This window comes from Dendrobates tinctorius, unplaced genomic scaffold (genome assembly GCF_039654945.1).
Source record: "Dendrobates tinctorius isolate UK_male_01 unplaced genomic scaffold, ASM3965494v1 ptg000351l, whole genome shotgun sequence".
Lineage (NCBI taxonomy): Eukaryota > Metazoa > Chordata > Amphibia > Anura > Dendrobatidae > Dendrobates > Dendrobates tinctorius.
This window is the reverse complement of record NW_027362017.1, coordinates 59,868-131,956: the sequence shown is the minus strand read 5'-3', so window position 1 is coordinate 131,956 and position 72,089 is coordinate 59,868. Positions and strand designations below refer to the sequence as shown.

The 72,089-nt window shown below is 43.5% G+C and overlaps 1 protein-coding gene across 1 annotated transcript; it reads left to right on the top strand.

Annotated features, from left to right (window-relative positions):
- Positions 1–13,023: 13,023 nt before the first annotated feature.
- Positions 13,024–64,178, top strand: LOC141075405 (mucin-3A-like). Its single transcript, XM_073562428.1, has 9 exons — positions 13,024–13,640; positions 15,926–15,984; positions 16,103–16,227; positions 22,462–22,521; positions 31,101–31,269; positions 47,659–47,826; positions 58,641–58,702; positions 58,859–58,911; positions 62,686–64,178. The coding sequence occupies exons 2-9, from the start codon at positions 15,926–15,928 to the stop codon at positions 62,728–62,730; spliced, it is 741 nt and encodes a 246-aa protein (XP_073418529.1). The 5' UTR covers positions 13,024–13,640; the 3' UTR covers positions 62,731–64,178.
- Positions 64,179–72,089: the final 7,911 nt, after the last annotated feature.

Sequence of the window (72,089 nt, the reverse complement as noted above, 5' to 3'; positions counted from 1 at the left end):
CCCCCACAGCAGCGCAATGTGCATGCCTGCAAAGCGCCGGCAGGAGGAAGCCTGCAGCACTGCCTGTGACAGATCGCTGATCTGTCACAGCGATCTGTGATGTGACAGATCAGCGATGTGTCACATGACAGTTATGTCCCCCCTGGGACATTGTAATAAAGTTAAAAAAAAGTGTAAAAATAATTGATAAAAAATCGCTAAATAAATAACTAAAAAAAAAATATTCCCTAATAAATTCATTTTTTGAAAATAAAAAAAATAAATAAAAGTACACATATTTGGTATCGCCGCGTCCATAACGACCCGACCTATAAAACTGTCCCATTAGTTAACCCCTTAAAAAATAAAAATAAAAAACGAAGCAAAAAATAAATACCGCCGAACAAAAAGTGCAATAACATGCGATCAAAAAGACGGATATAAATAAACATGGTACCGCTGAAAACGTCATCTTGTCCCGCAAAAAACAAGCTGCCATACAGCATCATCAGTGAAAAAATAAAAAAGTTATAGCTCGCAGAATAAAGCGATGCAAAAATAATTATTTTTTATATAAAATTGTTTTCATTGCATAAAAGCGCCAAAACATAAAAAAAGACCTAAATGAGGTATCGTTGTAACCTTTTTAGCTACAGGAAATTATCTAGAAATTTTCGGTTGCGCTACGGTAGTTTTTGCTACAATCTGAAATCCACCATAAACAGGGAGTCCAATTGGTCGCTGCTACAAGTAGTCAGATAGTTACTGTATATAGGTGGTTTATTCTCAGCTAGTTCAAATAGATAGGATCCTGTGTCAAATGGACCTACTCGCATAGAAATCTGGAGTGCTAATTCTGTGGTGCAGCCACAAGTCGCCACTTCAGCATATAAATCCTTTGTGCTAATTTTGTGGTCCAGCCACACTATCTCAGCAAATAAATACAGATTATTAATTTAGTTACAGGTGACTGACTGGTCTGGACCTAGTGTTGTGAAACAGCTGGTTAAAAAGGGGAAGGGTACATCCAAAATGAATGGGAAAAACCAAGGTTGTGGTGGAAGGGGAAATAACCTTGGTGTTCGTGGTGTTAATGGGGTAGGTGGTAATGTTACTGAAAGCTCTACTGAACAAACAATGGCTCATCTTATCCAAAGACAACTGACCACATGTCTTACTCTGCTGGGCTTCTCGACTCTCTTTTGCAGCCGCACAGTGGTATGCCTTGTGGATGAGGGACAGAAAGAGCATGTGCTTCAGTGGATGGCAAGCACCGCATCATTGGCCTCTCCTCCTATTCTTCCACCTTAAAATCACACAGTATAGTCCTCAGTGGTGGCACCATAATTACCCTTGTTTCTCTCCATGTCACAACTCTCCAACTGGCCAACTGACTGTGGGAAACCACAGATGGGTGAGTCTGCAGAGCTGTTCACACATTCTATTCCAAGGCCATCAGAGGTCTGCTCCAAAGATTCACAAACTTAAGAGTTGGAAAGCATCTGAACTGATGTCCAATTTTTTTTCAGTTGGCTTTGGGGCCAGACAAAATAGGATCTGAGCAGAATCCAGATCCTCATCACCAGGAGAGGTGTGGGAGGTGATCCTGATGAGACTCAGATACCAGAGGCAAACGATGGCTGTACTGTGCTGTCAGGGCAGAAAGAGGAGTGGGGTGTTAGGCACTGGGATTCTCCCACTGCACGGGATAGATCCCAAGCCTTGTCTGGTGCAGTGGTCTCCCATTCTGGCTCAGCTGCTGAGATGACTGCTCAGCACAGACTCCGGACCCAGTGCCTTGCCTCAGCTCGTGCTGCAGGTGTAGTTGCTGCTGGCTCTCCAGCTAAACCTATGGTGACTACTGGTTTACACGTGCAGCGTTATACTCTGGGGCCTAAGTCCAGATTTCACCCTACTGAGCATGTCCATGATGTGGCACCTTTTCATTGGTGCTCAGATGTCAGCTGCTCTAGTGATGTGGCAGCTTCTGATTGGTCCACAGGCAAGGTTCCCTCTGTCTGGACTTGAGCTTAAGATGTAAAAGGCTCTCAATGGTGCACGTCTGTGCGCTAGTATCAAGTGTGTTTGGTGTGTTGGTGGCTACTTTACCACCCTGTGTGCATGTATGCCGTGGTTTTCTAGACATGCAGTATATGGTGGGAACTCCCGCTTGAACTTAGCATCTGCATCGGGTGTCCTCAAGCACGTGTGCTAAAGCACATCGTGTGCCAAAGCAGGCTCAACCACCAGCTTAGTTTTTAATGGGGGGGTTAAGTTATAGGGACCTCAATTAGTATTTTTCTATATGCCTGTGCAATATAACATAGTATACTCCTTTTTGTGTTGCTTCATAGTACCGCTCTGTGGTGTAACAGAGCTTGATACTTTTGCACTTTGTGCACACTGAGTAACATTTAACTCAGTCTGCTTAAAGTGTTTTCTTGCAGCCTTGCTCCGCCATTGTGCTAGCTGTGGCTTCTCCATCACCGCAAGGTGGATCCTGGGTTGCGAACGCACCTTATTATTATTTCATATTTGGTGCATTCCACCAATCTTAACAGAGGGTGACTCTCAGGGGGAGGAGTGGGAGAACATAGAGGATGATGTTGAGCTTGTAGATCCCACTTGGTGTAAACCCAGAGGCTTGCAGCTGAGTACCTCAGCAGAGAAGGTTGAGGAGGAGGAAGACGAGGAAGTTACTTTGCGGCTTTCCACAAAACAAGTACTGCATCCTCAGCACCAAATCTGGCTGTGGCCAGTACCAGTTGCGAGTGCACAGTTCACAGGGATGGCAAGGGTTGCCTAGCCTGGGCCTTTTTGAGACTGCAAAGGATGACCGAACTGACAACTTTGTAAAAAACGACTCAGTAGTGGCAAAAATTCCAATAATTTGTCTATTACATGCATTCTGGAACATGAGCATGCAACATGCGTTAGTCTAAAAATCTTACTGCGTTAAAGAGCCTCGCCAACCACCATCCGCCCCATCAACCACATGTGCTGCTTCTTCCTCCCCCATCACAGTGGCAAGTGTTCTGACACATGTCTCCGGCTGCAGAATATCCACTTACTTAACCACTTCAGTCGGCATGAGCGAGAGCCCGTCAGTTGTTACGGAGGTTGACATGTCTGCACTTTTTGACCAATCTCAGACACCGAGCACACTACATCTTTCTCAATCTACCATAACACCTCCACCTCACAGTCGAACAGTTTGTCTTGTACACACTACCCCACCCTATCTTAGCACAGCAGCCAGCCCTCAGTCACGCAGTTGTGGTCATGTAAAAGATTTTTTTTCCTCCAACACATGCCAAAGCTAAGAGCTTGAACTTCACCATCTCCAATCTGTTTGCCACAGAAATGCTGCCTTTCTGCTTGGTGAATACAAATGGTTTCCGAAAGCTGATGGCCATCGCAATCCCCAAGTACCAGTTGTCCAGTTGCAATTACATCTCTAAGAAAGCTGTGTCTGTGCATTACCAGCATGACGCAGACAACATTACCCGTTCCTTGAAAAAAAATTATGTCTGACAGGGTGCATTTCACCTCTGACAACAGGATGAGCAAACATGGGCAGGAGCGTTTCATCTCACAGACTAGGCACCGGGTGGCTGTTGGGACAGGTGAGGAAGGGGCTGCTCCACAAGTCTCGAAATAACCAAGGCTTACAGGACAAACCTCTGTATCTAACACTTCCTGCACTGCTTCTTCCTCCTTCACCTGCTCTATGGTCTCCAAGTGCACCCTAAACCTCTTACTTAATGAGACACGCATCCCAACAGTGCAGAAAGAATCCTTCCATCTCCATACTGTGCAGCCAGGGCTCAGGCAGTGTTTACATTAATATGCCTTGGAGAATCCACTCACACAGCTCAAGAGCTGAAGACAGCCATCCAGGTCAAGTTTGAGCAATAGCTGTCTCCACTGAACCTGAAACTAAGGAAGACCATGTGCGATAAATTGTGAACCTGGTGACGGCCCTATGTCAGGTCAACTTCACACACGTGCCATGCATTGCTCACATCTTCAACCTGGTGGTACAGCAATTTTTCCATCACTATCCTGGCCTATATGCGCTGCTGCAAAAAGCACAGTCGCTGTGCTTACTTCCGTCGTTTGTGCACCAAAGGTCATCGCTACAGAGGTCTTTTGGCCTACCATTTATCCGGTTGACATGCGATGTGCCGACACAGTGGAATTCCACTCAGCACACGTTGCAGCAACTGTGGTTGCAGCAACTGTGGCAGCAGCAATGGGTCTGGGTGCAGTATGTCATTTTGCATAGCCGGGATGTAGTGCAAATCACGTTTGCAGAGTGGGCACAGATGTAGAACCTCTGCATTCTTCTGCACAATTTCCAAATAGCTACTAAGATGGTTAGAGATGACGATGTCATCATCAGCTTCACTATTCCGGTCATCTAAATGATGGAGCACATTTTGAATAGTCTGTGGGAGGAGGTGTTGGTCCCAGATGAAGAGGAAGCAGCAGAGGAGGATTTTAAAGCAATAGCAATATCTCTAAGTTCCCAACTATTTTTGCCCAGGCAGGTGCCATGGGAGGTTAAAGGACAATGATCAAGGGGGCTCATGGTACAAGACAAATTGCTACTGAGCCGAGTATCAAATGGAGGAGGATGATGAGGAAGAGGTGATGGGCACGCGACAGGCAGAAGATGAGTATAATAAGCCCCTCTCTGGTTGGTGGGAGGGGATGGAGGAAGCAAGTTTGAGTGTTACCCCGCCACCAACACATCATGGACTTGGATGTCATGAAAGCGCCCAACACATGAGCTCCTAACTGCTGCACTATCTGCAACATAATGCACATATTGTTAGGATTAGAAATAGTGCTGACTTCTGGGTTGCCACTCTTTTAGATCCACAGTACAAAAGTACATTTTGCCATATGCTTCCTCCATGGAAAAGGATGCACGCATGCTGGAGTATCGAAAAAACGCTTGTAGACAATGTTAAGAGTAGGTTTTGCCAAGACAGCAGTGAGGCACACAGTGTGCATTGCAGTTATAGACTTCCAAACCTAGCAACATCAAGTCATCAACACAAAAACATTAGCAGCAGTGTTAGTGGCAGAAGTAATTTCTGTGAGTCATTTCACACATTTTTTACGCCATCTCGTGCATGAGCAGAAAAGAGTACAAGTCTGTCACATTTTGAACAACTGTAGAGGATGGTGCAGGAGTATCAGTAGCTCAATGTCGATGCCATCAGGGTGGTTTGGACCCTTTTGCATTTTGACCATCAAAAATGGAAGAGTGTCCTCTCAGAGCACCAGGCCTACACCTGTTACTCATCCACTTGTTACTAATCAATGTTTAAGCTAGAAATGCTCGTTCCCAGGCCCTGTCCCATCCATCCATGCTGCACAATTATACTATTTGCACCCTGGGTCAATTGATGATAGTTTTGCTGGTGTCTGCCTCTAATGTGAGTGGTTTTGGCAGCTTTTGGGCCCACCTGAAGATGTTATCTATGTATTTGGTTTTGCCTCCACTGAAATCAATGGGGTTCGGATACGGGAAGTTCGTCGTTCCTAACCGAACCTTAAAAGGTTCCCTCATCTCTAATTAGGATTACTTCTCTGAAAGCAGCCGATGGTGAGATTTGTGAAAATAAAGGTATTTCATATTATTTCTTTGAAGGGATTGGGATTATCTTGAAGTAATAGTAGCTTGATCTTCTAAAGTACAGATGGTTGAGAACTGAGCAGAAGACTTGATGATTCTCCATCTTAGCTGTATTGTTTTAATAGAATTCCAATTTTTTAAATTTACAGGTGATGTCACCAAGGACTGTCAGAATGGTGGATACTATGATGGGAATAAGTGCATTTGCGGACTAAACTTTTATGGGCTTTTCTGTGAATTCATCATGAACGAGATCATACCAAGTATTATTTTTTTATGCTTTCTATCTATTTCAAACTCAAATTCAATATATACAAAATATAATTTTGAAATAATAGCAAATACCTATGTAAATCCTCTATCAATATCAGAGTTATAAATGTTTAGCCCTTATGCGCAAGATAATTTTTAAGCCATTTTCATCATTATCAATGGTCTAGGCGACATACTTTATAATGAATATTGAACTGAGTGAAAGTTATTAACACTTTTATTTTGCTACAGCTGTTACGGCTAATGTGAATGTCACGGTTACGGTGTTGAATGTAAATTTCACCGATCAACTAAAAGATTTCAATTCAGCAGAACACAAAGATTTTGAAAAACGATTCAAACAACAGGTGAGCAACACCCAAGGACTGTTATAAAGGGTCATTGTCATTTTGTTAAACATATCTCCATTTAATAGTCAGTGCACGGAATATCAAAATTATAACTCACTATGTTTACAGAAAATATTGTCTTATCCCTATTAAAATACTGTAAAGTGTTGGGTACTAGTACTAGGTCCTCTCTCTATTGTTAGTATAGATCTAAGTGTAGACGTTGGGTTCAGAAAAACAAATTTAAAACTGGCTGCAGAGAGGGAGGGAGCACATGTAGGGGATGGCGATCGTTTCGCACTCTCCTGCGCTTCTAGTGTTTCCATGACCGGTAGAAGCACAGGAGAGTGCGAAGCCATCGTCATCCCCTACATGTGCTCCTTCCCTCTCTGCAGCCAGTTTTAAATATGTTTTTCTGAATAAAGACTTTGGATGTTTTAGAAATGGTGAGTGCCACTATTTTTTCTTAAAATATACATGTTTGCACCTAATTATGGGAGCGGGCAGAACCTGCAGGCTTGATTGCTCAATCCAAAGTTCGGTTTAAGGACAATTTAAAACACACAGGTTGAATGGTGCTGGCTATTCTTTTTGTCTCTACAGTATATATTATTCTCGCTTATATAGCACCATTAATTACACAGCGCTTTATATAGATATAGATAATCATCACTGTCCCTAATGGGGCTCACAATGTGAATTCCCTATCAGTATGTTTTTGAAGTGTGGGAGGAAACCGAAGTACCCGTAAGAAAATCACAAAAATAAGACGACAATGTTTAACCTGTGGAAAAAGGTTGAACTTGATTAACCTGTGACTTTTTTCAACCTATTTAAGTCCTCAAATATACAAACTCATCGGAGATATTATCATTGATGGGATTTGAACCTCGGACCCCAATGCTACAAGTCTACAATGCTAACCAGTCAGTCACCAGTTACAGTGAGCAGTGTTGCTTGGCACTCGTTGACTGACCTTTACCCATACAGACGAGAAATGATAGGATGCTTTGTCTCCATGTGTTAAGCCCCCATTACACATAGCGATATTGCTAGCAATTTCACTGTAACGTCACCGATTTTGTGACGTAGCAGCGATACTGCTAGCGATATCGCTATGTATGATACTTACCTCCGACCGGCTCCCCCACTGGTTATCGCTGATCGCGCGAGAACGTCCTGGATCATTTCCTGTGGCGCCGACGAGCGACACGTGGACGCGAGCGGAGGAGGTCAGGATCGCCGCGTCTGACAGGTAAGTAGCGACCCCCGACCCCTGCTATGTCGCTGGTGAGATCTGCCTGTGTGGCAGCTCACTAGCGACCACTTAGCGATACACCAGTGATCCATGTCGTTGTGTAACTGTACCCTTAGGCATGCCAGCATCCCCTGTTTACGAGGGGCAATGCATTGCTAATAATGATCACTTTTAGGCATGCATAAAAAAAGAAATAACTTGATCAACGAGCAATTTACACATGCGTTTACACCGGCTCATAACCGGGAAGCGTTGTTCTTCAAATATGGACTCTATTGCACCATCACAGTCAACTCTTCGATGTCCCTATAAAGCTGGGAGCTACTTTTAGCAGAGGATTTCACTGCCTTTATTAGGTACCTATATTAGCTCTTTGTTTTTGTACTGCTGTATGGAATCACCAGATCTTCCCTCTCATAGCTTAGACAGGAATACAGAGAGGAAAGACCTCTGTTTAGGGCTGGCATCTGAATGGTCATCATGGTAAGGGCAGAAATTTTAATATGTGTACTCAGGGCAGACTGTTCAAGTTAGGTATCCTCTTAGTGAAAGAGAGTGGGAACTGTGCAGCAGCTTAGGGGCTTCCTACATGAAAGAAACATCAATTTTTCCAACACCAGTCAGGACATGACATAAGGGGTACACGTGAATCATGTGGGCCTTTCTTACCAATCTCCCATCTACTCCTTAGTTTCTTTGAAAGATTATCTCTTAACCGATAACCTCCCTCTTTTTCACAGAAAACACAAGACACCAAATGGATTAAATTGCCACAGCAGCCTTTTATTAAACATAAATTACAAACAGTTTAACAATAACCTCCCGGGAGGGGTGGTCCTTGAAGTCCTTGAAGCCCGAAAAATCTCAACTGCAGATATGTAAATTCCACTTTGGCCTCCAGGATTAGTTTTACCCCCAGGCGCTATGCACCAGCTCGGAGGCAAACAGTAACCAAACTCAGCCAAATTGAACCACTTAACAAGTCCCTTGATCATCCCAATCCACGGGATTAATTGCCCCATCCACTTAAAATCACACAGGGGGAGTCCAGGACCCCTTGAGGTCCCCCCCCTCCAGCCCACCATTCCCCAACGCCAGTAACATAAATGTTCTGACCCCCTTAGACATTTATACCCCTCCAAACTCTCAGACTTGTTTCGATACCCTCTTGTATGGCCAGGCACCACATGTCTGTGCCGACAGCATTCAAATGAACACTGTCAGATCTCCAAAATTCTCCAACTCGAGATTCAAAATCCAAATGGCATACCACCACTGCACCATTCCTCGCCATAAAACGTGACACTGCTCTATTTACCTTAATCCTCGCTCTATTCACCCCTTCAACTGAGCGGGCCCCCCGCCAGACCCTCCTAGGGATGATGTCCGACCAAACTACCAAAAGCTTCGGAAACATCACCAACAGACTCAGCAAATCGAACTTGATGTCCTTGATCAATTCCCTGTAAGGCCTTTTGCCCAAATCATTCCCACCAAGATGTAAAACAACAACATCTGGCGCCCGGTCCAAACGCACAAAACGGTGAAACTTGGGCAAAAATTGATTCCAGACCATCCCGCATTTACCGATCCAATGCAGAATCGCCGTCTCCCGAGGGATACCCAACTGACGTCCATCTGGATGAACCGCGGCCCGTATCGCAGCCCAGAAAATGAAAGAATGTCCCATTATCCAAATAAGCTGTTGACCGCCGCCTGAAACAAAATTGACAAAACATTCTGTAAACCACAGGAATAACCAGAGACCGCATCCTTAAACTAAATTCGGGCGAATATACGACCTAAGCCTTGCCGATTCCCACCGCCCAATCCTCTTCATCATCTTCTCCCCTAAACGCTGCCTCCGTGGCCGCACCGATCTTAAAGGAGTGTCCACTGTAATCCTTCGCCGATATGCCCCCAATTCCAAACAATGTTTAAATACTGCTACAAATTGAAAACGTGATAAAAATGAACCGTTCTAATGCACTAAAAATGGATTATCCAACCGGCCACCCCGCCTCATAAAGTCACTGACACAAACTACTGGACACAAAGGTGAACCAATAACCCCAAACAACACCACCGTACAACCCTTTCCCTCCACATCTGTTTTGGAAGACCGAATAAATACCACGACTCTATCACTATAAACATCAAAATCTTTCCTCAACAAGCCATCTTTTTAAATTTGGATGGGCTAACCAACTCCCCCAAATGAAAAGCTCCAAAAAAAGGCCAATGCAAAAGCCGCCCTAAATAAATCCACCTCCCACTGTGACGAACACACTGCTGGCAGCTAACTACCCAAAACTAATAATACCTCATGTGAAACTGGCCGTCTCTTATCTTCCACTCTCCACCCTTTCCTCCATCCTTTCAGCACCTGAACCACCAGAAAGGACTTAGTCACATCTCTAAGACCTCTGACCTTGAAACCAAAAGCAAGACCTGCTAACAACTTATTCAGTTTAGGCACTGACCAACCTGATTCCTTGCAATGTCCTATCAATAACAGCAATCTGCCCTCATCATCCATTCCCTCACCTAAAGAAACCCTCCAACTCTCCCAGATACTCCAAGCCTGACCGTATTGCCTCCATGACCTGTCCGATAAGGACTTTGACATCAAATGCCCTACTGCACGCAAGGAAGATTCCACAACTCCGCTGGACATTCCATGCCCGATGAATCCACTTGAGGCGCCAGCTCCCGAAAGTGTTCTCACTGTAAATAAGAAAGAGCGTCAATGACAGGAGTAAAAACTTGCCCTCCGCCACAACCCATAGGTTAAAACTTAACCCCAACATGACCAAATGCTGTAACACTTTCACGACCACCGGGAATGCCGATGATAATGAATTGACTGCTTTTACCACACCTTCCAGCACACAAGGAAAACTAATCTACCTATCTCTCACCTTTTCACCCCACAATGACAGTGCCACTAGAATGGGAAACAAATGAATCAAAACCTTATTTGACAACAGACCCTGCTCCCTCCAAGAAGAAGGCCATTCCACCACCAACCAACAACCGTGAAAAACAAGCCAAAGCCACGACCCTCCACCGTCCTGCTGAAAAGACCCAAAGTATCAGCGTTCACTACCGGCTGAATCCAAACAGATTTACCGTTAGAGTTCTCCAAAAAATTTGCCCATACTGTCAGGCCCTCCCGTAACTCCTTCTTCAATCTGATGAAGTATACCGGGGATCTCACTCCCACCGTTGCCAACGATAACCTTCGACAAAATGCCCGACCCATAGGCATAATTCTACAAGCGAAAGTTAGCTTGCCCAGCCATGATTGTAAGTCACGTAGAGATATTTTCTTTGAACTTCTTACTCTCTGCACTTCATCCCGCAATGCGAACACCTTATCGTCCGGTAACCTGCACTCCATTGCCAAGGGATCGATCTCGATACCTAAAAAACTCAACGCATTCACTGGCCCAACTGTTTTCTCAGCCACTAGTGGAACCCCAAACTTCTTCGCCAAACTTTCCATGATATGTAGTAACAATGAGCAATCAGAACCCTGAGCCGGCCTGACATAGAAAATCATCAAGGTAGTGGGTGTATGAACCCAGTCCAGACACCTCTTTCATAGCACACTCCAAAAATGTGCTGAACGTCTCAAAATATGCACAAGAAAGAGAACAGCCCATAGGGAGACAACGATCGACAAAAAATCCTCCGTCCCAAAAACATCCCAACAAGTGCAGGGTATCAGGGTGAACTGGCAACAGCCGAAATGCCACTTCTATGTCAGTCTTAGCCAACCATGCTCCTTTTCCACAGAACCGCACCCAATCCATGGCCGCGTCAAAAGACGTATACAGCACCGAACATAACTGTGGATCAATGTCATCATTCACCGATGACCCTTACGGGAAGGATAGGTGATGGATCAACCTGAACTTATTGGACTCCTTCTTCGGGACCACCCCCAGTGGGGAACCCCTCAAATTACTGAGGGGAGCCTGTGCAAAAGGACCGGCCATCCTATCCAGGGCAACCTCTTTCTTTAACTTATCAGTTACCACATCAGGAAACTGCAATGCTGATTTTAAATTTTTTGTGGAAAAACGAACAGCCGTCTCAACTGACAAAATTTTAAAACCCTCTCTAAAGCCCTCAATTAGTAGTGCAGCTGCTGCACTATCAGGGTACCTGCTTAGAAATCCCTCCATTGCGTCCAGTCAAACTGGCATCACTCCTTTTTCCAATGCCTTCACTTTCTTTCTGACTGCCGCCTCTAAAACATTTTATTGCTCCCTGTGTGCCTCCACAAGCCAAACATTTGTGCTTAAATTTGCATTTTGCCCCGAATTTGCATGACCCCTCATTGAACGCGAAGCACAGTGCTCTCTGCATAGCCACTGAGTGTCCTGACTGTCATGGACCCCTAGTGCCCCCTGGAAAAGGCTGACTACCCTGACCCATCCTAGATGGAACCATAACCCTCATCCAGAGAGCTATGCCCTTGTGATCCCAATGAATGCTAGGCTGAACTGCCTTCCGCTGCCTGAATTGCTCGTCGTACCTTAACCAGCCCTGACCGCCATAAACCCGATATGCCTCACTGATCGCGTCCATGTAACAGAAAAGTCCTGAACAATTTCCAGGGACCTTCTCACCAATCATGCTAGCTAAAATAGCTAATGCTTGTAACCAATTAGAGAAGGTTCTGGGAATTAACCGATACCTCCTCTTCTCATCTTCCTTCTTAGAATTCTCCCTCCACAACCTATCTAAATTAGAGCGTTCTAGGGGTAGTAAAGAAAATATTTCAATATAATCCCCTTTCCATATCTTCTCTCTAACCTCCTGCTTCAAATATGCACCCAGTGGTCCCTCGAAACACACATAGACCTCTCCTCTTGCTGAATCGTCCAGGCGCACCATATCTTCCTTTTCTTTTTCGCCACCCCCCGCCTGACTTGACCACACTATATCAACTGATGGTGTATTACCCACGGGCAACCCAGTGGCTCCCTCTGCGGAAGCCAGCACCCTATCCCGAGGGATAACGCTACTGGCCCCTTCAACCCCACCTGGTAAAGCCCCAACCCCTAAAGTCTCCCTAACATTTTCCATACAGGCGGCGGATGGTGACAGCCCTCCCTGCAAACCTCCAGGCCCCCACAACATAGCTAAGTCTCTGTGCCCATGCATAATTAACCCCAAACCCCTGCTAACTCCCCCAGAAAACACATCCTGATTCCTATTCCCTTGTGAAGTTAACAGAGGGTTAAAAGAAATTAGTTGTTTGCTCTCACCTAGCTGCACAGGCACTGTGAACCCGGCAGCCGAAGATCCTGGACCCTGCAGCTGTTGTCCTTGAATTGAACTGCCTCTGCTCTGCTCCTCCATTTCTTCATTAGCTCCCGGGTCTCCCTGCCCCACAGACAGCTGACTGGTACCCCGACCTGTGCCAGCCATCCGTGCAGGGACCACAGGTGCCATCGCTGTTGCTGCTCAATGTCTCGGGCCTGCATTGAGAGACAGCATGTGAGCCTCGTGAAAGGCTGTCTTCGCCGCCATCAGAAGCGCTAGACAGCCCCCCCTGGACTGCAGACATCATTTCCGGCGCTGCGGAGAACAATCCTGCTGTGTCATGCTCTGCCACAGACAAAGCGCTCATGGCTGGGCCGGCCGACTGCCGCCCGCCGTAATCCCGATACTGAGGGGCCTGGTCATAAGGCCCCCACCTCCTGGCTTTTCCCACACCTCTGCACCGAGCAGGACCGCCAGCCGCCCCTGTACTTGCTGCTCCTGCTCCTGACACCCTGCGTGCTGACTCAGACGAGAGGGAGGCCGATACCTCCCCCTGTTGCAGGCCCCACCGTGTAGCTGGATTCCTCCCAGCTCTTCCGCGCATCAGTGCCGACCTGCTGCCTGCGCCTCCAGCTGGAGGGTCCCTGGAGGGGCTCCTATTGTGGCGCCGGGCACGGGTGGTGACTTCAGGGCTTAAGCGCGCCGGAGGCCTGGAACCTCCACGGCTGGTGCCCGTCAGTGGGAATCTGTGCAGCATTTGTCACCACCCCTTGGAGAAGGCTGCTCACCGACTGTTGCAGCCATTGTGTGCCCTGCATGCCTGCCACATCCCGCAGTGTCTGCAGCAAGGCCTCCACGTCCATGATGACAGGTAACCTGGAGCTTCTTAGTGTCGCAGGGATCGTGGAATGGCAGCCCCTGCAATATGGCTGATCCCCTATGTAGTGCCCCTGTGCCCCACCTCTGACCCCTCCTACTCCCATGAGCTAACACCCTTACAACACCCTTGTTCTTATATTAACCCCGAACGCCTCATAAACCACAATGCTCCCTATATTCCCACGTTAACCCCGTCATGAAGGCCTCCATTGAAGGCCAGGGGCCCCGTACGGCCTCTCTTGACTGGACATGATGACAAGCGCTAGAGCTTCCAGCCTAAGCATTAATTTCCTATTATGATTAAAAGGTAGCTGCACTTTAAGACCAAAGACTCTATAGTTTGTAAGTACCAAAAGTACTGAACTGCCACGCTACAAGCAAAACCAGGTGGCAAACCGAAAGTTAATCGAGAATATACAGATGATTGAACTTCACTTACTCTTGGACGGTGAGCGTAGTAGTTGCCCCGAGAGTTTGGTGCTGAGCAGCCTCCTTGTGGTAAGCAGAGAGCCCTGGGAGTGTCCTCCTGTTGCTAAGGCTCCCCTCGTGCGCGCACAGATGCAGGCGGTAAGCTCCGGCCCGAAGCGCTGCCATAGCAGTAGCGAGGTTGGTGGCGGGCAAGGAAAAAGGTGACATTACCTAGTGCTCAACGATGCAAGGAAGCTGCTCAGCACCGAACCCTCTGGGCAACTACTACGCTCACTGAGTTTTGGTATTTACAGACTCCAGCATATATGCAATTTTTTTACTTAATGACCAAGCCAATTTTTACAATTCTGACCACTGTCACTTTATGAGGTTATAGTTCTGGAACACTTCAATGGATCCTGGTGATTCTGAGATTGTTTTTTCATGACATATTGTACTTCATGTTAGTGGTAAAATTTATTCGATATAACTTGCGTTTATTTATGAAAAAAACTGAAATTTGGCAAAAATGTTGAAGATTTTGCAATTTTCAAACTTTTCATTTTTGTGCCCTTAAATCAGAGTCATGTCACACAAAATAGTTGATAAACAACCTTTCCCACATGTCAACTTTACATCAGCACAATTTTGGAAACATATTTTTTTTTTGTTAGGAAGTTATAAGGGTTAAAAGTTGACCAGCGATTTCTCATTTTACCAACAAAATTTGCAAAAGCCTTTATTTTAGGGACCACCTCACATTTGAAGTCAGCTTGGGGGGTCAATATGACAGAAAATACCCCAAAGTGACACCATTCTAAAAACTGTACCCCTCAAGGTGCTCAAAACCACACTCAAGAAGTTTATTAACCTTTCAGGTGCTTTACAAGAACTAAAACTATGTGGATGGAAAAAATGAACATTTTGCTTCTTTTATAAAAAATGTACTTTAGACCCAATTTTTTTTATTTTCACAAGGGCATGAGGAGAAAATGAACTACAAAATTTGTTGTGCAATTTCTCTTGAGTACACCGATACCCAGTAAAGCCATTGTTTGGGTGCATGGCAGGGCTCAGAAGGGAGGGAGCACCATTTGACTTTTTGAATGCAAAATTGGCTGGAATCAATGGTGGGTGCCATGTCATGTTTGGAGACCCACTGAAGTACCTAAACATAACTCTAACCACAACCCTAACCCTAACACCACCCTAACCCCAACATCACCCTGAACCCAACACCACAACCCTAACCCCAACACAACACTAACCACAACACAACCCTAACCCCAGCAAAACCTTAACCCCAATTCTAGCCCTAACCCTTGCTCCAACCCCAACCCTAACCCTTGTCCCAACCCTATCCCTAACCCAACCCATAATCCTTTCTCTAACCCCAACCCTAACCTTAGTCCCAACCCAAACCCTAATGGAAAAATGGAATAAATAAATTGTTTTAATCTTATTATTTTCACCTGAAGTGCAGTTGATGCTTTGCCCTGACAAGTTTTGCAATGAACTCGCTGCAGTAGGAGATCTCGGGTCGTTTTGCATGTTATACAGCTGAGCAAAGCACCACCATTATTCTTGACAGTTGCCACACAAGCTCTTAGAAGTGAAGCTACTTATCACGTGCTCTGGTTGATTGGTGCCACATTTATTTTTGCTTTGGATTATTCTTCTGTTCGAAGTCCTCTTATCTAGAAGACCATTTTTCAATGCTATTTGGTGTTATTATCTCAATGACTTTCACTATTTTTTGATTTTCCTGTTAGTGATAGGGATGTTCTTTTTTAATTTTAACATAATATGTGACAAATTTCGCTATTTGCCTTTTGTGTCCCATGTATTTTACTGACTATGTGATTACAGATGGCACATGTGTACCAAGAAATTCCAAGCTACAAAGATCTGAAGATCACGAAAATCACGTAAGCGTTGAAGAGATACATTTGGTTCTCTTACTTTTCTCAGATCTGGGTGGGGTTGTAGAAAAGAAGCTCTGATCAGCTTTTAATTAGAAATCATATGTGTCTTTTCTAATTTCAGGGAGGGAAGTGTTGTGGTGGAACACTTGGTGCTTCTGCACGTTTCTATTGATGAATACAATAATGTTGTTAAAAGTGTATCCGAAAAACTAAGTAAGACAATCTGCACAATTGATTCTCGAAATGGTAAGGATATGTTTGTACTGTATATTAATCATGAGTCAAAACATTTTGTCTGATGTCTTCCTGCCTCTTGATCTATGTTGATAATACCCAAAAGGCTATCAAAGTTTCATCAATAGATGGGTATGTCTGATAGATTGTACCTGACTGTCCATGCACTTTAGACAAATGTCAGATGAAATTACATTTTTTAGTAGGATTGGTCAGTTACCCTATGGGCATGTTACTCTCCCCAGTTATATAGATAGACAAAGTCTAACGTTTTGACCAATGCTGGCCTTTACCAAGAACAGCCTGCATATTGTCGCATCCACATACCCTATTTCAATTCTTCTAAAATATATCCTTGATAAAGGCCAATCTTGGTCGAAACATTGCACCTTGTGTCATGATCCAGTGTTGGATCTGGCGGTATTAAAATCACTGGGTGAACTTTTTTTACTTTGGAAAGTTCCAAGGTGTCTTGACTGTCCCCGGTGGTGGTTCTATATTGCACTTTAGGTTTTTGTGCACTTAATCATGTATCTGGTGTGACACCCTATAAAGGTGTGCTAGGGGGGTGCAATCACTGTTGGTGATAGTTGTTCATTTGCAACCAACCTTGGTGGTGGAAGGAGCTGGAGAGATTGCTCAGCTCAGTCTGAGTCCTGGTGTGGAAGGAGTCACAGAAGGGAGTTCTTTGCAGTGCTGACTGAACTTGGTGGCAGCTATTCAGGAGGAAGGCTGCAGTCGGTTGCTGGACTCTGTGCTGGAGCATTTGCACAGAGAGAGCTAAGTTTTCTATTTCCCCTGTTTGTGACTTTCCTTATGTGTGATCTAGTGCAGTGGTGGGATTAGTTTCCGCACCGGCCAATGCCCTAGCGAGGGACTAGGTTCAGGGCGAGTCAGGGCATAAGGTTCGCGTGCGGCGACAGGTGAGGAGCCTGTATAGGGAACGTAAGGAGTGTAGGGACACTGCCTCAGGGGAGCTCAGGAGGTCTCCACGTCCCTATTTCCTATTACAGGGCCCACCACTGTAATTGTTCCTGTGTTTTCCCTTATTATTTAAATTCGCCAGCTGGAGGCGGGGTATCCAGTTTTACGTGTACTTTTTACATTCGCCAGCTGGAGGCGGTGTGTGTCCGGCTGCACTTCCCGGTATTATTTAAATTCGCCCCGCTGGAGGCGCTGTATCCAGGGTCACGTGTGTCATAAATTCGCCCTGCTGGAGGCGCTGTGTCCAGTCACACGTTGACCATTACATTATCACCAACCAATAAAGCTTTTTTTTTTTTTCTTCTGCTGAGCCATGGACCTAATGCAAACCTTTACCCAGGTATTGCAGACCTTTACTGAAGAGATTAGGGGGCTGCGCGGTGAGATGGTGCAGCAACTGCAGCTGTTGGTGGGTTTTGGAGGTTTGATTCAGGCACAGGCTCAGCCAGAACCCAAGATATCTCTCCCAGACCGGTTTTCTGGAGGGAGAGATCAATTCTTGGTATTTCAGCAAGCCTGTAAATTATATTTCAGGCTGCGCCCTCGTTCTTCAGGGAGCGAAGAGCAACGGGTGGGAATCATTATGTCCCTTTTGAAGGGGGATCCCCAATCCTGGGCCTTCTCCCTGCCGGACGATTCACCATCTTTAGAGTCCGTGGACGAGTTTTTTGCGGCTTTGGCGCTTGTGTATGGGGATCCTGATGGCGTCTCTCTGGCGGAATCCCGACTCCGTAGGTGTAAACAGGGAGCCCGGGTTGCTGAGGAGTACTGCTCTGAGTTTAGGAGATGGGCCACTAACACTCAGTGGAATGACCCTGCACTTAGGAGTCAATTTGTGCAGGGTCTGTCTCCAAAGTTGCAGGACACTCTGGTGCAGTACGCCGCCCCCAGGTCGCTGGAGGCCGCCATGTCCCTCGCCATCCGGGTGGATAGACGCCTTAGGGAAAGACATACACAAAATGTGCCCCCTGTAGTCCCCTCCGGGGGGGAGGACCCCCCGGTACGGTTGGTGGAACCCAGGCAGCCCGGGGTTGTTGGTACAAATAGGGGGTTGCCTGGGATTTGCCGTGGTGGGGGGGTATGCTTTTCCTGTGGGAAGCCGGGCCATTTCATGGGAGCCTGCCCAGGGCGTGCCAAGTCTCCGGACGAACCTATGCAAGTAGGAGGTGTTGGGTTGTGTTCAGGCCTGCCTACGGTTCAGGGAGTGGGGTTGGCATGTTTTTCCTGTGGGCAGATTGGTCATTTCCTTAAGGCGTGCCCATTACGTGCCAAAATATCTGTGTCATCTCGGAAGCCGCAGACCCCTGGTCATTTGGAGGAAGACAACCAGGGAATGTACATTTCCTCAATTTTGCCCTCCCAAGGTATTATGTCAGCGGAAGTGTTGGCTGGCGGGGTACCGGAGGTAGTACCGGTGCTTGTGGACAGCGGAGCAGGAGTCAGTCTGGTGGATGCTCGTTTTGTCCAGACTCATGGCCTGAAGTGTAGGACTCTGGCCCAACCTATAAGCGTCCAGGCCATTAACTCTGTTCCACTGAGCCAGGGGAGCCTTACCCAAGTCGTAGAAAACATCCATCTGCGTATAGGACGTCATGAGGAGTCCTTGTCATGCTACGTCTTGGAGGGAATGCCAGTACCTATCGTTTTAGGCTTCCCTTGGCTAAAAAAACACAACCCGGGGATAGATTGGCGAGCAAGGGAAGTAGTTAGCTGGGGGCAGTCGTGTGAGGGCTGCTGCCTTGGGACTACTGTCTCTGCCGTCTCTCTTCAGGGGACCCCTTCCTCTCCTGTGAGAGCAGCGATTGTGCGGCGGGAGAGTAGGGGCAAGTTTCAGCCCTCGCCGCTACCAAACCCTGTGAGAGGCAGACCTCGTGGTGGAAAGGGTTGGAGGGTGGTGTACCCTATGGTGTAGTGCGGGGGTGTGAGTGTGGTGACACAGGGGGACGCCTCTGTTATCAGGTCCAGAATTAGTTCACCTATTTTATGAAAAACGAATGTGTGCAATAAACGTTCAGGTCCGGACCTGTGTGTGAATGAGCGTGTATGTGTGCCACCAAAAAACATCTTGTGGAAGTGTGTTGTGGAGCCTGATCAGCTCATAACAAACAAACATACACATACATAAACTCGTTCCCCAGGTCGGCGCTGTGGAGATGAGTGGTGCCTCCAAAATGAACTTTATTGCCAATACCAGCGGTGCGTTTGTCATAAACCTGAAGTGTCAGGTAGTGGTGGGGTGAACTCAGGGTCTGGGCGTCCCCGCTGTAGATGTTTCCCTAATGAGGGTTGGTCTTGAGGGTCCAGAGGCCCCTCATTAAGGAGGGGGTACTGTCATGATCCAGTGTTGGATCTGGTGGTATTAAAATCACTGGGTGAACTTTTTTTACTTTGGAAAGTTCCAAGGTGTCTTGACTGTCGCCGGTGGTGGTTTTGATATTGCACTTTAGGTTTTTGTGCACTTAATCATGTATCTGGTGTGACACCCTATAAAGGTGTGCTAGGGGGGTGCAATCACTGTTGGTGATAGTTGTTCATTTGCAACCAACCTTGGTGGTGGAAGGAGCTGGAGAGATTGCTCAGCTCAGTCTGAGTCCTGGTGTGGAAGGAGTCACAGAAGGGAGTTTTTTGCAGCGCTGACTGAACTTGGTGGCAGCTATTCAGGAGGAAGGCTGCAGTCAGTTGCTGGACTCTGTGCTGGAGCATTTGCACAGAGAGAGCTAAGTTTTCTATTTCCCCTGTTTGTGACTTTCCTTATGTGTGATCTAGTGCAGTGGTGGGATTAGTTTCCGCACCGGCCAATGCCCTAGCGAGGGACTAGGTTCAGGGCGAGTCAGGGCATAAGGTTCGCGTGCGGCGACAGGTGAGGAGCCTGTATAGGGAACGTAAGGAGTGTAGGGACGCTGCCTCAGGGGAGCTCAGGAGGTCTCCACGTCCCTATTTCCTATTACAGGGCCCACCACTGTAATTGTTCCTGTGTTTTCCCTTATTATTTAAATTCGCCAGCTGGAGGCGGGGTATCCAGTTTTACGTGTACTTTTTAAATTCGCCAGCTGGAGGCGGTGTGTGTCCGGCTGCACTTCCCGGTATTATTTAAATTCGCCCCGCTGGAGGCGCTGTATCCAGGGTCACGTGTGTCATAAATTCGCCCTGCTGGAGGCGCTGTGTCCAGTCACACGTTGACCATTACACCTTGTCTATCACTTGCAGGATCAATAAAATTCACTTATTAGAGGAAAAAAAATATATTCTTCAACCTTTCCGATACTGAGGTTTTAAGTCTACATTGATTCAGGACTGCGGTCCTTTCTTCGAGCACTTGATCTATCAGAGCAGTGTTGCCAGTCCTTTCCTCCTTTATACAGGCATGTACTGTAGGTCATAGAAGGTTGAATAAAATGATACTTTAAAATTGGAAATCTGATGTCTTATTTCTGAGAGAGCTACATTTTTCTTAATATCTAACTTAGCTGTTAATATCTATGGGGCAGAGATAGAACTCCCTGAGAATCTGCTTCCAAAACTTATTTTAAATGAAAGGGGGAGTTACCAGTGTGAGACATGTAATGACAGACAGAAATGACTGACAGTCTGCTCTTCTTCTCTACATGTCTTACATTGGTAACTACCCCTTTCATTTAAAATAAGCTCTGGAGGCAGATTCTCGGGAAGATCTAGGTCCAGCCCATAGATCTTAATGGTTAATTTAAATATTGAGAAAATGTGAATATCTCTGGAATAAAACATCGGACTGCAGATATCAAGGTATCATTTTATTACTATGACCTACATGCCCATATACACTCACTGGCCACTTTATTAGGTACACCATGCTAGTAAGGGGTTGGACCCCCTTTTGCCTTCAGAACTGCCTCAATTCTTTGTGGCAGAGATTCAACAAGGTGCTGGAAGCATTCCTCAGAGATTTTGGACCATATTGACATGATGGCATCACACAGTTGGCGCAGATTTGTCGGCTGCACATCCCTGATGCGAATCTCCCGTTCCACCACATCCCAAAGATGCTCTATTGGATTGAGATCTGGTGACTGAGGAGGCCATTTGAGTACAGTAAACTCATTGTCATGTTCAAGAAACCAATCTGAGATGATTCGAGCTTTATGACATGGCGCATTATCCTGCTGAAAGTAGCCATCAGATGTTGGGTACATTTTGGTCATAAAGGGATGGACATGGTCAGCAACAATACTCAGGTAGGCTGTGGCGTTGCAACGATGCTCAATTGGTACCAAGGGGCCCAAAGAGTGCCCAGAAAAAATTCCCCACACCATGACACCACCACCACCAGCCTGAACCGTTGATACAAGGCAGGATGGATCCATGCTTTCATGTTGTTTACGCCAAATTCTGACCCTACCATCCGAATGTCGCAGCAGAAATCGAGACTCATCAGACCAGGCAATGTTTTTCCAATCTTCTACTGTCCAATTTCGATGAGCTTGTGCAAATTGTAGCCTCAGTTTCCTGTTCTTAGCTGAGAGGAGTGGTACCCAGTGTGGTCTTCTGCTGCTGTAGCCCATCTGCCTCAAAGTTCGACGTACTGTGCGTTCAGAGATGCTCTTCTGCCTACCTTGGTTGTAACGGGTGGCAATTTGAGTCACTGTTGCCTTTCTATCAGCTCGAACCAGTCTGCCCATTCTCCTCTGACCTCTGGCATCAACATGGCATTTCCGGCCACAGAACTGCCGCTCACTGGATTTTTTTTCTTTTTCGGACCATTCTCTGTAAACCCTAGAGATGGTTGTGCGTGAAAATCCCAGTAGATCAGCAGTTTCTGAAATTCTCAGACCAGCCCTTCTGGCACCAACAATCATGCCACGTTCAAAGGCACTCAAATCACCTTTCTTCCCCATACTGATGCTCGGTTTGAACTGCAGGAGATTGTCTTGACCATGTCTACATGCCTAAATGCACTGAGTTGCCGCCATGTGATTGGCTGATTAGAAATTAAGTCTTAACACACAGTTGGACAGGTGTACCTAATAAAGTGGCCAGTGAGTGTATATGGCTTAGAAGGATTGATCCTACTGACATATTCCCTTGAAGGAGAGGGAATATTTGCATATTTCTTCACGATAGTCTGTTTGCAATCAACATCATTATTAGTTGATTTTTCCTCTGAGTCCAAAAATGTCAACTTTTATGTAATGTAATTTCTACCTTCTTTATAATAAGGGCAATATTTGTATCTAAGAAACAGATGTTTAGCATTCAATTCTTAACTCCTTTTTCTTCTCTTCCAAGGAGACGAGTTGTGCTTCAGTCCAAATAGAATAGTTTTACCTGTTGCAATCGATCCCAAAGGTAAGGTATGACTAAAATAAGGGTGAAGTGAAAGTACCCGTATTTTTCAGACCTTAAGATGCACTTTTTTCCAAAAAAATTTTTTGAGAAAATGGAGGTGCATATACTATGGTGGCTATCCCGGTCCAACGCTGCTGGGTGATGCAGCCACCCTTTCCAGGCTGGTGCGGCTGTTGTGCGGCGGTGGTGCACCTCTGTGGGGCGATGGTGCTCCTCTGTGGGGCAGCGATGGTCATGCTCTTCTGTGGGGTGGTGGCTCTCCGTCGACATTTCGTGAAAGCCCGGAGGCCCCTGCAGATCCAGTGTGCTGCAATGCAGTGGCCTCCAGAAAAATGGCCGCCACCGCATGCTGAGATTCAAATCTCAGCAAAGAGATCTCCAGATGAGATCTCATTGCAAAGATCTGAATCTGAGCATGCGCCGCCCCCAGCGGCCATTTTCCCCAGAGGCTACCGCATCACAGCACTGAATCTGTGGGGGCCTCTGGGCTTTCATGAAATGGTGGTGGAGCCCTGCTGCCTCACAGAGCACCATCGTCGCCGCCCCACAGAGGAGCACCACAGAGCACCACCACCATCGCCGCCCCACAGAGGAGCACCACAGAGCACCACCACCGCCGCCGCCCCACAGAGGAGCACCACCATCGCACCTGTCGCATAATGCCGGCAGAGCCCCGCCGCACCCCAGAGCAGCACCACTGCCGCACTACAGAGCCCCACCGCTGCACCAGCCTGGGATTGGATTTCCCAGAGGCCACAGCACCAGCCTGGACCACCGAACGACCCCTGTGACCACTCCTCCACCTGTGCCGATCCCCCCCACTGGTAAACTGAATTTGGACAGTAAAACGGACCCCCATTTGACACATTATATTTTTTTCCCTATTTTCCTTATGAAAATTTGGGGTGCATCTTATGGTCCAGTGCGTCTTATAGTCCGAAAAATACGGTATATGAGAGTCATTGATGAGGAAAATAAAATCTTTAAACCTTACACTTACAGTGGCGACCAAAAGTCTTGCGTTTTTTTTAAAGAGTGATTCCCTCTGTCCTGTTGTGATGCCATTTTCCTGGTGATGAATTGAAAGTGTATGAAGTTGTCATCATACAAGACCTTAATTTTGACCAAAACACTTTAGAATATAGGTATGGTCATTTAATTGCAGACAACTGACAACCAAAAGTTTTGCATCTACTATTTATTGTTCATAATATAGAGAGCAATTAATTGTGTACAATGCCATAACTTTGTATTTTGGAGCTTAACCTCTTGCTGTAATTACATTGAAGCCACTCTAGTATTCAAGACATCCTGAGGGATCTTGTTCCATTCCATTTGCAAATCTGCAAAAAATTATATTTAATGCTCTATTACAACTCGTCACCCTAACTCATCCCAAAGTGCGCTATAAGGTGTAAATTAGATAATTAGCTTGGCCATTGCAAGAGTCGAACATATGTCTATGCTAACCAAATTTTTCATAAATTGGATGTGTGCTTAGGATCATTGTCTTGCTGGAATATCCAGCCCCTGCCTTCTTTGTATTTACTATGTGACAGCATTACATTTTCCAGTTGTACATGGTAGCATTCATATTTCCATCAATTCTATGCAGAAGACAAATGGCAGAGGCAGAAAAGCAGACCCAGACCATGACATTGCCACCACCATGTTTCACTGTAGGTGCTTGGTACCTTACTTACATCATTATGTTTTCCAATTGGGCGGTATACATAGTGCTTGCCATCACTACCAGATTGCACTTGGATACATCCGACCACAACACCTTAGCCCAACCTGACTCATTCCATTCGTTGTGTTCTTTGGCAAACTCAAGCCAGAGCTTCCGGTTCTTTGCAGAGATGAAAGGCTTCTTGACTGGACTGCGTTTGACCCTTCTGCTCTGAGCCGTCGCCCCACAGTTTGTCAACTTACTTTCACCCCATATTCTTCGTTCATTTCATGCACAAATTGTACAGTACATTCATGGATGTCAATTACTGACTTTTCCTTAATAGCGTCATCAACTTTGGAGGAGATTTTCCATGGTCGTCCACTTCTATCGTTTGTCAGCTGTCCCATAACCTTCTTTTTCTTTCTTTATTATACATCACACTCGGCTCTGAGAACAGATGAATTCCATATTTCCCTGTTTTTGGCTTTTGCCTGACTTCACTCTCAGAATAATAAGCTTCCCGCTATTGGTGATAAATTTGGCTTTGTCTTTGCCATGTTTTAATCGAAAAACACAGAAACATGAAACAGAAAATGTTGAAAACTAACACATAAAGGCATAAGACAAGGTCAAACTGAATATTAATCCTTATAGCTGCCAGTTGCTTCTGGTTTACTAAAATCACCAGAAAAATGGCATCACAACAACCAGACAGAAGTAATCACACTTTTTCTTATAAAAAGCAAAACTTTTGGTCGCTATGGTACATAACTTTTATGAGAACGACTATGAGAAATGTCATACTCTGTTCTCAAGAAAAATGTTTCAACTTTTTAGTAAATGTCCTACAAAAATTCTACCATTATTTATCGTCAATAAATAATAATAATAATAATAAATTTTATTTCTATGATAATAAAATTTTTTATTTCTATAGCGCCGACATATTCCGCAGCACTTTACATTTCAGAGGGGATTTGTACAGACAATAGACATTAAAGGAGATCTGTTGCCAGGTTTTTGCTACCCCATTAGAGAGCAGCATGATGTAGGCATGGAGACCCTGATTCGAGTAATGTGTCATTTACTAGACTTCTTATTTATCTGTTTTGTGAATGCTGAGCTTTACATAACCCCACCCACACCACCCATTGGCTGCTTTCTTTATACTCTGTGCATAGGCAGAATGCAGCCAATCAGTGGTACAGTAAGTGTGATAATATATATAGCTGCTGCTGATGAAACTGTGATTTTTTTTACCAAAACTATAGCAAGCAGCTTAGTAAGTGAGACACAGGTGGAATCACAGTCTGCATCTCTACATCATGCTGATCTCAGATTAGGTGTAGGAATAAACGGACCTGTGGAAGTTTAGGTTCTCTTGAGGTTGGACCGAAATTTAGTCCAAAGTTCATTTCTGATACCAGAACTCTAATCGAACTTTAATCTTTCTCCCTCTCTCTTTACTGTTCAGGTTCGCTCATCTTTAAAGCGAACCTGTCACCAGTTTTGTGACATAGCAGCCAAAAAATATCCCCTTATTCAGCGTCTGCGCTGCATTTCCTAAATCCTCATATAACCTCCGGACTCCACCTGTAAACCTGCGAAAAACATTTTTAATTTTTCCCGCGCTGTATGGTAATTTTCTCGGTCCAGTCAGATGGGCATGGTTTCAGCCTTTCCATCCCTCCCACCGGCTGCTGCTCGCCATCCTCCTTCTTTAATTGACGTGGATGATGTCTCCTGCGTAGTGCACACGGCTGTGGAACATCTCGCGTCTTTACAGAAATATCACGTCTTGCATCTGCGCAGAGGCACAAATCAACATGCATGGGACCGGACCAAGAATATTACCATACAATGCGGGAGAAATTAAAATGGTTTTTCAGTGGTATACAGGGAGAGTAAGTGGGTTATATAATAATTTAGGGAATGCAGCGCAGATGCTGAATAAGGTGATATCTTTACCTGCTATGTCGCACAACTGGTGACAGGTTCCGTTTAATTTGGTGGCAAAAATAAAATGACAGATTCCCTTTAAGTCCATGCAATGAACTATGGAGCAGGAGGACATGAGAAAGTAGGGAAGACCATCTAGATGTTTAGGTTTATTTTCTTATATTATATTTACATAATTATGAGTACAGATGTGTAAGGATTAGTGAGCACTGGATAACTGCTATTTCCCTTCAATTACAACTGTCCCTGAGTTGTGCAATGGTGTCAGTATGCCGGCCGTGGCAGCACCAGTCCTTTTATAAGCTCTGACAAGGTAATGCGGCCAGCCAATAATGTCATACCTCCCAACTTTTGAAGAAGGGAAAGAGAGACAAAGGCTGCAAAGTTTAGGCCACGCCCTCAACCACACCCATTTCACAACTAGTCACACCCATGTTCACGCCCCAACTGCACCCATTAGCATTTCTGATCACACTGACTGGTACTGAGGGCACAGTGGCTGGCATTACGGGCACAGTGGCTGGCATTATGGGCACAGTGGCTGGTACTGTTGGCACATTGACTGGTACTGAGGAAAAGAAAGAACAGAGAGAGAGAAAGAAAGAAAGAAAGAACAGAGGGGGAAAGAAAGAACAGAGAGAGAAAGAAAGAAGGAAAGAAAGAAAGAAACAAAGAGGGGAAAGAAAGAAAAAACAGAGAAAGAGAAAGAAAGGGGAAAGAAAGAACAAAGAGAAAGAAAGAAGAAAGAAACAAACAGAGAGAGAAAAAAGAGGGGACATAAAAAATAACAGAAAGAGAGAAAGAAAGAGAAAGAAAGAACAGAGAGAGAAAGAAAGAACAGAAAGAAAGAGGGGAAAGAAAGAGAACAGAGAGATAGAAAGGAAGAACAGAGAGAGAAAGAAAAAGATTACAGAGAGAAAGAAAGAGGGAAAAGAAAGAGAAAGAAAGAACAGAGTGAAAGAAAGAGCAAAGAGAAAGAAAGAGGGGAAAGAAAGAACAGAGCGAGAAAGAAAAAGATAGAAAGATGTGAAAGAAAGAAACAGAGTGAAAGAAAGAACAGAGAGAAAGAAGAAAGAAAGGAACAGAGCAAAAGAAAACAGAGAGAGAGAAAGAGGGGACAGAAAAAAGAAGAGAGAGAAAGAAAGAAAAAAAAAGAACAGAGAGAGAGAGAGAAAGAGGGGAAAGAAAAAGATTACAGAGAGAAAGAAAGAGGGGAAAGAAAGAGAAAAAAGAACAGAGCGAAAGAAAGAACACAGAGAAAGAGAAAGAAAGAGGGGAAAAAGAAAGAAAGAAACAGGGGAAAGAAAGAAACAGAGCAAAAGAAAGAATAGAGAGAAAAGAAAGAATGAAGCAGAGAGAGAGAAAGAGGGGACAGAAAAAAGAACAAAGAGAGAGAGAAAGAAAGAGAAAGAACAGAGAGAGAGAAAGAGGGGACAGAAAAAAATAACAAAGGGAAAGAAAGAAAGAAAGAAAGAAAGAGAAAGAAAGAACAGAGAGAGAGAGAGAAAGAGGGGAAAGAAAGAACAGAGAGAGAAAGAAAAAGATTACAGAGAGAAAGAAAGAGGGGAAAGAAAGGAAGAAACAGAGCAAAAGAAAGAACTGAGAGAGAGAAGGAAGAGGGGAAAGAAAGAAAACAGAGAAAGAAACAGAGAGAATGAAATAAAGATTCTATAATGATACTATAGCAGCCCGACTCCCATTGTAGTGCCCACCTGAGCCTCCCGGTGCAGGACATATCATGATCTGCTCACATAGCCAGCATCTCCGATTCCAAGGTGATCCCACTGTCCGCGCTGTCGGAGGAGAACATGGTGATGGATCTGAAGCATTCCATGAAGTGCCTCCATGGTTCTGTCACAATCTCCTCCTGAAATTACCTAATTTCCGGTCAGCTTCCAGCACGTCACTTCCGGTGGAACGTCACCTGCGAATTTTAAAGTGCTCCTCAGGGCTCTGCCGTGTACTCCTGTGTCCACTGGAAAAGTAACCTCCCGGCCGGGGCAGTGGGGCAAACTCAAAATCGGGACTGTCCTGCTGGATCCGGGATGGTTGGGAGGTATGAATGTTCCCCACCATACACCTTGTACACGCATGGCTCCGCACACCTCATGCACACATGATTCTGCTTTGTATGCCTCGTATACACACAGCTCCGGTCCGTACACCTCGCGCATACACATGGCTCCACTCTGTAAACGTCATACACATGCAGCTCTGCTCCATATACCTCGTACACACGTCGTTCCGCTCCATTCACCTCATACACACGTGGCTCCACTCAGTGTCGGACTGGGGTGCCAAGGGTCCACCAGTAAGAATGACTTTGAGGGGCCCACTTTTCTCTTGCATATGAATATTACACTACCCTCCATCACAATTTACCTATATCTTTACATAATAATAAACTGGGTAATTTGGTTAATGAGTGATGAGATGCTGCTTTTTCTGTACAGAGTGAATCAAGTGAATTATGCCAAGTACTGCCCATATAGTGGGGATGGGGCCCAGATGTGCACAATGGCCCACCGGGGGATTCCTCTGTTACCCTGTGGGCCAGTCTGAGCCTGGCTCCACTTCACTCCGTACACCCCGTACACCCACGGCCCCACTCTGTACACACACGGCTCTGCTCCGTACTGTCACGTGGACAAGTCCTGTGTGACACGACCCGCAGGCCGGTAACTAAAACAACAAGACACGGGGAAAGGGAAACAGTTACAATGGTGGGCTCTGCGATAGGGATCGGGGACGTGGAGACCTTTGCACTCCCCTGAGTCAGTGTCCCTCACACTCCTAATGTTCCCTAGGCTGGTTCCGCACCGGACGCTGATCAGGATACCTGTCACCCTAGCAGACCCTACACCTATCCCTTGCTAGGGAGCTGGGTGGTGCAGGCACTGGCCCCACAGCTGTACTAATACACACCAGGGAAAAATACAAACAGGGAAAGACCACTTAGCTTTGCTCTGTTGCTCTTGCTCCCAGCACATAAGGAAAGTCACAAACAGGGGAAATAGAAAACTTAGCTCTCTCTGTGCAAATGCTCCAGCACAGAGTCCACCACCAGAATTCAGCTTTCCTCCAGAATAGCTGCCACCAAGCTCTGTCAAAGCTGCAAGGAAATCCCCTCTGACTCCTTCCACACCAGGACTCTGACTGTGCTGCAAGGAACTCTCTAGCTCCTTTCTCCACCAAGGATGGTTGAAATGAACACTATCACCAACACTGATTGCAACACCTGACACTCTTTTATAGCAGAGCCAGAGCAATCACACCTGCTTTATAACACATGCACTAAACTAAAGAAACCAGTGTGCAATGACCCTTATGGCCACCAGGGGCAAAACTAGAACTGAAACCACCACAGTGCAATGACCCTAATGGCCATCGGGGGGCTCGGTACACCTCGTACACACACGGCTCTGCTCCGTACACCTCGTACACACATGGCTCTGCTCCGTACACTTCGTACACACACAGCTCCGCTCCATACACCTCGTACACGCAAGGCTCCGCTCCATACACCTCGTACACACATGGCTCCACTCCGTACACCTCGCACACGCTCAGCTCTGCTCCTTACACCTTGTACACGCATGGCTCCACTCCATACACCTCGTACACACACAGCTCTGCTACATTCACCCTGTAAACCCCTCCTGACCCCACACAGAAACTTTACCTCATCCAGCACCATGACAACCAGCACAGCAGAGTCCTGCAGAGTGCAGACACGGAGGCTCCTGATCATGTGACCGCTGACTCCACCCCTCCTGTGACCTCATCACAGGTCCTGTGCCACAGAAGAGAACACAGCCTACGTTGTTGCAGGCTGTGAGAGGCTACGGTGGGTCTCTGAGAGGGCGAGGATGGGGTCAGTGCATGGGGGGCGTGTGGCTTAACTCCCTGCAGTGCGGGAAAAATAGAGTCCTGGGCGGGACAGCTGGTGGGCAGAGCAAAAATGGGACTGTCCCACAGAAAATGGGGCGGTTGGGAGCTATGAATAATGTCACTACCAAGATGGCTACAGCATTACAGTGACTGGCTGGCCATCCCCACATTTTTATTGACTGTGTAACAGATGCCAAATATGCGGGATGGGGATTCAAGCTTCCAAACACCACCCAATGCTCGTCGAGTGACGAGCACATCCAAGCACCCAGATACTCGAATGATATTTGAGTATCACCGAGCATGTTCATTCATCCCTAATTATTAGGCAAGAGTATATTCAATTAGTATAGTATTAGTAGAGTAATTAACCAAGAGTCATAATTTGGATTTCCATCACTTTTCTATAAGCTGTTTTGCCGCCAAATCTCAGTCTCTTAGTGGTGTCAATTTCCCTTGAAGAATTGATAGGTCCATTTGTCCGGAATAAAATTTCAACATTTTGTTCACCCTTTTACAAAAATTCTCAAATAGTTTCTTTTAAATTTCTATTTATTGAGCTTCGGAGTGTGGGCGACATCAGAAACTGGGGAACACCATCCAAATATTTAATGAATCAATGCTGAAAGTGAACACAGATGACCGGCACAGCTGTACTGCTCCAGGATTTCAATTCAGTACCGACTCATGGATCCCGGGTGCCATACCAAGAGATGAAATGTCAAGTAAACGTCCAAATCCACAAAACAAAGAAGAGAATGGCACTTACCCTCTCATCAAGTGTCCTTTATTTGGTTTCACATAAAACAGAGGCAGGAGAGTTTTGCGCTAATGTCAATGTCTTTAGCGCGAAACTCTGCTGCCTTTGTTTTATGTGAATCCAAAAAAACGATGGGACGGTGAGTGCCATTCTCTTCTTCGTTTTGTGGATCCAAATATTTAACCCTACATTCTTCGTTCATACATTAGGCTTTGTTACTCTTTATCAGGTCTATGTGGAATAATATACATCTTGGTACATTTGTTGCATAATTTATTGTGTTGGTTTTTCCAGAAATTTGCTCTAATCAAACCGAAATCCCAGAAAACATTCAACCATATTATAGTCCGCTCAATGTCTCCGGAATGACAATCTGTGTGTCCAGATGTAGTAGCCATAGTGAAAATCCTCTTGACTGTAACAGAGGACATTGTTCCGTCACGAACCGAGGACCACAGTGCTAGTAAGTAAATCCTATATGTTCTTCTATTTCTACATGGTGATAGTATTTCCCTTATGAAAATAATTTGGCAAGTCTTTCCAAAACAATTATTGTCATAACCAAATTGTTGCTATTTTTTTCATTGGATAAACAATCAGAAAAAAATTATTTCCTACCACCATGGTCATAGTGTTTGAGAATGGTTCTTCAAAAATCGCCACCATTTGTACCACAAAAAGATAAACAGGGGCAGCCGATGGGGAGGAGGGCCCCAAAAACTGCTGAATCATTAAGCCAGTGGAGCCATCAACACTAAGTGGGCAGGTAGGGGGCCCCATACCTGAGTCATTTTCAGACACTGGGGGATGGGTCTTCTGTGCTGCACCTTGCAAAAGTTGCCAGAAGCCAAGTTCTTCCTCTCCTCTGTTCATACTTCCATTAGCTCTATGATGCAGGAAGCACTGCAGAAAAGTAGTTGTCATGATCCAGTCCAGAGTTTATTTTCTGTTGTCTTCTCTTTGGACTGGTCATGCGGGGGTTAATCCCCTCTGCCTCATTCTGGAGCTGGTGGGGCTATTTCAGTCCTCTGCAGCCTGCGGGCCAGTGTCAGCTATAGTTCATGCTTCCTGGCTAGAACCTCTGACCCTATACTGGTGATCCTTTTGCCTCTGACTTCCCGACTTGTGTATGACTTGGCCTGATCTCTGGACTCTGCCTCTTGTTTTCTGTCTCTGATACCTCACTGTCTGACCGGTTTTGACCCTGGCTTGTACCCTGACAACGGCTTACGTCTTACGTTTCTGATACCGCGTTCCTGGTAGGTTCTGACTTCTCACTCGTCCCTGACTACTCACTTGCTTTCTCTCTTGGTACTTCTGCTCCTGACAGGTGCTGACTTCATAGAATCATATTATCATAGAATCGTAGAGTTGGAAGGGACCTCCTGGGCCATCTGGTCCAACCCCCTGCTCAAAGCAGGATTCGCTAAATCATCCCAGTCAGATGTCTGTCCAGCCTCTGTTTGAAGACTTCCATTGAAGGAGAACTCACCACTTCTCGTGGCAGCCTGTTCCACTCATTGATCACTCTAACTGTCAAAAAGTTTTTTCTAATATCTAATCTGTGTCTCCTCCCATTCAGTTTCATCCCATTGCTTCTAGTCTTTCCTTGTGCAAATGAGAATAAAGTTGATCCTTCTACAATGTGACAGCCCTTTAGATATTTGTAGACAGCTATTAAGTCTCCTCTCAGTCTTCTCTTTTGCAAACTAAACATTCCCAAATCCTGCAACCTTTCCTCATAAGACAGGGTTTGCAGACCGGTCACCATTCTGGTCGCTCTTTTCTGAACTTGCTCCAGTTTGTTGATGTCTTTTTTAAAATGTGGTGCCCAAAACTGGACACAATATTCCAGATGAGGTCTGACCAAAGAGGAGTAGAGGGAAATAATGACTTCACGTGATCTAGACTGTATGCTTCTGTTAATACATCCTAGAATTGCATTTGCCTTTTTTGCTGCTGCATCACACTGTTGACTCATATTCAGTCTGTGATCTATTAGTATACCCAAGTCTTTTTCACATGTGCTGTCACTTAGCCCTATTCCTCCCATTCTATATATGCTTTTTTCATTTTTATTGCCCATGTGTAGTACTTTGCATTTTTCCCTGTTAAAAACCATTCTGTTTGTTGCTGCCCACTTCTCCAGTTTATTTATATCTTTTTGAATCCTCTCTCTCTCTTCTCTAGTATTAGCTATCCCTCCTAGCTTTGTGTCATCAGCAAATTTAATCAGTTTACCCTCAATTCCTTCATCTAAATCGTTGATAAAGATGTTGAACAATACAGGGCCCAGGACAGAGCCCTGTGGTACCCCACTTGAGACATTCTTCCAACTGGATGTGCAGCCATTTACGACCACTCTTTGGGTCCGATCACTAAGCCAGTTATGAATCCACCTAACAGTTGCCTTGTCCATTCCATACTTAGTCATTTTTTCAATAAGCATTGTATGAGAGACTTTGTCAAATGCTTTGCTGAAGTCAAGATATACTATATCTACAGCATTTCCTTGATCCACCCAATCAGTGATACCGTCATAGAAGGAAATTAAGTTAGTCTGACATGACTTATTAGTTACAAACCCATGCTGACTCTGTTTAATCACTTCATTCTTATCCAGGTATTGACATACATGTTGTTTAATAATTTGTTCAAAGATCTTTCCTGGTATAGAAGTCAGACTCACCGGCCTATAGTTGCCTGGGTCCACCTTCTTCCCCTTTTTGAAGATAGGAACAACATTTGCTCTTCTCCAGTCTTCTGGCACTTCTCCTGTTCTCCAAGAATTTTCAAAGATTATGGAGAGGGGTTCAAAAATTTCTTCTGCTATCTCCTTCAGTACTCTGGGGTGTAATTCATCTGGACCTGGAGACTTGAATTCATTTAGGTTAGCTAAGTGTTTCCTCACAATCTTTCTGTTTATAGATATCCTGGATTCTTCTATTCCCTTAATAGGACAGTGAATAACAGTTGATGTTACATTTCCTTTCTGAGAGAAAACAGATGCAAAATAGGAATTTAAAAGTTCAGCCTTCTCAACATCCTGTCTTACCATTTCATCATTTTCATCCTGTAAAAATCCTATAGCATCTTTGACTTTTCTTTTACTTTTGACATATCCCCAAAATCCTTTATTATTGCTTTTGACATCTCTTGCAAGCCTCAATTCATTTTCAGCTTTAGATAATCTGATTTGTGCCCTGCAGGTTCTGCAGACAGCATTATATTCTTCTTTAGATATGCCTCCCTCTTTCCATTTTATAAACATTTTTTTCTTCCTTTTTAGCATGTGCTTAAGTTCTGTGTTCATCCATCCTGGTTTCCTTAAATGCTTCCTATTCTTCCCTCTTTTCGGAATTGTTAACAACTGTGCTTTGAGAATTTCATTTTTCAAGATTTCCCATCCCTCCTGGACATTTTTGTCTTTTAGGATATCCAGCCATTGGATCCCTCCAATTCTCTTTCTGAATCCCTTAAAATCTGCCTTTCTGAAATCTAACCTTGACGTCTGAGTCTTCACAGGTCTTCCGCCTCTAGTTATCCAAAATTCTAAAATAGCATGGTCGCTACCTCCTAGGGTCCCAGCCACTTTTACCTCCTCAACCATTTCCTCCCTGTTTATAAGGATTAGATCCAAGGTAGCAGTTCCCCTTGTTTTCTCCCCTACCTTTTGGAAGATAAAGTTGTCAGCAAGAGAGGATAAGAATTTCCTTGACCTGTTAGTTTTGCCTGAGAGAGATTCCCAACAAATGTCTGGATAGTTGAAATCTCCCATGACAACTATGTCATATTTTTTGGAGAACTTGGCCATTTGATGCATAAAGAGTTCATCCATATCTTCAGCTTGCACAGGCGGCCTGTAGTAAATGCCTACGATGGTGTCCTTTCCATTGTTCTGTCCTTGTATTCTTACCCAAACAGTTTCCACAGAACTCCCAGTCTCTGAAGATTCAATCTCTGTGCAGACATACGCGTTTCTAACATACAATGCGACACCTCCTCCTCGTTTATCAAGTCTGTTTCTTGCAAATAAGTTGTATCCTTCTAGTCTTGTATTCCAATCATGTGTATTGCCCCACCAAGTTTCAGTGATTCCAATGACATCATATTTCTTTTCCTGTGTTAGTAGTTCCAATTCTCCTTGTTTGTTGCCCATGCTTTGTGCATTAGTATAGAAACATTTTAGTTTGTGATTGGTTTCTCTTTCTCCAATATTTTTATTAATTAGATTCTTTCGTCTTTGTTCTTCCTGTTCTTCCTTTCCACTTCTAATAGCAGAGTTCTCAATAGCATTTGTCAGGTGTATGGCTTTTTCTGGTCTTTTGCTTCCCTTCCCATGTTGTTCTAGTTTAAAGCTCTCCTTACAAGTGTAGCAAGGCGACTTCCAAATACATACTTTCCAGTCTTCGTAAGGTGCACCCCATCTCTAGCAAGTAGTCCATCGTATAAGTAGTTCACTCCGTGATCCAGAAATCCAAATCGTTGCTGACGGCACCATCGACGTAGCCAGTTGTTCACCTGCAGAATCTTATTCCACCTCCTTGTTCCATGGCCATCCACTGGGAGGATGGAAGAGAAGACCACCTGCGCTCCCAGTTCTTTCACTTTCTTGCCTAAGTCTTCAAAGTCTCTGCAGATGGTTTCCAGGTCGTTTCTTGCGGTGTCATTTGTCCCCACATGTAGTAGCAGGAATGGGTAGTCATCTGTAGGTCTGAAGAGTCCTGATATCCTGTCAGACACATCTTTAATTTTTGCACCTGGAAGACAGCACATTTCTCTTGAAGTTATATCCGGTCTGCAGATAGCGGCCTCTGTTCCTCTCAACAGGGAATCCCCCATGACCACCACTCTCCGTTTCTTCTTCACAACATTTTTCTTCTTTCTCCATCCGGGAGGACTCTGAAGGCGTACAAGGTTGCTGTTTGTTGGCAAAGTCTTATCCTGATGTATTTCTTCATCGTTTTCCTGCGTGAGAGCCTGGTACTGGTTTCTGAGCAGTATGGGTGCTGACTGCCTCCTGATCCTCCTGCTTCTCTGGGTCACATGTCTCCATTCCTCTGTTTCTTCAGGTGCACTTCGAATTTCTTCTCTTCCTGTAACATGAAGAGATAATTCTGCTCTGTCTAAGAACTCTTCACCGTCCTTAATGATCTTCAATGTAGCTAACCTCTCTTCGAGATTTTGCAACTTTTCCTCCAACAGGGACACAAGCTTGCATTTGTGGCAGGTGAAGTTTGGCTTTTCCACTGGTAAATCTGTGAACATGTAGCAAGAAATGCAGCTCACCAAATGGCTCCTGGCCTCTTCCATCTTGAGATTTCTTAGAAACGATGAAAGATGAGCCAAAATTCTGGTTTTCCGATTTCCTCTTTTCAGCTGCAACGGCCAAAACCCAGTGATCGTTGAGCTCGCGGAGACTCTTCACTTATCCCAGAAGGCACTGGGAATATGCAAATGATCTCCTCAAGACTCTTCCCCTGGTTTTCCGATTTCCTCTTTTCAGCTGCAACGGCCAAAACCCAGTGATCGTTGAGCTCGCGGAGACTCTTCACTTATCCTAGAAGGCACTGGGAATATGCAAATGATCTCCTCAAGACTCTTCCCCTGGTTTTCCGATTTCCTCTTTTCAGCTGCAACGGCCAAAACCCAGTGATCGTTGAGCTCGCGGAGACTCTTCACTTATCCTAGAAGGCACTGGGAATATGCAAATGATCTCCTCAAGACTCTTCCCCTGGTTTTCCGATTTCCTCTTTTCAGCTGCAACGGCCAAAACCCAGTGATCGTTGAGCTCGCGGAGACTCTTCACTTATCCTAGAAGGCACTGGGAATATGCAAATGATCTCCTCAAGACTCTTCCCCTTCGGCTAGTCTGACCTCTCTTTCATTACCTGTGACACCTGTGCTGTTTCTCTGTGTTACTATGCTGTGTGTGTGCAGCCTCTTTCACCATCACCCCCTGGTGGAGGTTGCGCTGTATTACCCTGCAGCAGCGTGTTACAGTAGTCCCTTATGTTGAGCCTCACACTCACATAGTGTGTGATTCCCTCTCTGCCCCATCTACACAGCCGGTAGGGGGGAAGTGAGGGGTGTGTTCAGTGTGCGTCGACACCAACCATCACAGCATGCACACTCCCACGAGGGGGTTGACAGCATCTCAATTCCCCCCTAAGGACCATGCAGATGGAGCAGAGAGGGATGAATAAAGAATTCTTCTTACCTACAGCCACTATGAAAGAAACAAAACACGGCGCATCCACTGTGTAAAACCTTTAAACCACAATTGTAATGGTGAGGCAAGGAGAGACTCACCTGATAGGGTTGTGAAACTTCGGTCACAACACCTACAAACGCATGAAACAGCTGCTGCAGTCTGCACAGCGTCCAAGGACTTGTAATTGAAGATGGCTATAAGGTGCAATGATAGACTACGCTGCTGTAGGTAGAATTCAAGGAGCTTTATTGGTGCCTATGCGTTTCCTGAGCTGTCTCAGCTCACTTTATCAGGGCATGATACAAGCACGTAATGCAGGAGTTTATATACAAAAAAAAGGGGGCAGGACAAGTAACTGCCACATCAACAAGGCAATAGTTTAAAACACATTAAAATAATTGTATTTTAATAGAATATATTAAAACCACATATAATAAGAATATATACTGAAGAACAGCAAAAACAAAAAAAATATATATATATATATTTCTTTTGAAATAGACACGGGGGATCACGGGGTCAAATAAAAAGGTAGTTAGAACCATCCTCAAGGAGTCTAGAACCCAGTTCCAAAGTTAAGCGTGTATGGTGTTTTAATCCACATGACTATGGTGACTAGTGAGGAATAGGGTATGATTTTTCGGATCAATGTTGAGATCAATCTATTCTCTTCCAGAATAAAGAGTAAATCCAAATATATGTACCCTGAATTATGGAATAAAGTGCAGTAGTGTTTTAATATTACATTTATTAAATCATAAAAACATGATAACAATATAAAAAAAGTGGGGGTTGTAGTATTTTAAAGAGACACTAAAATGGCGCTAACACGAGCTTCCAGATAGTGTCAGAAGATTGAAGAGAATACTATAGTTAAAAGAAAAAGCTTTCTGTGTGAAACCAATGTGTGGAATGGAAGGATAAAACAAGATGGTCAGGCTAAATATCCCAATTGAGGGTTCAATATGCATGGGAGGCAGGGACCAAAAAACAAAATGGCCTTTTAATAAAAGACATGAGAAACAATATTTAGTCCAAAGGGTTCCAGAGATTTTAATTTGTAAATCCAGTACACCTCTTTCCTATTAAGTGTCTGGATTCGGTTTGGTGTATTGTCTGGTATCTGTTCAATGGGGTAAATAGTCAGTTGATGTCACGACCATGTATAAGGTCAAAATGACATGACATATGCTTCTGAAAGCCAATTTTAATATTATGTCGGTGGGATTTTGGCCGACAATGAAGTGCCTGGGTGGTACGTCCAACATAAATTTTGGGACAAGTGCATGTAATGATATAAATGACTTGTGAGGACAGACAAGTGAGGTGATATTTGATGGGAAATTTTTCTTGAGTGATGGGATGTGAGAAAGTGATAGTCTGATGTGCAATATTGTGACAGCAGCTACATTTAGAGTGATGACATTTATAGATGCCAGGAGATAAGAAATTGTTCTGCTTGTGAGATGGAATAGTGAGCCTGCTGGGTGCCAGTGTGTTTTTTAAGGATTTAGCCTTCCTGAAGGTTATAGCAGGTTTCTCTGGAATGATTTTATTTAGAATGGGGTCTCTTTTGACAATATGCCACAGACCCTCTATGATGTTCCTGATGGATTTGTGTTGTGAACTGTAGGTTTTGATAAAGTTGGTACAGAATTTATCACCTGGGGGTTTGGGAGTAGGTTTTCTGGACAGTAAAAGATCTTGATTAGAATTTTTAAAAACATTCTCACATGTGGAAGAAACTAATTTTCTAGGATATTTCTAACTTAAAAACCTCTCCTTTAAAATGTTAGCCTGGCTTGTAAAATCATCATCACTAGTACAGTTCTTGCGGATCCTTTGGAACTGGTTATGAGGGATATTAAAAAGCCATTTCTGGTAGAGGCTACTACTAAAATGGACATAGCTATTTGTATCTACCTATTTAAAATAAGTCTTGGTGCAAATCTTACTATTCTTGACATAAAAAGTAATGTCTAGAAAGTTCATGGTTTGGTTACTGATATGAGTGGTGAATTCCAGTCCCCAGTTATTATTCTGTATGGTGGAAATGAACTGATCAGCACTTATAAAACGTGTGTCCCATATTAAAAAGAGGTCTTCTATATATCTTTTATAAAGAATTATGCTTTTTGCAAATTCAACTGTAGTAATAAAAGCCTCCTCAAAAACACCCATAAAAAGATTTGCATAAGTAGGTGCGACCCGTGATCCCATGGCTGTCCCACGTGTCTGATGATAAAAAACCCCTAAAAAAGTAAAAAAATTGTTATGTAAAATAAAATCCATGCCTCTTACTAAAAACATTTTTTGAGTCTCAGACAGTCTAGCATCGGAATTAACAAATTTCTCAAAACACTTTAATCCTAATTGGTGGTCTATATTTGTGTACAGGGCAGATACATCAAAGGAGATAAAACAGTAGTGGTTATCCCACTTAATGCTCTTAGTAAGGTTAATCAATTGAGTGGAATCTTTTAGATGACTATTTAGACTCATAACATGGTGCTGCATAATCCTGTCAATGTAGAAGGCTAGACTGCTAGTGAGTGAGCCTATGCCAGAAATAATAGGTCGCCCTGGTGGGCTAGTAGTATTTTTGTGTGTTTTTGGAAGGTGATAAAGAAAAGGTGTGGAGGGGTTTTTTATGGTAAGAAACTTCTTTTCTTGTTCATTTATGGCATTGTTAGAGAAGGCTTCAGTTATTAAATGATTATATGAAGAAATAACAAATGGCATAGGGTCATTTTTAACAGGTTTATAAAAATTAATATCTGAGAGGATTCTCTTTAGTGTAATCAGATCTATCTTGTACCACAATTGCTCTCCCCTTATCAGCAGGCTTTATAATGATATCAGTATTTTTCTGCAACTCTTTGAGGGCTAGAATCTCTTTTTTGGTTAAATTAGGTTTGTCAGACATAGAAGGATTCAGTTGAAGATTGTGGAGCTGATCTAGAAGGAGGTCAGAAAAAGTTTCTAGATGGTGACCTCTACTTTCAACAGGATAGTAATGGGACTTAGCCCTCACATCCAGGTGTAGAGAAGAAATAGTATCATCAGTTGGAACATTAGTCTTACTATTATCACTGGTATTGGAGGAGGCGGATAGTTTTTGAATCTCATAGTGTCGGATCAGGGTCAATTTACGGATATATTTTTGTACATCTAAAAATTGTTCAAATCCATCACTCTTATTTGTAGGACAAAAGGATAAACCTTTTCTACGTAGTTTTTCCTCATCACTGGTGAAAGTGTGAGATGACAGATTGACTATATTGGTTTTCACTGGAGAGAGGGATCGGTTTTCCCTTTCTTTTTTGTTTTTATTTCCTTTCCCTCGGCATCCTCTATAAGATGTTTTCTTTTTAACTGTACTTTTGAAAAAAAAATGAGTAATGTCAGAGTTTTTTAGAGTGGTATCTCGAGGAGTTTTAATGGCTGCAGGCAGAAAGGATACTGCTGCAGAAGTGCCGGCACTACTGCACTTTATTCCATAATTCAGGGTACATCTATTTGGATTTACTCTTTATTCTGGAAGATAATAGATTGATCTCAACATTGATCCGAAAAATCATACCCTATTCCTCACTAGTCACCATAGTCATGTGGATTAAAACACCATACACGCTTAACTTTGGAACTTGGTTCTAGACTCCTTGAGGATGGTTCTAACTACCTTTTTATGTGATCCCCGTGTCTATTTCAAAAGAAATATATATATATATATATATATTTTGTTGTTCTTGAGTATATATTCTTATTCTATGTGGTTTTAATATATTCTATTAAAATACAATTATTTGAATGTGTTTTATACTATTGCCTTGTTGATGTGTCAGTTACTTGTCCTGCCCCCTTTTTTTTTTATTTGTATATACACTCCTGCATTACATGCTTGTATCATGCCCTGATGAAGTGAGCTGGGACAGCTCAAGAAACGCGTAGGCACCAATAAAGCTCCTTGAATTATACCTACAGCAGTGCAGTGTATCGTTGCACCTTAAAGACATCTTAAACTACAGCCAGTATGAGGAGTCAGGAGAGGATTCTTATATAGATATAGGTACTGTACAGTGACACTGCAGTCTCATCTCTAGTCAGCCTTTCACATACTCCACTTTATGGGCACATCCATGATAGCCTGGCAAGAGATGAAGCACAAGTGTCTTCCATGTCCTGGAGTCACAGGAGACTGCAGAAAAGGACTGCGGACAAGTCTGATGAAGGGCAATTGCAGCCTTTCTCGTGAAGGGTTTGTAAGAATTTAGCTTTACAAAATAAAACATCATTTATTTTAATGAACGTGTTGCCAGAAGTAGAAGAGTCTGTCATGTTGGCAAATTGTAGATGTGACACGCTCTGTGTGCATAGCAAATGAGCACAACATCTGCCTGCTAATGACATCTACTAGCTTGCTCTATAAAACAGACCAGACGGGTACATGCCAAGATTTTCTTCATGTAGGCCATCGATTCATATGAAAAATCGTAAGAGTAAACTGGTTCATTGAGAGCCATAACTTTTAAAACTCTTTAAATAAAGGTTACCCCCTTCCCAATATATGTCATGTATGCGCGATGTTGGTTCCCATGTATGGAGTGGGCTCAGGAGCTGAGCCCGCAACAAACCCGGCAGATGCAGCCATCACTGAAAAGCCGGAATCTGCCTGTAATAGCATCAACTGTACCATACCCTGATCACTGCTGTCTTACAACTTACAGCCCCCGTCTACATCTGTTATTGGCACCACTCCGGTCCCGATCTGCCATCTTGTGACAGTAACTTACTGATGGAAAGTGATAAGCAACGTTCACAAGCTCTCTGTGTAAGTCTACGTTCTGGTTTTTGTAGACTTACATTGAGAAGTGATCTCAGGCTCTCCCAACAACCACTCGAGCGACCCAGCAGGTCACACCCTACAGAAAATGACAGGAGTGCCGCTATAAAGGTTGAAGATGTCGGTTGGTAATTATGTTACTAGAGGCAAGGAATTTACAGTAGTGATAAGACTCTAGTGGCAAAATAAAAAATAAAAGCTGAAGTGTTGCTTTAAATATCGCTATCAAACACTGATGGGTTGTCATCTTTGTCCTCCTCTGTAGCTCAGCCTATCATGGTCTTTATGATAGCATGTCATTTTTGCCCATATATTGCAATATTGTAGTTTGACAGTGTATAGTACAAGCAATCAGACAATCAAGTTCAAGTCCCCTAAGGTACTCTAAAAGAAAATAAAAAAATTAGAAAACAATATATAAAAATTCAAATAAACCACTTTTCCCCCCCAAATAAAAGTAATTTTTTTTGTTTGAAACAGTTCCCAAAGAAAATGCAAATTGTATTTCTTTTTAAAGGGCTAATGAGCATTCTTCTTCCTTACAGGCACGTTGTACTGGTACATAGAAATATGTCTCTATGTAGCAGTACATCTCTATATGCCTGTGAAATTGTAACAATCATATTATTAATACACTTTTAAATAATAAACATCACAAACCCAGGAAATGACACAGACACATTTGCACCTCTGTAATCATAAAAACCTGCATAACAAAGTAAACCGATAACAGTATATTTATGCGGATCGGTAAATAGCATAAAAATCCTAAATGTTTTTTTCTCTCCCTTATAATAATAAAAAAAGTTAGTACAATATTAATAATTACATACGCATTTGGAAAAATGGTACTTGCCAAAATTGCAGCTTGTCTCACAAAAAAAAGCAACAAGTCCTTATATAGAGAAACTTACCGTATATAAATAAACTGTATGGCTGTTACAACTATGAATGAATAAAAACAAATCATCTAGTAACTCAAATAAGTGGATTATAATAATGTCATTGTGTACGTGCAGAGTTTATTTATGCTTTTGTGCATGTGTGAGCTATGTACATGGGCGTAATGTGTAAATGGGTACAGTATATACATATTTTATTACACTGCGCTTAAAGGGGTTGTCCAAATTTGCGGGCAATTTTTTCTTATTTAAGTACATTCAACTGGAGCTTAAATCATTGTTTTTGCATTTGTTTTTTTTTCTTTACATGTTGCCCCGTTTCCTTGTTAGAGCCACCGTATTAGGGTATGTTTCCACTTGCCGGATTACATCAGGATTATCTGCGGGTTGAACATTGTGTATAGCCGCAGGGTTCAATCCGCAGTGTCCAGATGTTACAGCATAGTGGAGGGGATTTTATGAAATCCCATCTCCACTATGCATGCGAACACGCATCCGGCGGTCCTGCGTGACCGGACATGCGGTGCTTCTTTTTAGACCGCAGCATGTCTATTTACCTTGCGGAGACGCTCAGTCTACTCTATGTATATGAAGCGGCGATTCCGAATGTGTTCAATGAGCACATCCGGAATCACCACGCGAACAGAAGGGGGCTGTGCTTTGAGTGGAGCAGGGCTTCCATTCCGTCTGAAGTGCCGACAATACGGTCTGTGGAGACTCACTCTTACACTGTCTGTTGCTGTCTGCAAAATTAATTACCATGGCTGGCCACATTATCTTTATGTAATAAGATGTTCGGAGGACAGGACTTTATCATGGTTACTATTAGGCTGGGGTCACACTTGCCAGTGTGATGTGAGAGACTCATGTGAGGCACTGCCACCGGTACTCGGGACCGGAGTGTGCGGCTGCATAGAAATACATGCAGCCACACACTCCGGTCCCGAGTGCCGGATATTGATGCGAGAGACTCGTGGGAGTTTCTCTCATCACACTCGCAAGTGTGACCCCGGCCTCATATAGACATGACAGCTTCTCCTCCTGCTCTTGTTACTACAGCTTTCTTCCACAGACTGCATAGATCTCCAGTCCATACAATGGTGGCTGCTGGAGGAGCACGTGACCAGAGCTGTCCATCAGCCTGGTCTAATCGAAAGCTTCACATGAGAAAACTGCTTTTCTATTGGAGGAGACTGATGGAAAGGTCTCGTCAAATGTTCCTCCACCACCAGTCATTTTATACATAGGCAAAAGGAGGCGATACATAGCAGTGCATCAACAGACCTCCACCTTTCATGACAACCAATTGGCACCCAGTGATCATGTCACAAGCGCGCCGATGGGAGCGTGGAACAACGCGCACCCTGCCAGCACATGTTAAATACAACTGTCAGAGATTAACAGCTGGATTTAAAAAGTTAACAGCCGTGGGTGAGAGCCACTTCACCTTTGGCTGATAAAAAGGCACATGATGGCTGATTAAATAAGCAATCATGTGTCGGGAAAGGTGCAGACACAGTTTGTGAGCCCGGACAGGCAGGGCCACAACTTTTGATGTACATATATGTAATAAGTCATGAAGGGTTTAATGAAACCCAACTGCAAAAATGATTCTAAAGTTAAAAATGACATGGGTGGGGCTCGATGGGTGGGGCAGTCACATAGTCCTGCACAGGCCCTCTCCATGCTCAGTGTCCGCCTCTGAAGATAAATGTTTCAATACTTTCAAATCTAACAGTAAATGTCTGATAGTGATCAGATCTTTGTGTTTTTGATCAGCCCAAATTGATTCCCCAAGTATGCATGTCTGCTTAAGCCCCGACATCTTCAGAGATTGATGGATCCAATGGTGAAGAATGTGAAAGACAAAAAAATCCATGGCTGTTCCTTATAAAAAGAGAGTAGCTGCAGGTTTCTTATCCTAAAAAATCTTTTTAACCCCTTTCTGCCATTAGACGTACTATCCCGTCCATGTGCCCTGGGACTTAATTCACAGGGAAGGGATAGTACGTCTAATGCGATCAGCGGCGCCCACGTGGTGAGCGCTGTTGATCGCGGCTGGGTGTCAGCTGATTATCACAGCTGACACCCGGCACAATGTGTCAGGGGCGGTCACGGACCGCCCCCGACACGTTAGCCCCTTGTACACCGCGATCAAACATCGTGCGTGTACAGCGTGCGACAGCTGCCAAACACCACCATAAATAGTAAATCAAACCCCCGTTATCACCCCCTTAGTTAGGGAAAAATAAAATAAAAAAATGTATTTATTTCCATTTTCCCATTAGGGTTAGGGTTAGGGCTAGGGTTAGGGCTAGGGTTAGGGCTGAGATTAGGGTTAGGGGTGTGTTGGGGTTAGGGTTGGAGTTATAATTGGGGGTTTCCACTGTTTGGGCATATCAGGTGCTCTCCAAATGCAACATGGCGTCTGATCTCAATTCCAGCCAATTCTGCGTTGAAAAAGTCAAATGGTGCTCCTTCCCTTCCAAGCTCTGCCATGTGCCCAAACAGTGTTCTACCCCCACATATAGGGTATCAGCATACTCAGGACAAATTACAAAACAACTTTTGGGGTCCAATTTCTCCTGTTACCCTTAGGAAAATAAAAATTTTGGGGCAAAAATATCATTTTTGTGGAAAAAAAATGATTTTTTTATTTTCACGCCCAGGCGTTATAAACTTCCGTGAAGCACTTGGGGGTTCAGAGTGCTCACCACACATCTAGATAAGTTCCGTGGGGGGTCTAGTTTCCAAAATCGGGTCACTTGTGGGGAGTTTCAATAGTTTAGGTACATCAGGGGCTCTCCAAACGCACATGACACCCGCAGACCAATCCATCAAAGTCTGCATTCCAAAACATCACTACTTCCCTTCCGAGACCCGACGTGTACCCATACAGTAGTTTTCTCCCACATATGAGGTATCAGCGTACTCAGGACAAATTGGACAACAACTTTTGGGGTCCAATTTCTCCTGCTACCCTTGGGAAAATAAAAAAATTGGAGACTAATTGATCATGTTTGTGGAAAAAATACGATTTTTTTATTTTCATGCCTGGGCATTATAAACTTCTGTGAAGCCCTTGGGGGTTCAAAGTGCTCACCACACATTTAGATAAGTTCCGTGGGGGGGTCTAGTGTCCAAAATGGAGTCATTTGTGGAGAGTTTCAATAGTTTAGGTACATCAGGGGCTCTCCAAACGCACATGACACCCGCAGACCATTCCATCAAAGTCTGCATTCCAAAACGTCACTACTTCCCTTCCGAGCCCCGACGTGTGCCCATACAGTAGTTTTCTCCCACATATGGGGTATCAGCGTACTCAGGACAAATTGGACAACAACTTTTGTGGTCCAATTTCTCCTTGTACCCTTGGGAAAATAAAAAAATTGGAGACTAAAAGATCATGTTTGTGGAAAAAATACGATTTTTTTAATTTTCACTCCCGGGGTGTTATAAACTTCTGTGAAGCACTGGGGGGTTCAAAGTGCTCACCACACATCTAGATAAGTTCCTTGGGGGGTCTAGTTTCCAAAATGGTGTCATTTGTGGGGGGTTTCCACTGTTTTGGTACATCAGGGGCTTTCCAAACGCGACATGGTGTCCGATCTCAATTCCAGCCAAAAACGTCAAATGGCGCTGCTTCCCTTCCGAACTCTGCCATGCGCCCAAATAGTGGTTTACCCCCACATGTGGGGTATCAGCACACTCAGGACAAATTGCACAATATCTTTTAGGGTCCTGTTACCCTTGGAAAAATAAGAATTGAGGGTGAAAAGATCATTTTTGTGGAAAAAATATGATTTTTTAATTGTACCGCTGTACGTTATAAACTTCTGTGAAGCCCTTGTGGGTTCAAAGTTCTCACCACATATCTAGATAAGTTCCTTGGGGGGTCTAGTTTCCAAAATGGGGTCACTTGTGGGGGGTTTCCACTGTTTAGGTACATCAGGGGCTCTCCAAACATGACATGGCGTCCGATCTGAATTCCAGCCAATTTTGCATTGAAAAAGTCAAATGGCGCTCTTTCCCTTCTGAGCTCTGCCATGCGCCGAAACAGTGGTTCCCCCCCCACATATCAGGTATCGGCGTACTCAGGACAAATTGCACAATAACTTTTGCAGTCCAATTTCTTCTGTTACCCTTGGTAAAATAAAAAAAATTGAACCTGAGGTTTCTTTTTTGTGAAAAAAAGTTAAATATTCATTTTTTTTTAAATATTCAAAAAATTCCTGTGACGCACCTAAAGGGTTAATAAACTTCTTGAATGTGGTTTTGAGCACCTTAAGGGGTGCAGTTTTTAGAATGGTGTCACTTTTGGGTATTTTCTATCATATAGACCCATCAAAGTGGCTTCAAATGTGATGTGGTCCGTAAAAATAAAATGGTGTTGCAAAAATGAGAAATCGCTGGTTAATTTTTAACCCTTATAACTTCCTAACAAAAAAAAAATTTTGGTTCCAAAATTGTGCTGATGTAAAGTAAACATGTGGGAAATGTTACTTATCAAGTTTTTTGTGTGCCATATCTCTGTGATTTAAGGGCATAAAAATTCAAAGTTGGAAAATTGCAAAATTTTCAAAATTTTCGCCAAATTTCCATTTTTTTCACAAATAAATGCAAGTTATTTGAATGAAATTTTACCACTAACATGAAGGACAATATGTCATGAGAAAACACTGTCAGAATCACCGGCATCCATGGAAGCGTTTCAGTGTTATTACCTCATAAAGGGACAGTGGTCAGAATTGTAAAAATTGGCCTGGTCATTAACATGCAAACCACCCTTGGGGCTTAAGGGGTTGAAATACCTTCAACAATTTCTTCATTACATCTCTTCCAAATTTTTGCTAGTCTTCACACGACTTTAACTCATGTATTTGTATCTTGAAGCTGCGAGGAATCGTCCGAGTTCTGGTACACAGGCGACCATTGTCAGATGGCCATCAGTAAAGCGGGAGTATATGCTGGAGTGACCATCGGGCTGTTTGTGTTGCTCGTCATTATCACCGCTCTGGCAATCATCTCATACCGACGTCAGAAAGAATCTGACAAAACAATGTGAGTAATCATTTTCCGAAGTATAAACACATGAGGCAGATTAATGGAAGATTCCAAAAGAAGTTGAGCTGAAACTTTTTTTTTTTTTCAAAAAATAGGCTTTAAAAAAGTCATATTTGGGGATGAGCATATCAGTCCTATTTTGGAATGCAAATGCCAATCCGATTCATATTTGGTGATATGCCATCAATTTATACATGTTACACTTGTAAAGTAGAAGCAAATAATTGCTCTTAGAACTTTTTGTGGCTTCACTTTATCAAATCACTTTATCTAAAGGGCTGTCACATTGTAGAAGGATCAACTTTATTCTCATTTGCACAAGGAAAGACTAGAAGCAATGGGATGAAACTGAATGGGAGGAGACACAGATTAGATATTAGAAAAAACTTTTTGACAGTTAGAGTGATCAATGAGTGGAACAGGCTGCCATGAGAAGTGGTGAGTTCTCCTTCAATGGAAGTCTTCAAACAGAGGCTGGACAGACATCTGACTGGGATGATTTAGCGAATCCTGCTTTGAGCAGGGGGTTGGACCAGATGGCCCAGGAGGTCCCTTCCAACTCTACGATTCTATGATTCTATGATTCTATGATTCTAAATGATATTGTAGCATGGGTTTTTGTATAGTTGGTGTGAATTGATTGACAGGACCCGGTCCAAAGTGGAGCCACTAGATTGAGGCTGCAGGATAGGAGCCCCGAGATCCGCCTCCTACCTGATGACACCCACAGCACTTCATTTTGTTAGCCTGCCTGGTAGAACGTCACCCACAATGATGGTGTCACGTCAGGCTGCCTTGCCAAAAGAGGAGCTGGGGATATCAGATGATGAAGGCAGATTTCACGGTTCCCATCCAGCGTTCACAAGTTACTGATATATATATATACTTTATACTGTATATTATTTATTGAGCTTTTTCTGCATGTTTTCTCCAGGTGTCCATGCACACCCAAAATATTCAATAGCAATAGCCTCTGATTATTGTGGTTTAATGCCGAAATGCCACAGTGCAATGTTAATCACAATCTCCTACGAAGCTCAATATCAAGATGACAGCCAGTCCATGACAGCCATGGTAAACCATTGGTTCCCTGTGATTGCATCTAGTGTATGCGCCTCAGTGACTGGTCCACTTAAATGCCGCTGTCAGCTCCTGAATCTGCTGCCGATACTATATAACACAGCCCACATCTGCAGCTTGTGATGCGGGCTCAGCTCTTGAGCCTGCTCCACACAGCCCAACCCACTCCATGACTGACATATCTGTTTGGAGACCTTATAGAGTTTAAAAAAAAAAAAAAGGGTTATGGTTTTAACAAAACAGGGAATCCCAAAATAATATAAGAATTGAAAAAAAAATGTCAGAAATGTTTTGTTTCTATTTTTTTGGCTCAAATAGATGTAGACGACAAATTTGAAAAAATTGGCGACTTGTAAACAAAGAATATTTCTATTTACTGACAGCAGGTAGAGATCTTAAAAATGAAAAGGAACTTACAACTAAAGTTTATTAGAAAGTGACAAACTTTATTCTCTGCCAAGTTTCCTATAAATGGAGTCTGTGGCATGATTGAGCTGCGGTTCTCCACACAGCCTTAAGAGGGCAGCAGTTTTCTTCAGTCTTCTAGGAGTCAGTCTCACCGGCAGCGTGATTCCTTGAGACATTATCTTTATTTTAATCTTTATTTTTATATTGGCCCTTAGTAACACGTACTCGATTAATTATTTACCATGTGTTTGCATTAGGTTCTGTGTTGGCATCATGTATAGGCATTTAAAAATTATCCTTCCTTCAGCACCTGGTGATTTTTTTTTAGGTATTGCCCTCATGCCAACTTTCTTCAGTGACATCAGAGTCATGTATTTCAGCAGCACATTGGGGAACACTTAGTTGTGGGCAGGGGCAGTCTATCCAGTGCGGCCAATTAAAGTCAATACTAATAAACAGGACGCAATGCATGAGGCCACGAATCAAACTAAAAAAAAAATATATATACATATCCCACAGTGGGACTAAGTGAAATAATAAAAAAAGTTAAATAAAATATGTAAAATAAAGTAAATAAAGACACAAAAAACACACAAAAATCACCAAAATCGATTTGCCACTAAAAACGCAGTTTTTGCGATAAAGCAAAAATAAACAAAGAAAGTACATGTAATTAGTTTTACACGTCCAGAAAGACTAGACCTATAAAAGTGTCTTATTATTTATTCCGTACGACAAACACCATAAAGAAAAAAACATGCCATAAAATGTCGCTTTTTTTAACATGATAAAAGATACAAAAAAATGGTTAAAAGGGATAAAAAAAGTCATATGTAAAAAAGAATGGTGTAACTGAAAACACCAAATTATCCCAAAAGAAAAATAATATGGCCCAACTCATCATACAGAAAATAAGCCCTCATACAGCTCTGCTTGCTAAAAAATAAAAAAGTTACAGCTCTCAGAAAATGGCGCTGAAAAAGCCATTCTTTATTAAAAAATTTTTTTTTACAGTGTAATAGTAGCAAAATATAAAAACACATAAAAATCTGGTTTCACTGTAATCGCACGAATCCACTTTTACCACATGGTGGACCACACAAAAATAAAAGTAAGAGCTATCCTTGTACTGATGTCTATTTGTTCATTCTACCTCCCAAAAATCGAAACAAGGCTCGTCACACATTTATCCTGCACTCTCCGCTGAGTGATTACGTCTGTGTTTCCGTGTAAATCCTCCAAAACTGTGATTCAAACAAAACCACCGACAGACCCGCTCACTTATGAGGCAGATGGAGGCACTTTGGACTCAGCCTGGTTTCTGTTCAGGTGGTGTCACTGTTTTTAGGCATCTTTTTAGGGCCCAAGTGTGGATGACCGCAGATGAACACCACCGCAGCAGACGCAAACTCCAAATTGTCTCCATCAGCCTCATTATTGTGGGTGGTTCCAATGTGGGTTTCGTCTGAATCACAATTTTTGTGGGATTTATATGGAAACCCTGAGGTAAATGCTCAGCGTAGGGCACAAGAATGTGATCCCAACCTTATTCTGGAAGCAGTCAAAAACTATTATGTACCCAAAAATGTTACCAATAAAAACCCTAATTTATCACGCACAAATCCAGCTTCTACTCATGTCAATTATCTGTCACTGGAACTACAGGGGGTTCCCACGTTACTGGTAGAACAATGACTCTGGAAAAGCGATGGCTCCCACCACCTCAAATAAAATCCAGTGAAATCTGCACTCCCAAATCCAAATGCCCCCCCTCCTTCTGAGCCCCACTGTGCCTAAACCACAGTAAGAGGCCACATGTTTGACATTATTCTAATGTGGAGAGCCCAGTTAACACTCTATCGGGTGTGTGGCTCCAGAAGCACAAGCTGAGCACAATATTTGAGGGCTTTACACTCTGTGGGGGCACAATGTATGGGGCACTACTATATATGGGGGCTCTACATTATATGGGGGCACAACGTATGGGGGCGTTACAATATATGGGGGCTCTACACTGTGTGGGGGCACAATGTATGGATACTAAACTGACATATTTGCACTTCACCAGATTAAAGCAAGGCATACGTATTACAAAATAGTCACTGCAGTCAGAGATGAATTTATTGAGAGATGCAATTTCTGCAATGGGGGTCACTTTTGGTTTTTTTTTTTCATTCTGGCACCTTTGGGGCTCTGCAAATGTTACCAACAAACTATTTTAGCAAAATCTGCGCCCCAAAAGCCAAAGAGCGCTCCTTCCTTCTCAGCCCTGACAAGTGGCCAAATAGTAGTTTCTGATGATGTACAGGACATCAACGCAATCGGAAGAAGCTGCGCAATAAATTGTGGGGTCGAGATTCACCGTTTAACCCTTGTGTAACTGAAAATTTTGCAGCAAATAAAAAGATTACATTTTTACCACTAAAATGTTATATTTCCACGTCCCAATGTTATAAAATTCTGTGAGGCACCTGTGGGTTCAAAATACTCATTAAACCTATAGATGAAATCCTGAAGCAGTGAAATTTCTAATACGGGGGTACTTGTGAAGGGTTCTGCTGATCTGGCAGCTCAGGGGCTCGGTAAATGAAGCCCACAATCTATTCAAATGGAATCTGTGTACTAAAGGTACTGTCACACTTAGCGATGCACCAGCGATCTCGACCAGCGATATGACGCGGACAGGATCACTGGTGCATCGCTAAGTGGTCGCTAGTGAGCTGCCACACAGGCAGATCTCACCAGCGACATCGCAGGGGTCGGGGGTCGCTACTTACCTGTCAGACGCGGCGATCCTGACGTCCTCCCGCCCGCGTCCACGCGTCACTTGTCGGCGCCACAGGAAGCCCAGCAGGAAGCTGACGACGATCAGCGATAATCAGCGGGGGAGCCGGTCGGAGGTAAGAATCAGACATAGCAATATCGCTAGCAATATCGCTATAACGTCACAAAAACCAGTGACGTTATAGCGATATTACTAGCGATATCGCTTAGTGTGACAGGCCCTTAAAAGCCAAGTAGCGCTCCTTCTCTTCTGATCCCTGCCGTGTGCTCAAACAGTAGTGTCTAACCTCATATGGGGTATCAGTGTTAGGTTAAATTTGCATAACAAATTATGGGCTCCATTTTCTCCCATCAGCCCTCATGTAAATTATAAACTTGGTGCTAAACCAGTAATTTAATTGAAAAAAAAGTATTTTTTGTTTTCCCATCTAAATGTAATAAAGCTGTCACAGGTATGTCAGGGGAAAACAGGAGATGAGGAAACTGGGCTCCTGCACTGCCCCTAGGACTAAAGGGGGGCCCTATCTGTCCTTAACTTGGGGGTACCCTTGAAGGTAGGGAGGCCCAAGTCACCGATCTGTCCCTATCTCCTGTTTAACCCTGAGCTAAACCCCCAACCCCCACCCCAGGAGGTGTACAGCAAAGGATATAGTAAAGTAGAAAACAACAGGGGTTAAAGTAGACAACTGCACACAGCTAACTTAATAGACAATGCAATTTTCGTGTGGGATAAACCCGACACTAATAACGAAGTAAACAACATGGTATACTTCACCAAACTCCTAGGTGAAGTCACGAGTAACAACAGAAACTCCAACAGTGGTTCGGTTTGCAAGATGTAATCAAATACTAAAATCGGCACCCTGGAATGTTCTGGGCCATACTTAAAGGAAGAAAGTGTTCCCAGCAACCTCAGCCAGAAATCAAAAAGTTAACTGCTGCCAAGCTGGACATCAGTAAATGAACCAACGTCGACGCCCAACCTCAGACTCAGCAACAGAAAAGTCTAAGGCTGTGTGCACACGTTGCGTTTTCTATGCTTTTCCACCACGTTTTTTGCCGCAGCGGAAACGCTTAAAAAACGCTAATAAAACGCATCCCCATGCAATCCTATGGGATTCTGCAGTTGCTGTGCCCATGCTGTGGATTTTACCACTGCGGAATCGCATAGCGGTAAAATCCGCAGCATCTCCATTATTTCTGCCGAATCGCGGCCATAGGATTGCATTGAAATGCTCGCTTTACGCATGTGGCTATGCCCACCACGCGTAAAGTGAGCGCTTCATGTGCAGATGGTACCCAGGGTCTGGAGGAGAGGAGACTTTCCTCCATGCCCGGGGTACCATAATCCTGTAAAAAATAGAATTAAAATAAAAAATAGTGATATACTCACCTTCTGATGGCTCCCGGTGTCCTTCCCACCTCTCAGCCACGCTGCCAGCATCTTCCGTTCCCAGGGATGCATTGTGCGAATCACCTGAGATGACGTAGCAGTCTTGTGATCGTGACGTCACAAAGGTCCTCCGCGCAAAGCATCCCTGGGAACAGAAGATGCCAGCAGCGTGGCTGAGAGGCGGGAGAGCTCCGGGGGCCATCTGAAGGTGAGTATATCCCGATTTTTTGAAAAAAATTATTTTTAGCATTCTATCTTTTTCTATTAATGCCGCATAGGCAGCATCAACAGTAAAAAGTTGGTCATACTTGTCAAGCACTTTCCTTGACAAGTGTGACCAACCTGTCAATCACTTTTGCAAGCAATGCTTCAAATCTCTTGGAAAGCGCAAGCATTCTGCAAGATAAAAATGCTTGGAAAACGCTTGTGTTTTGCGGGAAAACACACGCGAATTCCGCATGCGCTTTACCCGCGGCGGGGAGTTACGGAAATGCTGCGGACATTTCTGCAGCATTTCTGCAATGTGGGCACTTAGCCTAACACTGCACAACAGACTCCCCAGTGTGAAGTCTGAAGCCGGCATGACAAAAGCATTGTGTATCACCTGCAGGTTAATAACACTCAATTCACCCCTAGATGAAATCCGTAAGGTGTCTACATTCCAAAATATGGTCGCTTGTAAAGGTTTTCTGCTGTTTTGACAAGTCAGGGCTCTGTAAATGTGACATGGCATTCACAATCTACTCCAGACAAATGCACGCTCAAAAAATTAAATATCACTCTTGCGTTTCTGAGCCCTAAACAGTGCTTTTTGATCACATATGGGGTAGTATCACATTCAGGTGAAATTGTTTATCAAGCTATGAGTGCCATTTTCTAATATTATCCATTGGTCTAAATCAACATTTTAGCTGAAAAAAACATATTTTTTTGTTTTCATATCTACATTTTAAAAAGATATTTGAAGCAACAATGGGTTCAACATGCTCAACACAACCCTAGATGGATTCCTTGTTGGGTTTGCTTTCCAAAATGGGGTCACTTGTGGTAGTTTCTGCTGTTCTTATACCTCAGTGGCTCTCCAAATGAAACGTGGTTCCAGCCAAAGTTACATTCCAAATACTAAATATGTCTTCTTCACCCTATCATGTGACCAAACGGTACTTTTTAACTACATGTGATTAACAAATTGTGAGATCCATATTTTTGTACTTCCTCTTGCAAAACTGAAAAGTTTGGAGATAAAGCAACTTTTTCCTAAAAGAAAATGAAAATTTTCAATATGACGACCTAATTTAACAAATTCTGTACAGTGTCTGTAGGTTTCAAAATGCTAACTCTACTCGTTGAGGGGTATAGCTTCCAAAATATGGTCACTTGTTGAGGGTTTCTGCTGTTTAGGCACCTTAGAGACCCCGCAAATGCAACATGGCCCCCGCAATTTATTTCAGCCACATTTGTGTTCAAAATTCAAATGGTGCTCCTTCACTTCTGAGCCATGCCGTTTGTCCAAATAGAAGTTCATGAGCACATGTAGGGTGCCAGCGTGCTCAGAAGAAAAAGGGGAAACATTTTTGGGGTCCATTTTCTACTATTCCTTGTAAAAGTGAAATAATTGATGCTACAGCAACATTTTAGAGGAAAAATTTCATTTTTTTATTTTTCATTTCACTTTGTATTAATTCCAGTGGAGCACCTGGAGGGTTAAAAAAATTTCCTAACAACAGTTTTGAAATATTTGAGGGGTGCAGTTTTTAAAACTGTATCACTTTTGGGGAGTTTCCATTATACAGGCCTTTAAAAGTCCATTTAAATCTGAATAGGTCTCTAAAGAAACAGGATTTGTAAATGTCTTAAAAAATGAAAAATTGCTGCTGAAATTTTAACCCTTCTTACATAGTAACAAAATAAAATGACATTTGAAAAAAAAATGCAGATCTAAAGTAGATATGTAGAAAATGTTATTTCTTAGTTATTTTGTACAACATGACTTGACTGTTTTAGGGATATAAAAGTTGAATGTCTGCAAAATTGCAAATTTTTAAAAATTTTTTGCCAAAATTCAGATATTTTCACAAATAAGTGCAAACATTTCAACCTAAATGTACCACTAACATAAAGTACAATGTGTCTTTAAAAAACATTCTTAGAATCGGTTGAATATGTTGAAGCGTTCCAGAGTTATTACCACATTAATTTACATAAGTCAGATTTAAAAAAATTGGTCTGGTCAATAAGGTCAAAATTGGCTTCGTCACCAAGGGGATAGAATTAATACCTCTACTAATTACAGTTGGAATGAAGACAAACACATTGTTAAGTTTGGTCTGTTAAAAAAAAAGTATAAATATATAGTCAGCTCCCTACGTCTACGGCGTCTCGTTCCTCTGACCGCACGGTGACGGTGATAAGGACCTTTATCTGGAACAACACATAGATAGTACAGCAATATGGAAATATCGTGAAATAAATACTTGCTTACTATATCTATGGAACAAGATAAAATTCCATAATCACTTGTGTCCCCACAACCAGGAAAGTGTTTCAAAGAAATGGTTCTTTGTAATTCTTGGTGTTTGTGTAAGAAACTTAACCTTACCGGTAAACTGTTACCGTGTCGCCGTGTGTAAAGTGTCTAGATTTTGCTGTTGTTTTGTAGTTTTATTTTTGCTGTCCTCTTCAGTTTTCTTTTTTTTTTGTATTTTTTTCGATTCTCCATACAGTTCCAGAGAGATAAGCCTTTTTATTTAGTGTTCAATTTTTTTTTTTTTTCCAAGAGGGCGTGGCTTATAGAGTAAGTATGCAGAGCAGCCTAAAGACATGCCCCTCTGTAAAGACTTGTGATGAGCGGATCATTTGGGATCCAAGTACACATTTGATTCAAATTGAATATCTCTTATTTTGTTTCGAGGTTTCTCTAGACCCCCCTCGAGCATAAAAAATGGAAGATGTAAAAAATAAAAAAAATTGCTCACCTCCCCCTGCCTCCCAGCTGCTCACTGCCAGCTGTCTGATCTTCTTCTTTATGGGGTGGTGCATATCATCTCCGTCCACTTCACTATAAGCCAGAGCTTCTGTCCTGGTCACTGCACATTGTAAGATCATGGCATAAGTCATGACATTGCAATGTTGAGGCCTTATGTCACGCAAGTGGCCTTCATGCTCTGATCATGGCTGTTAGGGCTCATACTCACTTGCGACAGACTCGCACTCGCACTGCTGCCTGCACTTGGACCAGAGCGTGCCGCTCCATGTATTTCTATGCAGCCGGTGCCAGTGCCGGCGGCAGTGCTGGGTTTTCATGTGAGAGACTCACACAACAATCGTGCGAGTCTCTCGCAAGTGAGTATGAGCCCTTATACTTAGACTATAGTGAAGAGACCATAGAACCAGCGGATGAAGGCTGAAAATAAAGAACCGGACAGCAGAAAATGAGCAATGAGTGTATGGAAAGGTTTTTCTTTCCCCGTTTTTTGGGGCTTTTATTTTGCTTTGAATTTTACCAATTTGCTGCTCAAAATACGGTAGTTAACAAAATTTTTTCTTCTTGAGAATCACAAATCAATCTGCAAAGTGTTTGAATCTTTGTGGATTCACAACTTGCAGGAAATTCAATTCGAGTTCGATCCTCAGAGGAGAATTTCTAGTAAAGACTGCAAAAATTATCAGTACATAAAAAGGCCCATGTTTCTGAAACCATATGGAAGATTAAAAAAAGAAGAAAACTCAAGGGTACATGGGTAAGAAAATAATAGCAAAAATTGGGCACATTTGTCCTGCTGACAGGTCTTCTATAAATACCTTCCCAGCCACAACCTAAGTCTTACGGATCAAATCGTTGAACTGGAAGCTGCATGAAGAAGCCAATTATTCTACACACCTTACACAATAATATTATACATTAAAAACCTCATTAGAGACTAAGGTTATAATTAGACAAAGTAACGTAGTATGGAGCTCTCCGCGCTTTCCGATGAATGCACAGTTGATAATGTTGAGCCGGTGGTGCCAGATCCTGCTGTTACAGCACAACAATTCAAAATACTGGAGAATGGAATTTTGGCCCATTCATCCGGTAAGCTAAAATTCCTTTATTATAAATCCATTAAAATGAGCAAATCCATACAGAAGTCAAAAAACGAACAACACAACAAACGCCTTATATTACAATTAAGGGTGTTTGTCGCTCCAGAAACATGTTAGTTTTTAATCTCTACATATATTTGCTCATTTTAACGGATTTATAGTAAAGGAATTTTTACTTACTGGATGGATGTGACAAAATTCTCATCTCCAGTTTTAAGGAAATAATTACATTACTTTTTTAAAGTGAATCTGTCAGCGGGATTTTGCTAAGTAAACTAAAGGCATTGCCAAGTTGGCAGTGTGAAACTGATTTAATTAATACCTATGGTGAAGAAATCCATCTTGTGGTTCTTGTGTAATCAGCATTAGAAGTTTTCAGCTAATGACATGGTCGTGCTCTGGGGCTGGACTGTAGGCAGAGTCTTATCTTCCTGCTCTAATACAGAGAAACCAAGGAGAGATCTGCCTACAGGCCACCCCAAAGCACAAACATGTTCCTCATCATGCAGACAGATTGTTTGTGCGTCAGGGCTGCCAGGGGCCAGGTTTTTCCTTGATTTCTCTGGCTTAGAGCAGTAAAACAAGACTCTGCCTACAGTACCATCCTGGAGTATGGGCATATAATTTGCTGAAAAATTAAAAAAAAACGATTTCACAAGAACCACAAGACGGATTTCTTCACCCCATGTATCATTTTAATCAGTATAACAGCGCCAACCTGACAGTGTCAGTAGTTTACTTAGCAAAGTCCTGTTGACAGGTTCTCTTTAAATCCTAATTTTGCATATTCGTTTATAAAAGATTTCCTGGAGAAGAACATAAAGAGAAATGACTAAACTTAATTGTTTATTTAATACCTACTTGATTAACATTAAAGAAAATCTGTCACCTCCAGATATGCTACTTACTTGCAGATATATGCATAATAATAAAATTGGTTGTAGTATAGAAGAAAAGATGTTATTTCTAATTATCATATTCTGCTACAAGTATGAGCAGTAGCAGGGATGTACTACATCTACCAGTTGTACTTAGTGTTTTCTTTTTGCTGTCTTGGCAGATTAATAGATTACAAACGGTGGAATGAGGATCAATGGGAGAAGGATGACAACAGTGCCAACGGTGAGTTATCTGATAATGGTTCCTCTACCAAGTCAACAGGTGTCAACCAAAAACCACCAGAGCAAATTTGGATCTAAAGTTACTATGATGAGGCCACAATAAGGTCTATGGTTGAATTAAATTGTCCAATTTCAATTATTTTGCTTTTTTATTCAGGTTCTAATTCTAATTTCTGCCCAAACTTGGGAACAGTGGACACCAATTTGACGGTAAGATATTAATTTCTTAAAGCAATATCATGTACATTTACTGCACTGAAAGGTGGGCAACTCTATGAGGAGGAGATGACCCCACTCCACATGCGGCATGCAGAGAAGAACTCCGATTGCTGTGTTAAATTTTAAAATTTTACCATCAATTTTTGTTGTGGTTGCTGATGCGGAAACGGAATTGATGTGCACAGATGGGCTAATGTTACAGCAGGAGGCCTGTTGAAAGCCAGTGTTGCCATCATCTTGGTACTCCTATGAAGCTTGGCCACAGGCAGAGCTTCATAGGAGAACATGACTTTCACTGCATACTGCAATAATGTGGTAACGCAGTATATAAAGTAAAGGACCGAACAAAAATAGGTTTAAAACCACTAAGTGGACTAAAAAACTAACCAAAAAATAAAAAAAGTTTTTTCAAGCTCTAAAAAAAAATTAAAAATTGATTCACCCTGCTTTTCTCCATTAAAATAAAGACATTAAATAAATAAACATAGCTGGTACGATTATGTCTATAAAGACCAGTGTTAGGGTTTGCGGATCGCACCAAATATAAATTATGAGAAAGTGCAATCGCAACCCGTGGTGCACCGTACGGCAATGGAGAAACCGCAGCTAATAAAAAATGGTGGAGCGATGCTGTGTGCAAGCACTGTAAACACATGGAGTTAAAGGTCACTCTGTGTGGACAGAGTGCAAAGTACCTGCTCGGTTGTGCCACTGAGTGGTACAATACAGATAGCCAGGGCTGCCACTAGGAATTTCAGGGCCCCATACTGGCAAAATTTATGGGGCCCCCCTTGAGACTCCGCCCAGGCTCCACCCCCAGCTCTGCCTCCACCCTAGCTCCTCCTCCACCATGCAAACCTTCCAAAATCCCTCCGCCCTTTCTTGGAAAAACTTCACTTCTACACCACACCCTCACCAATCTCACATCAACACCATATCACATACACAGCTTTAGTTTTGACCAAAAGATTTTTTAAGCCTGCCACCATGACAAGGTAGACTCTATTGACAGGGTCCTACTCTACTCTAACCTATTAAACATTTGGTAACTTTTTTTAACCATTATTGTGCATCCATCTTCAGACAATGACCAGATGATACTGTGTCAGTGCCCATCTAACTCTAACATACTCCAGCAAGGTGGCAAAGGCAGTACCTTATATTAGGTTGGTCACATATTAAGTCAATGTAATTGTACCCCCCATGAGACCCCCAGATTCTGTTCCCTCTCCCGTCATGGCTCTTTGGGCACCGCCACCATGCCACCGGAGACGGAGACATCGGAGAGAGTCAGAGACAGACAGTCTACTCACCCTGCTCGCTCGCCGCCTCGTGACTGGTCTGCCAGTGCCTACCGTCTGCGCCTCGCCATCCACCGTCCCGCTGCCGTCCACGGTCACCATCTTCTGCTCCCAGCCTGGTCCCACCACGTGGCGCGCTGGCACAGCCTATGGGTGATGGTCACACAAAATCCCTCATGCTCCATTCAAACATGGCTTTAGGACCCCAACTTCTCAGAAAAGGGCTTTTGGCTGCCAGCTATGTAAGGTGTATGTGCACCCCAAAACATGAGATCGCAGATATCAGCACTTCAGACCAGACATGCTTCTGTAGACACGGACTGTGCTAACAAATAGCCAGTGATCAGCACTGACACTGGTATCCGAGGTCCCAGCAGTCAAAGATGACAAGATGAGAATGGAGGGGCTGCCATGTCCCTGACTAATATGTCCCCACTGCTACAGATCTGATAGTGAACTGCCAATCAGATCAATTTACCTGAATGACATTGACATAGGGGAACTGGAAAATCCCCAATGTTCAGCACTAGACCGGTAGTGAGGGTCAGCCCTAAGAGTAAGCGCACGAGCAGCACATTCAATGTGGACTTTCCTCAACAAAATCATGTGGCACGTGTGGACCTTGTCACATACAAGTGACACACTGTGGATTTTAAAATGCACATTTGAGTGGGAATCTCCCACTCATTTGTATTTATCACACATTTCCTGGAGGAATAGAAATGCATATTTATAAGTATCTAATGGTCCCAGGACTGCGCTTTATGTTACATTACCATCAAAAATCTGTTCTGTCAAAACCCTGCAAAAGAGCCCTGACCCTAAAAATGGCACAGAGTGGACTGAGAACCAGTGGGACTATAAAGCCCCCAGTCAATTTTACACTGCAGACTTCTCCGCTGCCTCGCACATTGTGAGAACAGAGCAGGTGACTTTATAAGAGTTGTCAAAAGGTGACCCCAAAAAATCCCTGAGGTAAGAAAAGACTAGATAATATTACCCCCTCCCCTATGTCTGACTCTGAACCCTGTGCAGGGGAGGGAGAGGACTGGGGGGCTTTATTTACTGTATTGGGAGTCATCTGGGGACAAGTGAAAGACCCCTAGAAGATGACATCTCATGCACATAGGGCAACCTGAAACAGTAGGGTAAGTGGGAAGAAGCCGGCTCTGCAGCAGAGAATATAGGGCAGGTGGGTGGGAGTCTGCCCCTGTGGGGTACAACACGGGGATGTACCCTAAGGCTCCCAACCCCACAATGGCACTGCAGCCCCTCAGGGGGAGACAGGTTTATTGAGCTGGACGGAACCGCTGCCCCACAGAGCCTTGCTCTCCCAGCATGAGAGCCGCAGTCATATCGCAGCTGCTGCAGAACTCCTATCTGAAGCGTGGTTTCCCTTATCCCCTTCACACGGCCATAAGCGCCCGCCGCCGACGTTGCATAACAACTTTCTAATGGGCCCCCCAATGCCAAAATGCACAAGCGGCTCTGTACACCTCGTACACACGGCTCCGCTCCGTACACCTCGCACACACGCGGCTCCGCTCCGTACACCACCTCGTACACACGGCTCCTCTCCGTACACCTCGTACACGCGCGGCTCCATACGGTAAATGCTCAAATGACAAAAAAACAAAAAACATAACAACACAAATGCCATTTTTTCAGTCTCTAAACCTCCCTATAAATTGCATAAAAAGTGATGAAACATTGTGTGAATACCAAATTAGTATCATTTAAACTGTCAACTCAACACGCAAAAAAACGAGTCCTCACACTGCTTCATCAACGGAAAAATAAAAAGGTTATAGCTCTTGAAAAATGGCAACAGAAACCACTTTTTTCTTTTTTTTTTTTACAAATTTTTGAATTTTTTTACACCACTTAAATAAAACATTCTACTCACGTTTTAAACTTATTTGTCATTTATAATACTATTGTTTTGCTTTCTAATGTGTCAAAGAACTTTTTGAACCTCTTGAAGCATCAGGGTCCAGTTGCAACTGCATCTCTGTACTCTGTAACTGCATCTTTGATATTCTGATTAAAACCTATTTAATTAGAGTTATATCCTTCTTGTCGTGAAATGTTGCAAGATGGATGTCTTGATATGACATCCTTTAAACAAAGTCATTTTCTCCCGAAGAAGTGTTGAGATTCCCCAAGTTCTAGATACTGACTTTAAAGGGAAAACCAAACCAAAAATTTGGGAGTGATTTTTTTCTCACAAGTAATAGAAAAAAATCCATCTCCAAAATTTTTGGTTTGGATTTCCCTTTCAAATGGGCACCTAGAACATGGGGACTGTAAACACATGTTCCGTAGAAGATGACATTTGTGTTCAAAACTTGTCCTATTAAGCTTTCCACCGTGTAACATTTCAAGCTGAGAGAAGTAGTAAGGAGGGATACATCTCTAAATATTTAGCAGGGAATTGAGTTTAATTGGTATGATTTTATTTCAGTTTACTATCCCAAGACCTACCATTGTGTCAAACTTCTTAAAGTAGCTGGAGGAAACCTGTTGAAGACCTCAAGACATGGTAATAAGATATCTTGTTGCTCTGCTATTTGAGCGAACTAATATTAGGTCATCACAAAAGACTAAGCCAAAAAGAGCCAATGAACGAGAAAACTCCTTATAGATCCAGGCTCAAAATGCGCATACAGTTGATGATCGGCTGTCCTTCAAACCCAGGATGTTTTTTTATTTATTAGCTACTGTATATGGCTGACGTTACTGTTTGTGAACACTCATTGACAAGGAAAACTAAGCCTTTGCTTTCCAAAAAAAGTATAACTATACCCTTGGTTATTCAAGATCTCAGTGTCATCGGATTCCAACCCAAAGGCTCAAGATTCCAGATTTGGAATGTAGCATGAGTCATGTTGGAGAAATTCAACCCTAAACCCAAGAGTATAAAAAGATCAGTAGATACATAACAAAAAACATGGATATAATATGGCTTGCTCTCTATGGGTCCACGCAACCTGGCTCTATTCCAAATAGGTGGTCTTATCCTGTTAATGTTAACTTCCACATCAGAGACTGAACTGGTCAGAGATGACTCCACCATTCTCTTGAGATGAGGAAGGAGGAGAGTGACCAAAAACTTTCTTCTGCATAAGACTAAACCTCAACGTTGACCTTAAGTACTTTGAACACAATAAAACAAATAATATTATGCAAATAACTTACTAAATCTGATTCACTTCAGTATTTAAGCCACTGAAGAACAAAAATGATACAGGGGTTATCCAGGATTTTTACCATTTTGGCATATGGGGCTAATGACTATTAGGCAGGTGGTTGCCAACTACCTGCTTGTTCTGCCCATCTTCAATTTATGCTGGCTCAGAGCAGACCACGATCATTCCTGCCTGTGATTCTGTTGCTTCTTCTGATGCCAAGTCAATAAAGCAGAGTCCTCTCGACCGCTCTGCTTTGCCGGAGGGGCGACTCTGTCATGCTGATTGAAAGCTGGCTCCTTGCTACCTAACTGAGGGGAGCAAGCTGTCAATCAGCATGTTGCCTACAGTGATGCCTGGTTGATAGAAGCAGCTTGGAAAAGAAGGTTGACGAGAGGTGAAATGAAGCAGCAGAATCATCGGCTGATCCAGCAGAGATCATACACGAGTAGAACAGATAAGTATCACATTGACAACTATCTACTTGTTATTTCTTAGCCCTTTGCACAAAAATAATTAAGTCCTTGATTATGCCTATAACTGCAAAAACTCTATGTAACAAAATAGTAACCAGTTTACAGCACTTTAGTTTTATATGGTAGATTACATCTATATTCATAAAATATATTGTATAATTTATTTAAATATGTTTTTTATATTTATTACTATATAACTTTACTATGTGTTGGGATTTGTGTACCGTATTTGCACTAATGAGTATATTACATTACTGTCATTGTATCCAAATAAATTCTGCCTTAGGAACAGCTGAATTCTTTTGCCTTTTTCAAAGGTATTTTTCAGATATACAGGGGCTTCTCACAAAATTAGAATATCATCAAAAAGTTAATTTATTTTAGTTCTTTAATACAAAAAGTAAAACTCGTATATTAGAGAGTCATTACACACAGAGTGATCTATTTCATGTGTTTATTTCTGGTAATGTTGATGATTATGGCTTACAGCCAATGAAAGCCCAGAAGTCATTATCTCAGTAAATTAAAATACTTTATAACACCAGCTTGAAAAATGATTTTAAAATCTGAAATGTTGGTCTACTGAAATGTATGATCAGTAAATGCACTCAGTACTTGGTCGGGGCTCCTTATGCATCAATTACTGCATCAATGCGGCGTGGCATGGAGGCGATCAGCCTGTGGCACTGCTGAGGGGTTATGGAAGCCCAGGTTGCTTTGATAGCAGCCTTCAGCTCGTCTGCATTGTTGGGTCTGGTGTCTCTCATCTTCCTCTTGACAATACTCCATAGATTCTCTATGGGGTTAGGGTCAGGCGAGTTTGCTGGCCTAAGCCTAACCCTAAGCACAGTGATACTGTTGTTTTTACACCAGGTATTGGTACTTTTGGCAGTGTGGACAGGTGCCAAGTCCTGCAGGAGAATGAAATTTCCATCTCCAAAAAGCTTGTCGGCAGAGGGAAGCATGAAGTGATCTAAAATGTCCTGGTAGACGGCTGCACTGACTTTCATCTTGATACAACACAGTGGACCTACACCGGCAGATGACATGGCTCCCCAAACCATCACTGATTGTGGAGACTTCACACTAGACCCCTCCAGAGCTTGGATTGTGGACTCTCCACTCTTCCTCCAGAGTCTTGGACCTTCATTTTCTAATGAAATGCAAAATGTACTTTCATCTGAAACAACACCTTGGACCACTGACAACAGTCCAGTTCTTTTTCTCCTTGGTCCAGGTAAGACGCTTCTGGCATTTTCTATTGGTCATGAGTGGCTTGACACAAGGAATGCGACACTTGTAGCCCATGTCCTGGATACGTCTGTGTGTGGTGGCTCCTGAAGCAATGACTCCACCAGCAGTCCACTCCTTGTGAATCTCTCCCAAATTTTTGAATGGCCTTTTCTTAACAATCCTTTCCAGGCTGCGGTTATCCCGGTTGCTTGTGCACCTTTTTCTACCGCACTTTTTCCTTCCACTCCACTTTCCATTAATATTCTTGGATACAGCACTCTGTGAACAGCCGGCTTCTTTAGCAATGACCTTTTTTGGCTTCCCCTCCTTGTGGAGTGTGTCAGTGACTGCCTTCTGGACATCTGTCAGGTCAGCAGTCTTCCCCATGATTGTGGACCTTTATAAATACTTAGGAAGCCTTTACAGGTGTTTTTTTGTTAATTATTCTAATTTACTGAGATAATGACTTTTTGGTTTTCATTGGCTGTAAGCCATAATCATCATTAACAGAAATAAACATGTGAAATAGATCACTCTGTGTGTAATGACTCTATAGAATATAGTAGAGTCACTTGTTGTGTGGAAGAACTGAAATAAATTAACTTTTTGATGGTATTCTAATTTTGTGAGAAGCTCCTGTATGTAATCTGGACAAAAGTTGTAAGAGTGTGTTACGTGGATGTGCATGCACGTAGCCTTTAACCACTTCATGCACCACATTATACATGCATGTTCTGGTGAATTTTTATTTACTGCACCACAATTTGCATCTGCAGTGCAGATACAGAGCAGGTACATAAGCTGCATAAGTACCGATTGTAGTGGGAGCCTCAGCACTATCGCATGGAGCCAATGTGTTGTTATGACAGAAACAAGTTTGATAATGGCCTCTAAGTCTGCCATATAACACGGTTAACATATCGTGCAGGGAGGTGGGGCATCATAGGCTACCTGTTAGTCAATCATTGACAGGCTGAATAATGCACTGCACTACCCAAGTAGTGCAGCGTATTATCTAAGCCATCAATAAGTTCATATGTTTACGTCGATTTGTGAGACTAATAAGTATTGTAAAAAGTGAAGGAATAAAATGTTTTCAATATAAAAATAAGAAATGAAGAAATTGCAAAGAAACCCTGTAAAAATTGTTTATTTTGGAAAAAGACATACATACTAAAATATTAGATATAAGAGGCATTCATAATGCAGACTATGCCTTCTCGGAGATTATAGTAGGCAAGGAGCTTGCACTTCACCAAGAGACTACTTTTCTAGCATATTTCTCTCAGGAGACCCATCTTAATTCCACATTTAAGGTCAGTGCACCTCTGTATTCATCTTGCCGTAATACAGTGGGTTCGGAAAGTATTCAGACCCCTTTAATTTTTTCACTCTTCGTTTCATTGCAGCCATTTGGTAAATTCAAAAAAGTTCATTTTTTTCTCATTAATGTACACTCTGCACCCCATCTTGACTGAAAAAAACAGAAATGTAGAAATTGTTGCAAATTAATTAAAAAAGAAAAACTGAAATATCACATGGTCATAAGTATTCAGACCCTTTGCTCAGTATTGAGTAGAAGCACCTTTTGAGCTAGTACAGCCATGAGTCTTCTTGGGAATGATGCAACAAGTTTTTCACACCTGGATTTGGGGATCCTCTTCCATTCTTCCTTACAGATCCTCTTCAGTTCCATCAGGTTGGATGGTGAACGTTGGTGGACAGCCATTTTCAGGTCTCTCCAGAGATGCTCGATTGGGTTTAGGTCCAGGCTCTGGCCCGTGTCAGTCAAGAATGGTCACAGAGTTGTTCTGAAGTCACTCCTTTGTTATTTTAGCTGTGTGCTTAGGGTCATTGAGTTGTTGGAAGGTAAACCTTTGGCCAAGTCTGAGGTCCAGAGCTCTCTGGAAGAGGTTTTCATCCAGGATATCTCTGTACTTGGCCACATTCATGTTTCCTTCAATGGCAACCAGTTGTCCTGTCCCTGCAGCTGAAAAACACCCCCATAGCATGATGCTGCCACCACCATGTTTCACTGTTGGGATTGTATTGGGCAGGTGATGAGCAGTGCCTTGTTTTCTCCACACTAACCACTTAGAATTATCACCAAAAAGTTCTATTTTCAGCTCATCAGACCAGAGAATCTTATTTCTCACAATCTGGGAGTCCTTTATGTGTTTTTTTTTTAGCAAACTCTATGCGTGCTTTCATATGTCTGGCACTGATGAGAGGCTTCCGTTGGGCCACTCTGCCATAAAGGCCTGATTGGTGGAGGGCTGCAGTGATAGTTGATGTTGTGGAAGTTTCTTCCACCTCCCTCCTGCATCTGTGGAGCTCAGCCACGGTGATCTTTTTGCATTTACCAAATGACTGCAATGAAACAAAGAGTGAAAAACTTAAAGGGGTCTTAATACTTTTCGTACCCACTGTACATTTCTATTTTTTCTTTTTAACATGTGTTTAAGTTCTGTTTTCATCCATCCTGGTCTCTTTAAATGCTTCCAATTCTTCCTTCTTTTCAGGATTGTTGCTAATTGTTCAGTGAGAATTTCATTTAGCAAAATCTCCCATCCTTCTTGAACATTTCTGTCCTTCAGAACATACACAAGAAAGCACAGAAATAACGCAATAGATAAGACAAGTGATGTGAAGCAGAATTGTCATTATGGGAAAGGGATAAGCATAAATATTATTTCTGTGCTGTCTTGTATATAAATATGTGAATGTTCAGATGTTGTATTAGTCTAGCCTGATGAAGAGACCTGGGTAGTCTCAAAAGCTTGCAATGTGTTACCATCTTTTCAGTTAGCCATTAAAATGTATCAACCACTGAGGACTCTCAATCCTGAATATTTTTCTATCTACTGGCTAACACGGTACAAAGATATATATCTATCCTGCAGTCAGGGTAAGCGTTCCATAAAGCTCCTGTTAGAGGGACTAGGGATGTAGGGGTTGGGCGAATGAGTAAAAACTTAGAAAGGTTGCAGATATTTGTTATAGATCATGGATGAAAGATAGTAGTGACTTTTGGGATGTGGTGAGGAGGACAAGGATTTGGAGAGATATCGCCAGCAGTGAGGAGAAGCAGAGAAATTGTTAATAGGTGAGAGCAGGACAGGGCTGTTTGTGTTATGCATCCTTTCGTAGGCTCGAATACTGCTGCATGAATGGTGAGGCCACATAATGTTGAAAAGGTGTTAGATTGGATGGACGATAGTGGCTCCAGTTCCTTTGTATTATCTTCCACATGTTAACTGCAGAAAGTGCACAGTTGCCAACTGAGGACAATGGTAATCCTGCTTCCACTTCACTCTTTTGCAAATTAGCCAACCTGTCCGAACCCCAATTAATGCAGCAGTCTCTTCTGCTTTTTGATGACTCTGCTGACTGGGGTTCTGTGGTCCACCCACATGCCCATGCCCCACAAATGGAACAGACAGAGTACACTGATACCCAACCACTTGTTAGATTGGAGGATGAGTATGTGGGAAAATGGTCCACCGCTGTTAATGTCAATTGATGACAAAACTCAGTTGCCAACTGCAGCATCTTTCTGCAGTCTGAAGATCTGCAAGGAGGGCAGAGTTGAGAAGTTGGTAAAAGATTATGCTGGGAATGATGACGTCCTAGACCCCACAGGAAGCAGAGGCCATCCTATTGATGTGTACAGCTTGGAGGAAGAGGATGTGGCCACGCTGCCACAGCATCACAGTAAAAGAGGGTGCAGGGTGCAAAGGCACAGCGGGCAGGCCCTTGCCAGTATGTCGGCTGCTACTGCCCACCATGTCACTGAAAGAAACAGACCAAAGACAACTAAAAAAGTTCCCTGGAATGGTGTTTTTTTAGGGAATGTGCTGCCGAAAAGCAACAGGTTGTTTACACTCTGTGCCGTCAGACCTTGAAGCGAGGCATGAATGTTCTAAACCGGAGTATGTATGATGTGGCATCTGAATTCAAAGCATGTACAGTGGAGTACACACCTTAAAAAGCATGACAGATCAGATACTCCTCCTGCTCCCTCTTCTGCTTCAGTCTTGACGTCTTCATCTCACTCATGATCAACAGGGACACCTGCCTCCCCACAAAGAGACGATGTGACAGCATCATCCCCACCACCAGTGCCATCGAGCATCTCTCCACTATTCCCTAAAAGTATTCAGCTTTCTATCTCCTAAAATCCTCGAGAGAAGAAGGAGATACCCACCTAGCCACCCATGAGCCATGGTCCTGAATCACAGCATTTCAAAGTTACTGGCCTTTGAAATTATGCCATTCTGGCTGGTGCAGATGGGTAGGTTTAAAAAACCAATAGCGGTGGACCAAATCAAGTGTGAACCGCCAACACCATTAGCGGCAAGATCCACATAACCACCAAAATGTGGAATGTAATTATGGCCAGGGATATTACATCTCCCTAAAAGCCCACTGTCACAGAAAAACTGCAGCCGCAGACGCGGCCCAGCCCAGAAATGCCCCCACGCCAACCGACCACGACGGCGAGGGCGAACGTCCCCCGGGGATGCAATATTGACCCTCTATACCACAGAGGGGGAACCCGAGCCTACCCAAACTAGGGAAAGGCAGTGACTGGAATTCTCTGGCAGCTGAGCATGTGGACAAGGAGAAGACACATAGGCCTTGATTACACCGCACAACTTCGGGTATAAAGAACGTAAAGTTTACTAAAGTAAAGTCACACAGTACATAGACTAAACATGACTATGCCAAGCTCCTGATTCCACACTTCCCAGAAGGGTACCACCCAGTGGACCCAAAGGCACCAACGGATCACCGAGGCACACATAGGCGGGACATCGGGACACAGGCAGGACATACGAGTACATGAGGACATCAGGACACAGGTTGGACATCAGGACACAGGTTGGACATGAGGATATCGATTGGACATCAGGACGTCGGTTGGACATCAGGACACAGGCAGGTCATCAAGGTATCAGGACAAAGGCAGGACTTCAGGGTCACCCACAGGACATCAGAGACACAGGCAGGACATCAGGACACAGGCAGGACATCAGGATCAGGACATCAGGTTCACCGGCAGACATAAGACAGGAGTCGTTCAGTTCCGGACATCCGACACAACCTAGAAGCACCAATGCGCTCATCAGGCTCCAAGCTCCAGGCAGCAGTCATCAGGTTCCAGACTGCGGTCTTCAGACTCCGGGCATGGGACCTAGGAAGGAACTCAAGCGTGATGGTGCTAGAACCACAGGATTGCTAGGCCTGCATGGAGCTAGCACTGCATGGTAGTAAGAGCGTAGAGTAGTAGATGCTCAGTAGGAACACCGGTTACAAGAGACTCAAAGTCATTGGGTGCGAGACTCCAGACACAGAGGGATTCCAGAAACATAACACAAAAGCAGGAATCAAGGCAGGGACTTTGGTACCAAAACACAGACAGGAGAGGTCCAGGGACACAGACACAGAACACACATGGCAAGGTTCAGGAACTCTGAGAGAAGCTCTGGCCCCACCCAGCAGGGAAGGGGGAGTTTATATAGGAGCTGCCCCTCAGCAATAGGCTGGGGACAGCATTTCAAGTAGACACACTAACCCTGATAAAAGCAAGGGAAGTGTGGCCGCGCATGCCCTAAGCACAAACAGAAACCATTACAGCACAATCAGTGTAGGAACTGAGGATCGGGGCACCTGCAGCGGCTGCAAGCTTAGACACATGTGGAAAGTCATGCACCAGCTGCAAATGACCTTGCAACCCGTGGACAGCTTCCACAGCGGCAACCAGGGACCACACATGTGGATGGTCATGTAGCAGAGCAAAGACCTAGCAATACATGTACGGCTACGCAGCAGAGCAGGGAACTGAGCAGGCTCCATACAGATAACAGCAAACAGTCTCCCAGCTCAATTAGGGGGAAAGGAGCAAGGGGTTAAAGCAAAGACATGCATTGTCACGCCGACAACCAGGTACAGACAGAACGGTGTGACACCCACTGAGTTAGGCCGGGATCACACACAGCGAGATACGGCCGAGTCTCGCAGGTTAAAACCAAGCTCTGGCGCCGGCACTCCGGAGCGGAGCGTGCAGCCGCACAGCAATACATGGAGCTGCACGCTTCGCACCGGAGTGCCGGTGCCAGAGCTTGGTTTTAACCTGCGAAACTCGGCCTCATCTCGCTGTAGTGTGACTCCGGCCAAAATGTAGAGGCCGCTGGGACAGAGGCAGAAGGGGTTCCAGCTCATGTCCTTCCACCACCTAGTATTGCTGGATATTTATCTGTCCAGTTTGCCTCCTCCTCTTACTCTGCTTCTTCCACTGCTTCCACACCAAATTGACCACAGCCAGGGAGAAATGACAGCAGAAGGGACAAATGATACAATTCTTAGGAGCTGTGGACTGGGATCAAACAGAAAACAGATGAATGGTTGTTGCCGGTGAACCTCAAGCTTGGCCTTGTGGTGTGCGATAATGGGAGAAATCTTTTTTGCAGCTCTGGGCCCAACTGGTTTGAACCATGTCCCCTACCTGGCACAAGTACTAAACTTGGTGGTGCAGAGCTTCCTGAAAAACTACCCACACATGTCTGAGCTGCTGTGGAAAGTGCAGCCACTGTGTGCGCACTTTCGTCGTTCTCACCCTGCTGCTGCTCGCCTGTTTGCGCTGCGGCACTACTTCTGAATTCTGTCTTCCCAGTCACTGGCTGATATGCAATTTACCAACAATTTAGAACACCACCTTGCATAAGCTGAAGAGACTGTGTGAACAGCAGCATGTAATAGAGGAGTTTCAGCTGCTGCACACACAGTTGAGTCGCTCTGCAGAACAACACCACAAATCACTAGGTCTCCGTATCCCTCACCTGTCCTACAATTTATTTATTAATTACACAGGCGCCAACTCATGAATACTCTCATCAGCTGACACCTTTTACCAGCGCTAACCTTTTTCCCACAGGTCACAGCTGCTGGCTCACAAGCTGTCATCTGAC

Coding starts and splice junctions, on each gene's coding strand:
- LOC141075405 (XM_073562428.1), top strand. CDS start 15,926: ATGGCACATGTGTACCAAGAAATTCCAAGCTACAAAGATCTGAAGATC. Junction 47,827..58,640: donor AAAGAATCTGACAAAACAAT/GTGAGTAATCAT, acceptor CTGTCTTGGCAG/ATTAATAGATTACAAACGGT. Junction 58,703..58,858: donor GGATGACAACAGTGCCAACG/GTGAGTTATCTG, acceptor TTTTTTATTCAG/GTTCTAATTCTAATTTCTGC.